Genomic DNA, 70,646 nt, shown 5'->3' on the forward strand with positions numbered 1-70,646 from the left:
GTCTTCTAAATCAATGAAGCCTTTTCCTGCCCGATAATAAAGCTCTCTTTATGGTTTTCAATGAGCAGATATTAGCTAATGCTTAATTACTGTGGAGGGGCAGGTACTAAGCACAGGAGAGTCAACAGCATTAATAGAACTCTGAGAGTAAAAATAAATCAGGAGGTACAATAAGGGGGACATTAAGGAGTGAAATGCTCACCTCTGGCATTGCCTTGAGGGGACACCAGGGTGTCACTGTGACATCAGCCCTTCAGTGTTTCATGGACTCCTTTCTCCTGTGAAGATGATGTTGACCCAGCCCATTGTGCCTGAAATGTTGCCCTTACCACAGGGCTGGGATTCTCTTCATTGATTCCTGACACAATTCCCCAGTGATTTGCAGGAATCAATCTGCAACGGGTGCTGGAAGTTTCATATAAATGCACCAGAGGTGGCAACCAGGGCAGGTGTGTGATGGGACAGGTCCTGGTCATCCTCAGCTTGTTGTTCCAACAGCAGAAGGAGACAAAACCCACACTGTCCCCTCCATCCATGCCTCTGCAGGGGCTCACCAGCATCCAAACTCTCTCTCCTCCATGGAAACCAGTTACCCTCTCCTCTGCTTCACTGCAGGCTAAAAAATTATATCTGTGGTGCTCATCATTCCACAAATCACTGCTGCTCCTTTCAGAGCGTCCCCAAAAGCTCAGTGCTGTCATCTTTCTCCCTGCTTTCTCACAAGGAGACTTTAAAGAAACACATTTTCCAAATTTTCCCTGCTAACGGATGCAATTTGAGACTGAGGATGACTTTTCTTGTCACAGGACTCTTGGAAATGGTGTTGGCTGTGGTTCAGGCACAAGTAAATGGCAGGAAAAAGATGAACAGGAGTGAGATGGAAAAATTTCCCCACACCTGGGTAAAAAATCCCATATTTTGGGCACAGGAGCAGAAGCACAGGCTGGTCACTGCAGGCTCAACAGCTGCCTTCTATTGGCAGAGTCAGTCCCCCAAGCCACTGCCAGCCTGCACATCCTCTTGGATATCATTCTTTGCAGCAATGCAAAACCAAAGATGAATTACAACAGAAGAGTTGAGGGTTGGTTTTTTTTTTATGAAAATATGCTGAACTCACAAAAATCCAACACTAGCAATAAATTCTCAGCATAACCTTAAGAACAGGATGTTTAAATGTGACCAATACTCCACAAAGAGGATGTTCTAACTCTTGTCTGACGACTGCCTTGCTTCGACTTCTGAGCAGCTTTATTTTCATTCCCCAGAGGAGTTGCATATAAAATAGATCATTTTAGTGTTACTCCATAATACCTTCTTATAACTGATACATTGTGTAAATAAAACGAAACATTAATAAAAATGGTTGGTGTCTATCTCCGGCTCTAATTTAAATGCTTACAGGCAGGGAGAAAAAACCAAACCTCCTGGAAGTGATGCTAACAAATTTCACAAACAAGACACTGAGAAAATGTGAGCACTCCAGGAGAAGGTGGCCACATGGCCAATAAATCCTGCTCCTTAAGCCAACTAGTTATTGTCTATAACGTTCATAAAACTCTTTGCACAGAAGACCCTCCGTGATGAAATAAGCCATCAATCTCCACTGCATTACTATTCATTTTCCGTGTGTGCTGAGAGCAAATGTCATTCAAGGCATTACAGTTCTCTCAAACTATATTAAAATACATAGTCTGATGTTACATCTTCTCCAGCCTCTCTGTTCATAAATTGTCGCTGCTGATTGGAACATAAAACATATTTTATAATGCCATAAAGCCCCAGAAGATACAAGATCACTCATGTTTGTCTTTATGGCTCAGTGTGTAGGACTTCAGGATGCTAAAGCATTGTGTATTTCATAACAGCAATGGCCAGAGTCCTGTGGAGAGGAAGTCTTAGACAATCCCATAAAACATTATTACCATATTCCTTGATGACTGAAGCACCTCTGTGCAAAGAGCTTGAGCCCTTAACTTATGGACTGTAAATGGATGAGTTTTGCCAATAAATCAGCTTTGTTTAGGAGCAGAGTTATCCTGCCCAACGCTTAGCTTTGAATGTTATCTCCAGGTGTCAGAGTAATGATGACTTTTTTCATTCCTCCATTTTTCTTTTCTTCCTGATATGGCTAAGAAAACTTCCTTTCTAGGGGTAAGTCCCCTGAGAAGCTGGTGAGGTATTTCAGCATATTAGGAAATGAGATCATGTTCTCAGTGATGCTCTGTGGCTCCATCAGACCTGCTATTTCTGGGTACTCTTTGGGGAGCAATGGCTATCACCTTCCAGTGCACTGAGATGCTTCTGTGTGGAAAGAAGGTTCCTGCCACCATTTCTGCAATCCCTACTCTCATGTACCTCCTCCAAGGTTCAATTCAGAGCTTTTACAGCCTGTTTACTGCACTAGGGCAGTGCCAGGATGCCCCATCACTGAGCCCTGTGCTGCCAGGGTCACAAATCAGCACCCAGAACAAACAGGGTGGGGGCAAATGCTGAGTTTGGCTTGAGGTTTATTGCAGCACCTGATGGATTCAGACATAGCACTGCAGGGGGAGGGATGCTGAATGTCAGGTGCCTGTCCATCCCCAAAACATCTGAAGGGTGGCATTTTGGGTGGAAAGAAGATAAATACTAAAAAAAAAAAAAAATAGGGATGAAGGCTGCTGGCTAGCAAACAGATTCATGTGTCAGGAGAGTTGACAAAGCCTTACAGTCTCCAGATACCCAATCTCCATATGAGAGCAGGGACACAACCTCATTCTGCTCTCAGGAAAAGGCCCAGGAGGTGATAGAGGCCCAAAAACTCCATGATATCTGAACCTTGGGACTGGCAGGCATAGCCACAACCTGCTCTGGCTCCAGCATCCCAGACAGGTTTGGTGAGGATGCCAGCAGGCCTGATGATGCAGCAGTTCAGCAGGACACCCTCATCCCATGTGCTGCAGAGCTAAAGCCTTGGTATTCCAGTGGTTTCCTCTCTGCAGAAAGCCGTGCAGTATTTCCACCCCTTTAAAGGTCTATAAGAGGTCTCATCAAAGCCAGGTATAGTTTATATTGCAGATGGCTGCTGACATGATATAATCCACACTAACAGGCAGGCTGTTAAAGGTCAGAGTCTCACTTCACTTCTGTTATTAGCTTTGATGTTGGGAAGATGCTGAATTCCCTCCGTGTCTTTTTCTTTTAGAGGGAGAAAAGACACTGTTTACTGTCAGGCTCTTCATCAACATAATTGGTGGCTTCTCTGGAGTCGCCCCTTTGCTCTAAGAAGCGCTGTAAATCAGCTGGAGGAAGCCTGGTCTTTGAAAAACCCTCGAGCGGATGAGGAACACGAGCAGCAGTGTGCAGGACCGGCTCCATGTCTGTGCCAGATGTGTGCAGCAGGCAGGGCAGGCTGGAGCCCTCCTCATCCTGCAGCCCTAAGCCAGCAAAACTGGTCACAGCATCAAGACACGAGCACAGCAAAGCCCTGGAGATTTTGGGGAGCCCCCCAGGAGCTGCTGCAAGCCCTGGATCCGGATGGAATCCTCAGCTCCGTGTGCTGCTCCCATGCGCAGCGGGGATGCTGCTCCCAGCATGTGCATGCCAGGTTCTTGTGTGGCTGCTGCACACAGCCCCTGCCTGCTCCAGAGCCTCGGAGGTCCCTGAGGGAACAGAGATCATTCCTGGCCATCCAGGCTGTGCAGCCAGGCCAGAAAATATTCCTGGGAGCAGTCTGAGCAAAGCAAGGTGCAATAAAGGGATTGAAGTGCCAGGGCTGCTGTCCTTGGAGCCCATGCAGGGCTGCATCCTCCCCTGCATCCATTCCCTGAGTGGCAATCCTCAGCCTTGTCTGCCATCCCCTTTCTAAACAGAACCCCAAAGGCATCTTTTGCTGCTGAATCCCTTATTCAGAATTAATACTGACATTACTCCAGCTTCCAGCTCGCTGGGGGCTCCGACTTCTGGAAAAACTTCCCATCGAATCTCGAACAGGAGACATTACACCCATCACCAAGTCCTTGGAAAGTCCCTGCTGACCTTGACCACTGCCTTGTGCGGACCCCAAAGCCCTTCCCGACGCGGGCAGGGCAGAGGGAGGCAGGGGCTGCCGGGCTCTTTGATCTCAGCAATAGTGAGGCTTTGCCTGAAGATGGCACTACAGAATGGCCGGGGCGAGCGTGCGGCACCGGAGCGATTCATCCAGCGCTGACCAGCCACAACCCCAGCTCCTATTCCCCATAAAATGCGGGTCCATCTGCCGGGCTGGGGTCTGCTGGGGAGAAGGACAGCAGAGGTCACTGTGTGCCCGACAGACACAACCCCCAAATCCTCGGGAGAAACTGAGCTCTCCCTGTTCCCTGCAAAACTCGGGTTTCCCAAAACAAAACTCTTGCTTTTCACATTCATGACTTTCATCCGTCTTGCTCCTGACTCGGTGCTCCAGTTTCACCAAGTGCAATAAAAGAATTGAAGCGCCAGGGCTGCTGTCCTTGGAGCCCATGCAGAGCTGCATCCTCCAGTTTCACCAAGTCAGGAGCAAAACGGATAAATCTCATGAACAGGAAAAGTTTTAGTTTTCCCCCATGAATGGCACTGCAGAAGCTCACAGGGGCAGTTTCAGTGCTGAATGATCTCAAACTCTCCCATTTTGGGACAGCACAGTGGGATGGTTATCCCCCTCTTCTCCTTCCCTATCCCATGTGTGTAGCTCCATTAAAAGAAGGCGCAACAGGAAGGAGTCACCAAACCACCTGGCCTCACACAGAGAATCCTCTCCTTCCCCCTCTACTGGACCAGGAACTGTGGCTCCCAAATCATCTAAATCCCCATGCATTAATGCCAAACCCCCCCAGCCCTGAGGTTGCCCAAGCAGAGATGTTTCAAAAGCGCTTTCCTGAGGGTTTCCAGCAGACTCCATGGGCAGCCAGGGGGAAATTCCTGGGCCAAGGGCCAGGATGCAATAGGGAGGGAATGGGGAAAAGTCGGAGATTAATTGATCTTTGTCCAGAGAGGCCCGGCGGAGGCAGCGTGCCCGGGCACGGGGCAGCTCCTGGCCAGCGCCACCGCGCTGGTGACAGCGACAGCGGCGGGAGCGGCTCCGCCTTATCGCTCGCCAGCGGTACCAGGGTACACCCGCGCCTTTGTTTCCAGGAGAGGGCAGGAAAATGGACAGAAAAAGGGCTCGGCCAGGCACAGGGTGGGGGTTATGGCCAGGGAACAAGGCCTGCTTAAACCCAAACCGGGAAGCCGGGCTGCTGGAGGTGGCCGGGAGAAGGATGCTTGCTCCAGGAGGGCATCCCCAGTCGTCCTGCATCAAGACTTTGGCTGCAGGCAGGACTGGCAGGCAGGATCATGGCCTGCCAGGCTCAGCTCGACATCAGCTCACTGGAGAGGGTGAAGAATTGATCTGAGCTGTCAGATAAGTCACATTCCTCAATGTGAACCTGAGAAGCCATAGTACAAAAAACCCATCTCACTGTCTGTTACCGGCACTTTTCTGACCACCAGGAAGGGCTCAGGAAAATGTGAGTCCCAGTCCAGGGCTGGCTGTGGCTGCTGTCCATCAGCAGCTGTCACCTCCATGCTGCAGGATGACACGGATCATGTGTGAGGAGTTGGGTGCCTTGCTGTTCCTCCCCTCTGCAGCCCGTGCAGGAACTTCCCTGAAGTTTAAACAGATATTTCTGATGCATTATGTGAAAAAAGACATTTTTACGACAAGAGTAATGGACCATGATGGGATTTAATGTTGTTGCAAGCCTGTACACATGGTCTTCCCAAAGCAAAGAGCACGTGAGGCATTACCAGAGGACTTCCCAAAGAGGATAAGATATGAAAGGAGAGGATAAACCACGGTGCCAAGTACCCATACGGCAGCACAGCATTTGTGTTGGAGGCAGAGACAAACCACAAAGTTCAAAGCTCCAAGCAGAGCTGCTCCAGAGTTCAGGGTCCCTCCCACTTGATGGCATGATTTTGTCAGCTATAGCTGCAAACCATGCCATGGGCACTGGCATATGCTCAGCAGGGCTGGGGATCGCCTGCCAGTCTGACCCACGACTGAGTTATAAAGTCCATATTTGAGCCACTCCAGCATTTTAACTCATCACAGTTTCTAAGCCATTTCTGCACGAGACATGGACACAGTTAAAGGTGCCACAATGAAGAGTGGGGCTGCGAGCCCGTGTGGGTCTGAATTCCTTCCTTTCCCTAAATCATGTCATCTGCCTGAGCATCCTTCACCAGCTTCCTAACATTTCCCATCCATCTCGGCCGTTGGAAACCCTTTGGATCTCCCTTTTGTTTACAATGAGTAATGGGCAGGAGTTAACAGAGGTTCCAGAGGAAAAGGTCAGTGTAGTTCAAGCAGCATTAGGAAGAAACCCTCAGCCCCGCTTTGATCTGCAGAGGATTTAAGCGGTCAATAAGGCAGCGAGGGGAGCAGCAGCATGGCCCAGATGCCCTCTCGGTGGAGCTGCTCCCAAGGCTCCAGTCTCAGTCCCAGCCCCTCCAGGATGCAATTCCTACCAGTCCCTGGGGCTTTATGGCCCGGGGAGGCCGTGAGTCATGGGCCCCGTGTCTGGCGGTGCCATGCACGGCTCCTCGGCCGCCGACGCAGCCTCCCCGCGTGTTTGCGATTGCTGAGGCAGACTGTTTGCTCCTGCCACGTCCAAGGCAAGCCAGTAAAAGTTTACAAAGGGCTAGAGCTCAATGGTGAGCTGGTGAAAACAGCGGTGCGGGCTCCGCGGGTCAAAGTCTGAAGTGTGCCCCGGCAGTTTACACACGTATTTATTTTACGGCTGAATGGGAGTCATTTCACCGAGATCAACCTTCCAAGAAAATGGGGTGAAAGCCCTTGAGCCGGAAAGAGTGGGTGGGACTTTTGCTTTTTAACCTTCAAATGCATTGGGCTGATGGATCCTGCCCAAGTACAGCCAATTAATGTCACAGGAAGAGGCAGGATGACACGTTGGAGCAGGGCTGGATGCACAGCACCTCCATTGCCTGGGGTGACACTGGGTCAGATATCCAATGGCTCAGCTGGGACAACATTTTAAGAAGCATTTCCACCTCCTCAAGTTGGAAAGACCACATCCCAAAAAGGGAATTTTCTTTAAAACCATACCAGCATAACCCCTGATGTTTGTATCATCTGAAATGACAAATGTTCTCTATGGATGCTCATTCCATATTCATGATGGTGTTTTCCTGGCTTATCCTCGTCCACTTTCGTAGTAAAATCAGCTAAATTTGAAAAAGGTGCTGTCATCATAATAGAGCTGGTTTTGTGCAACTTTGGCAGAAAAATGGCATGAGCTCACCCAGCAGGAGCAGCCACGTTTGCTGTGGACCCAAGACCTGCGCCATCCATGGAGTCTCCAATGCCTTCCCTTCCCTTTCTCTCCTTGGCTTGGCTTCTACCAGCAGGATGCATTTGGGAGAGCTTTTACTCTATAAGCCCCATAAATGAAGTTGCTCAGTATCACACATCTCCTGCTGGTTCCCCAGCAGGTTTCCAGATTAAACGGGGGGGTGGAAACACCAAAAAGAAATCAAAAGAAACCAGATGCTCAGGGGATTGATTATTCCTGCATGATCCTTTGGATAAATAAAGTGTTTGGAAAGTTCTGAACACATATTTTGATGCTGGGAACTAATTAATAAAAAGCAGAGGGCAGGAATAGATATGGCTTCAGGCTTCCCAGATGCCAGGAAATGATGTTAGGTTAGGTTTTCTTGGAGTCAGAGCAGTGCAGAGGGTATGATGGGTACACACCACCCTGTGGGCTGTGAGGTTCCCATGGGTGTCTCCAGCTGTATCATTTTTGGGATGGGTCAGAGGCAGGAACAGCCAGCAGCTCTTGCATTTCCATCAGGTCCCATACGAAGGGCAGCTGCAGCCTGGGCAGAGCCTCTTTACATCCTCCCCTAATCCACTCACACCCTCTCAATCTGGTTCAAATAACTCAGTGGGTTTCTCCTGAGCCCCAAGCAGGGATGCACATGTTCCTGGGTGAGGGGAAAGCCTTGGAAATGGGGTCATGAAAGGATATGGCTGGGAGAAACCACTCATCAGGCAAGATCCAGGGCTGAGCACCCGCCTGGAGCTCACATGGGGTGGCTCAGCAGCAGAGGAGCAGCCACGCTACCAGCAGCTGCCCGACACAGCTGCTCCTCCCTGCACAGACAGCCAGGGATGGAGGGGAGCAGGCAGACCCCAGGTCACTGCATGTCCCCTGCCCAGCTGCCCCCCATCATCCCACCCCCAAGGGCTGGGGCTCCCTGGGCTGGACCCAGCTGTGGTGGCCATGGATGCAATCCTGGGAGAGGCAGGACAATCCCCTGCCCTCCCACAGCACAGCCAGGAGGGTGCACAGGGGTCCAAAGGCAGCAGATCAGAGATCCAAGGACACGGGGTTGCTGGAGGAGATAAGCTCTGGAAAAGGTCGTCAGCCAGAGAGGCTGGTGTTTATCTGGACATGCAAAAAAAACTGTAGGGAAAATGCTGCAAGTGACTAGGTAAATATTTCAAGTGGTGTTTCCATTAACTCCACACTCCCTTTACAGATTTTCCTTGGTTTTATTCCTGGACTCAAAGTTGCCTTTGGCGACTTTTTGGTTCTTATCTCAATTCTACATGTTGAACTCCTTGAGTCAACTGAGTCTAATAATTTAGAGTGTTGTTTCAGTGATTTATCAGAGCAACACAAGCCAAAACGAGGGATTATTTGTGAAAGTTTGTTTGAGGCACTTACAGGAAAAAACCATTTCTGAAAACCTGAATGAGATTATTTTTAATGAAAAAAAAGTGTATGTAATTTTCAGGAGCTGAAATGAAGTGTGTAATTTTTCTGAAGGAGTTTGACAGTCAAAAGCTCTGAAATGAGTAACCTCTTGCCCCCTCCCCAACAGTATTCCTGCAAATCTTTCTAGGTTATTAATAAGTGTTAGCATTTCCATTATATTTACCATTGTGCAAAATGCATTTCTGCCATCAATACCTTCATGTATATGAGCCTTTTTGTTGTGCTTTCATTGTTGATATATTCAAGCTATTTTTTATTACTTGTTTATTTAAAATCATTTTGCTATGTCGCCTTTATATTTCTTGGCTGCATTCAAAATACATATTTAAATTGTCTGTGCCTCTAAGAGAAATGATATTAGTGATAAAACACTCTGTATTCACTCACATCTCTCCCAGTGAGTTCTTATGTACATTTTATAATCTCTTTATGCTTCCTTGCCCTCTTTTGCAAAGGCTTTAATTTCTCTTGTATTATGCAGGTTATAAATACCACAAAGGAGATATTGATATTATTTGTTTATAAGACACCTCACACATTTACAGGTCAGGTCCAGAGGTTCTCCCATGGCACAGCTCAGAGAAATGCCAGGTATTTTTAGGGCGAAATTCCCATCTGACTTTATAACAGAGATATTTCTGCTCTGCAATATTTGCTTTTAATGATAACAATTCCAGCTCTGATGATAAAACCTAAAATCTTGCAACAAGTGTTTCTCTTTTTTTTTTTTTTCCTTTTCCACTACTCCTGGGGTTGTGTGATTGTGCAATTATCTCAGCTTTTATTTGTTATCATCTTTTTATACCTTGTGGCTGCCAAGAAGAGCTTGAAAAGGCAAGCTCTGCTGTTTCAGGCATTTGAAGGTGTTGAGAAGGGGGAGGTCCAAGGCAGGGTTTATGGGGCTGAGGCAGAGTGAGGGGCCCTTCTCCACGATCCCAGGGGAGCTGTTGGGGTTCTCCTACAACACTGGGGGGTCCTGCCTCCAGCTTGGGCAGGAATTTGCTGCAGGGTCCAGCCCTGTGCCCCCAGGCTGGCTCTCCCCCAGCCTTTCCCTCTGAGTGCAGCCAATGTCCACTGAGACCCACAATTAGTGGCTTCTGCCAGGATGTTGTGAACCAGTGGGGTTTTTTGGCTTAAATACCCCTCAAGGAGGGCTGAGCGCCTGGGGAAGGCTGCAGGATGCCAGGAACATACACAGTGGGTGGGGAAGTGTCACTGTCATATTTTCTGGAAAAATCCTTTCGCCAGGATTTTTTCAGGATTTTTTCTCCTGAGAAGCTGAGAAGCCTCAGAGAAAAATGAAAATAAGAATTAATTGATTCTCATCTCTCTGTTTTTCTGCTTTAGAATGTGGTCTGCAGTTTGTTTATCCAACATGTGAATTGTTTTTACTTAATGACCAACCACAGTCTGGCTGTGTCAGACTCTGAGGAGTCAGCCATGAGTTTTTCTTATCATTCTTGTTAAGCCTTCTGTAAGTACCCTTTCTCTATTCTTTAGTATAGTTTTAGTATTAATCTAATCTAATCTAATCTAATCTAATCTAATATAATATAATTGTATTATATCATATTATATTATATTATTCTATATAATAAATATTATATACCATAATATGATATAATATTGTTAATGTAATATTTTATCATATTATAATATATTATATAATGTATAATATGTAATATTTAATTATTATATATAATATATTATTTTATATAATAATATATTATATATAGTAATATTAATGTATATACTATTATTAATATATAACAATAATATATAAGAATATAATATATAATATTGTAATAATATAATATTAAATATTATTATTATTATAGTATAATATATTATATAATATATAACAATATATTATATTATATTATATATATTATAATATTATTATACAATAATATGATATGATTATTATATTATATTATATTATATTATATTATATTATATTATATTATATTATATTATATTATATTAATAATTACATTATTCTATTCTATAATGTAATATAATATAATATAATATAATATAATATAATATAATATAATATAATATAATATAATATAATATAATATAATATAATATAATATAATATAATATAATATAATATAATATAATATAATATAATATAATATATAATACAATACAATACCTTAATAATTTAGCTTTCTAAGAACATGGAGTCAGATTCCCAATTCCTCCTTCCTCCTGTAGACCCAGCAAATACCTCAGGGAAGGTGCAGGCATCAGGAGCAAGCACCTCCAGCTTCCCAAATCCTCCACAGGGGCCGCACAGAGAGCCCCGAGGGGCATCCCCGGGCTGGCACAGCCCCGCCGTGTCCCTGTCCCGCTGTCCCCGCAGTGCCAGCTCCGGGCAGGGTGACCTGTCAAGAGCAGGGTCAGCCGCGGGTCAGCCTCAGAGAGAGAAAACAGCGCTCGCTGCCCTTATCAGCCCTGGGGAGGGACACCCGTGGGGTGGCAGCAGGGCATGGCCCGGGGGTCACCCCTGCGTGACCACCCAGCAGCTCTGGCAGGGCAACGAGAGCCCCGGGCAGTTCAGTCCCGGCTGGTGCCCAGCTCCCACATCCTTACAGCCCTGACACAAAGCCAATGTACACTGAGAAACAGCAAGGACCTGCCCCACCCTAAAAAGGTGCTTTTCCTGACAGAATTATGTCAGTTTTCATGCCTAACCCAGCAGAGAGTGAAGCTTTGCTGATGCACAGGATAACCCTGTGGAAGGCTCAGATTCCTGGCCACTTTTATTCTCCTGCACCTTGCAACCTGCGACTATTTATATATTCAAGGCTTAAAAGAACAAAGCATTTAATCCTGTGCTTAACATCAGGGCCACCAGTAGTTTCCCCTGACACTGAAGAAATTATTCCCATGTGGAGCACCAAGTCACAGCCTGCTGTGTTGGGACAGACAGAGCCTTTCTGCTCAGAGACATTTTGGGACAAGTGGGCACAATTTCAGGACAAACAACCCCATCTCTGAGAAGCAGCCTGGGGTTTATAGAAAACCCAGTATCATTCAGAGTTGGGGTAAAGCTGCTGTCTAAAATGGATACAACACTCGGTGTTTTGGAGGATTTCTCATTTTTCCTGGGTTCTGGTGAACTGTCTCCACTTGCCTCTGGAAGAAGCTGTTTCAGTTCTGCACCTTCCCTTGTGCCCGTGCCCCTTGTCAGAGCTGCTGTTCTGGTGCTCCATCTCTCTCTATTTTTCCTTTAGCCCAGCTGATCCAATCTGGGAATAAAAACAGAGGGAAACAGATGGTCCATTGTACACTCTGCTCCTGCCTGCACCAGCTCCCCACAACCGGCTGCTGGGGCCAGGTCTTGCCTCTTACTTTCCATGTTTCAGGTTAAATGCATGTGCTCTGAGGAATGTGGGCAGGACAGCTTGTGTTCCTGAGGGGGGGAGCACCTCAGCCACCCTCTGCTTTGGCTTGGTTTCCCTGCTAGAGCTGAAGAAATTGTGCAGGATGTGATCCCTGGGGCAGGGATGGGTGTCCTTGAGCCAGGAGCCCCTGGGGTGCCTGCAGGTGACCTTTTTGTCAGCCCTATTAATCACTGAGGACCATCTTAGGTGCTGCAGCAGCTGGAAAATTCTGAAGTGTGATTTTTGATATCAGTGGATTATGTCTATCACCAAAAAAAAAGGGAAATTATTACACCTGCAAAGAACTGCGTGTTCCCACCTTCCCTTCACAACCTTTATTGCACTATATAATAATTCATTGACACAACACCAGCTTCAGTATCAAACTCTGCCTCCAATCCAATTAGCCCAACTCCAGGGAAGTTTCTGTTTCACTTCTGCACAGCAAGCATCGGCCACATCCAGCACAGCAAACCCCAGACACAGGCAGCTGGTGGCTGCTAACCCTGCTCCCATTCTCCAGGCTCTCTGCCTACCTTAGGAGACAAGAAAAAGCAGGAGGCTGACCCCCAGCATGATGAATTCCTGCTGAGCTTTTTCCCATTAACTTCACTAAGGGCTTAATCCTGGTTTTCAGAAGCTGGGTGGCTGGTGGGGACTTTTGGTGGAGGCAGGGGAGAGAAGACAGGGTGTTAACATGTATTTCTGATTAATTACAGTGTTCTCAAGAGTAAGTGAATAATAGTACTGGTCAGAGCCAGGCATCACACAGGTCTCAGCCCTGCAGAGTAAATGGTGTCTGAATTGTGAGTAATGTTGACCTGGCAGAGGCCAGATAAGATATGGATTTTTCATGTCCAGGACTGGACAGAATTCCACATATTGATAACTAAATGCACCAAAATATAGGCAGCACTTAGCACACAGCTCTTCCTCACTCTCAGAAATCACATTCAGCTGGGTTAGACAGCACAAGGGCCCAGCAGGGCAGGTAATTCATAAGAGAACAATTAGGAGATTAAATGGCCTCAATAACTTCCAGCCTTGCTGCCTATCTGGTACAAAGAGCATCTTTTCCTGTTAATCTGGTGAGAGCCAGGGGCCAAATCCTGCAACATCGAGGAGAGATTTCTGCAGGCATCCTGACAGTTCCTAATTGGAATTACATTCCAGTGCCACCAGAGAAAATCACAACTAAACAAGTGCTGGTGTAAACCAAAATTATGGCAGAGTTGTAGAGAGGATAGGGTTGTCCCTGCACCCTGGGTGTGTTTGGTAGCTGAACACTTTCCATGCATGCTGAGCCAGCAACTTTTATAAATATCTTCTAAATTTACCCACAGCTCTCAAAGCCATCTCACTCTCCTATGTTAGAGCTGCCCAGAACAACTGAAAATTCACATGACTGTTTTTCAAAGCACAATAATCTGCCTAAAGTCAGCTGCTTTTGTTTTTAGTCATCTTGAAAACATGAAGATACCCCATTGCTCTGAGAACAGGCAGGAGGAATGCAACAAAATGAATCATTTGACTTTCGTGGTTTTATTTTGGTATATATTTCATATCTATATCTCATATCTATATATGATATATACGATTCTATTATTGACCTGTTCAGATGTTTCTCAATGGAAAATGTTCAAAATTTCCAGTTTATGAGCTGTTCTTGGAGGAGAGGTGACTTTTTGACACTGATTTGGAATGAAAAATGGCTTGAATAATCCAAGTTTCCTACAGAATATAAACTCCACCTTCCAGCCAGGTCTGGGAATGATAATTTTCCTCTTACTCCAGATTTTCTCACTTATTCAAAAAAGATAAATTTCATTATATACACTTGAGTCTCTTACATTTTTGCCAGGCTAAGTGATGGAGAAATTGCTTCATCCCTTCTGATGGCACTGGTGGAGATGCTGAGAAATGAGCTGTGTTTAATGACATCCTTCCATCAGGAATCTGCTAAAATTAAAATTTGGGCTGAATGAAAAGAAGCATTTCCCCAGGAACTGCACTCAGCACCCACAGCCTGGTGGGAACAGGTCCCACACTGCCTCCAGCAATTCTCCCTGAGGATGTCACCCCTGCTTACAGAAACACCCTCAGGGGTGGGGACAGCTGAGCCAACCTTAAATATTTTAGCACAGCACATCCACTGCCTTCTTACAAGGTGTCAGAATGAGACATTCTTTTAAAAAATGGTGGTAAAAACACAAAACCAAACAGAAACTTGGGGTCACCCCACCTTTTCAGCACTGCTCTCTGCTCTGGAGCATCTGCCCCAAACCTGAGCCTTGTAGGAGCTTTCCTGCTACATCAGCAGCTTTCTCTGGCTGGTATTGGATGAATAGGGCAGGTCACAGCTCTCAGAGATTCATTTCATACTTTGCAAAGTCAGGAAGATTGTGTCTATTCAGTATTAAATATTTTCTCCCGCAAACAAGAGTTAGGAACGTGTTTAAAAACCGTGGGCTTTAAAACCCATGGGCTTTAGAAAGAGTGGGCTTCCCAGCCCAGCACAGCAGCAGCACACAGGGCAACACCAAATTCTTCTTTTATGAATCTATTTTATGAAATAGGTGCTTCCTTAATGCTTATGGATGTTTGTAAACTGGGAGCTCTGACTGAAGCCAGGTTTGACCCCCTGGCATTCCAGTCCTGGTGTGGCCCATTGGAGGTGCCCCTGCTCTGCCCTGGCACCAGGAGACAGGGCACACAGATGGAATGATCATATTGGCCTCCAAAGGAAAATATTTAATCCAGAGATGTCAATGGAATATAGAAATGATGGTTAAAATCCCAGAAGCCTGCCTTGTTTTTGTCTTTTTCCTTTCATCTAGCACTTTGGGTCATGCCATCACTTATATGCTTCAGCCCAAACAGGCAATTGCTGAGTTAAGAACCTGGAGTTCAAAGTGAACCATAAACCTTAGTCTATAAGATAAATCATACAAATTACTTTACAGAAATAAATAGAACATTTGGGAGAGAGGTTATCTTCTTGCCTTCAGTTTACATCTCTAATGACTGTAAGTTCACAAATGCATTCTGTCAAGAATATAAACATTGCTTTTATTATACCAAAGACAGATATTTATGACCAACTTTTACAGTATGGCCAGCCAGCTTAGAGGAAAGCCCTGGAATCTAGGCAAGAATGTAGAAACTTTGTCATGATCGTTATTAAATTTGTGGGCACCTTTTTAAAGCACCAGTGAACTCTACTCAGAAAAAAACTTCACTGTGTGGGTTAAACTGCAGAAATAAGGCTTTAAAACAGTGGTCAGGGCTGAGATTTGCTAATTTTTCCTTGTGCAAGTGGTGCTGACATGCATAAATAGGTGTTCCACACAAACACACCCAGGTGGGATTTCTCTAAAACTTTGAACTCATCTTTCCCACAGTTCCCAGTGATTTTATTACTGCAGCCTTGCACAGTGCTGTGTTTCAGGGCACAGACCTTGCTCTCCTGCTCTTGTTGCCAGAGGAATTTCATTTGGATTAGACTAGTCACTCAATCCTTTTTTTTCTATGGCACAGTATAATAAGGAAAAAAAATATTAGATGATAAAAATATTTTTGCTGAAGCTGGGTGTTGGAGAGGTCAGGGAAACACAGAGTCAACACTAAAGGGTGTTTTACACCAAGATCCCAGCATGGAAACTGGTCCCAGTTTGTTTCTTAGAGTGCTACCTCATGTTGCTCTGTCCAGACCACATTAGGGTCCCAAACAAACCAAAATATTTTTTACTGCTCTTTGAAAAGCTCCTCTTGCAAAGCAGGGGAGCAGCTTGTGTAGGATGCAGTTTGGGTACCTGACCTGAAGCTGCTGTCATGCAGCAGGCGGGGACAGAAAACATTTTCCTTGCACAAATCCAGGGATACTGGAGTGCATTGCTGCTGTGGAACTCTGGCCTCTGCTCCTTGCTCTGTCTTTAGGATAAGGCTGGCTGGGGAGAGCTTGGGCTGTCTGGGGCAGGAGGTGCTGCCTGTGCCTTGGGAAGTTGTGACATCAAGTGTTTTCACTGCTTGATGGACTCAGGGTGCTGCTGGGGGAGGAGAGGCCGGATCCAGGTCCAAAAGGATAAGACAAATACCTCCCTAAGCCCCAGAGGCAGCTCCACAGAGCAGAGAGAGCATTTGGGCTCTGCTCCATCTCATCTCACTTACCCCTCCAAAACAAGTCCCTCTGAGCCCAAGCTAAGCTTAATTAGCAAAGCAAACGTGGGCACGGCTCCATTCCCAGTGCCTGGGCTGCTTTACCTAAGCCCAGGGGAATTTCCCACCTCAGCCAAATCAGCACCTCTCCAGAGCCCCCTTCCCTCCCAGAAAAAGTGCCAGGTTTGGAGCAGAAGGGGAAGGGATCACACCAAAACCATTCTGCACCACGTATTGCTGGGCTGCACGTGTTCTGTGAGTGCAGCAGTCATGGATAAGGTATGAGAAATTGGACATGAGGCTGCATTTCCTGCTCGTGCATCTGCTGGAAAAGCTGCTTGGAGCCTGCTGCTCCATCCAGGGATTGTTTCTTTCCTACATCATGGCAGTCACAGGGTCTCTGGTTGGTTGGGCTAAGTTATGTCTGGGAAGGGAGGGAAGGGAAGGGAAAGAAAAGGGGAAAAAAAATGGAAAACGTTGAAGACAAAAGCGTTCAAGCCCAGCCACGTTTGTGAGCATGTGTGTGACACATTCATGGGCTGCTCTGTCAGAAGCAGGGATGTAAAATCTGTGCCCCCACTCGTTCTCAGTAAATCAAAGGGTGGAAGGGAAGAAAGGAGGAACTCCTCAGCTCTGGCTGCACCTGCAGATCTTGCCCAAATGCTGCTGGCATGCCTCCCCCCAGCCCACAGGGCAGTCTGGGGAGCAGAGCAGCCCCCAGTGAGGGTTTCCTGTCCCTTGTGCCCCCAAAGCCTCCCTGCAGGAGCCTGGCTCAGCCCTGAGTGCCGGGAGGATGGGCTGCAGGTGCTCCTCAGTGCTGATGGGAGCAAATTATCAGAGACAAGAGAGCTCTGGGCTTCTCCCCTGGGGCCAGCAGCTGGCTGGGAAGCACAGAGGAGAGCAGGGAGAGGAGGGGTAAGATCCAGACCGCCAGGGGGTATAAGGCAGAGGGGTGCATGAAAGAGAGACCCTGTGATGGGAGAAGGGAACAATTCGTGCAATACGAGGACTACTCAGTGCAAATTTCAAATCACCCCGTGCAAAACCACAACTAAAGAAACTCCTTAGTGCAATACAACAAGGGGGGACCGTGAGGGCTCGGGCACGGGTGGGTTTGGAGGGGGCATTTCTATGAGGCACAGCAGGAGGGAGCAGGGCTGCATCTCCACAGAGGGTCAGCAAACAGGGGCAGTGCCAGTGCACCCAGTGCCACCGGAGCCACCACACCCAAATCTCCTCCCAGCTCCACTGGGGCACGGCAGGCTCTGCCAGCTGCTCCCTGTCTCCCCTTGCACCTTCCTGCTTTGCATACAGGGGCTGTGACAGAGATGAGAACCTCACCTCTGCTGTACAAAACCATTTGAGAACCTCTCCTGGTGAAGGGACATCTCCACTCCCTCACAGCAATGCACCAGAGGGTGTTTTGATAAACTGATTGTATCCACTACTCAAGTGGATGGAGGTTTCTGGAAAAAGTCCAGGGATTTTCTCCTCCGTCTGACATCTCCCACACAGGCTCCTCCCTTTTGTTCCAAGCAGAAGTGTTACTTTCCTTCTCTTTTCTTACCTTTTTTTTTTTCTTTTTCCAGAGGGAATCAAGATACAGGATAGGAAGGAACACAAATGAACAAACAAACAAAAAGCCAAGAGAAATTACTTTTGCATTGAATCATGCAGGAAAAGGCCCACTCCTTTCAAATGGAACTGAACAGCCAAGAAAATTCTGAGAAAAATGGGATTCAATGGGAGAAGTGCAGGGAACAAAATAGATTTTGCTCTATTATAGACAATAGAGCAGGGATCAGGGGCACAGACAGAGCCCAGCCCTCACCTCCATCCTTGAGATCACCCTCTGTGCAGAACCAACCATTGCCCATAGATTGACACAGGGATTAATTAATAATTTGACTTAAATGGTGTCTCAGGGCTCTTCATCACTTGACTGCTGGGTTGGAAGCACCAATAAAAATGTGGATCTGTGTTTTAGCACAGAGCTGAGAGCAGGAGCAGGTGTCTGTGCCCCTGCTGTGTGTCCCTGCTTGAGCAGAGCCTTGGAACAGCCAGACAGGTCCAGCCATTCTCCCCACACTCCTCCCTCCTGCACTGGAGCCACCATCTCAGGGACTCTCCTCTCCAAAATTAATCACAACTTGCATTAAAACCACTGCATCTTAATATGAGCTCTGTCCTAATCACAGATAAACAAGGAATCTGGATGTACACAGTGAAAACTTCTCTTTGTTGCAGCCCTTTCTAACACACAAGTATTCCATGGTTATTCCAGGCAATAAACAGGCCAGGACAACAGTGATTATCCATGAAAATGAACAATGGTAAATGTTTTAATCCAGTGGTTTACACAAGAAGTTGTATAAAAAAACATCTCCCAGGCATCTTACCTGAATGATAAATGAAAACAGAGCCTCAAATAACAATAACAATGTAAAACAATTTGGGAAGCCTTTTCTAAGCAGCACCCTGGTTAGAGTCCAAAGAAAATACATGCAAAAATATATTCAAAATCCCATGCTTTACATTGACTTTGGCCAGCTCCCAGTTCTTGGGTATAAAGCTTTGTCCCAAAGTTTTGCAAGTAAAACAAGTTCTTTGAATGAGGACCTGATCCAGCCAGCTGCTGAGCATTCTCCTTTCTCACTGAGGTCATCCACATCCATGGTTTGCAGGACAGACCTAATGAATAGGTCAAAAATATTCCATCATGAAATCCATCACATGAAACTCCCAAAAAATGAAACTTTTGGGATCCACCCCTTAGTTGTGTAATGCTTTTTTGTTTTGTTTTGTTTTTGTTTTGCTTTTTCTTTTTTTTTAATTAAAAATAGCAGAGTTTTGAATACTGAAGTCACTGCTGGAAGCTGTTCCAGCATGTCAGTGACCATGAGGCCCATGGAGCTGGATGCTGCTCCCAAGGTTGAGGCCAAACCCTCCCTGCTCCACTCGTGGGAGCAGCCTGATGCATGGAAGCAGCTTCTGGAAATGCTCCTGCACACAAGCTGCCCCTTCAGCACAGCACAGGATCGGGCTCTGAGCCCTTAATCCCCGCAGTGAGAAGGGGAACACTGCACACAAGATGTAGCAACAAAATAGATTTAGTTCAAGGTTAGTCTCAAGAACCCTTATCTGATCACTGACAGTAATTTATCACACAGAACCCATCATTAGTGTCAAGCTGTTTTATTACCCACTAACTTCACACTGTTTTACCGAGAGTCAAGTGTGATGTCACTCATGTTAAAGTAATTTACAGCTAATAGATATGAGCTAGGAGTCAATGCTGAGTTCCTTTCATACTCTGTGCTAGCTCCTCTCATTTTGCTCAGTAGGCAAATGAGGGAGCAAGGAGAGGCAGCAATAAAGGGGAAACCAGCCCAAGCAGCTTTGAATTCAGCATCTTTTACTTTGAGTACAAGAACTCACTCAAATACAGGAACTCTGATATCCAAGAGCTGAAATGGAAAGTAAGAGTTGAGAGACAATAACAAGTTACCTGGTGTGTGGGGTAAGAAGTGTGGAGTGCTTTGACCTTGTGGAAGCTCCATCACATCAGCAGAGGGACAATCTCTCCAGAAGTCACATCATGTACGCCCAAACCCTACAAAATCTGTCTCACCAGGAAAAAATAAGCTTGGGCTGATTTGACACTGCCTTTTCAGTTATCTCAGCTTTGATGGTGAGAGTTCTCCTAATTTGGAACACAAAGAGAAGTTACAGAAACCTCAGTAAGGTAGTTTTGTTGCAAAAAAAAAAAAAAATTGAGACAACTGCACATGAACTTTGTTTTCCTTCCCTGCCTTCTCCATCTCTCCAGGCAATTCTGTTCATTCTTAAGGTCAGCCCCAGTGCAGGCTGTGTTTATAAGAGAATACATTCCCCATTTCCAGGCACTTGCCATCTCCTCTAATGAATCCTCCTGCTGACATCTCCAGGATCCATACTCTTAGCCTGCTAGACATTCAGAGATAATCCTGACTAATGTGTATATATTCAAAGAGTTTTATTGTGGAGAATTGTACATTTGGGTTAAGGGAAAGGGCATCCTATATCAGCTCACCTCTCCAATTTTATACCCATTAAAACCATTTTAAATCACTGTATCTGCTCTTATTTCCCCTGGAAATTCCTAAAGTTTTGGCTGTTTGCATGGTGACTTCAAATGGTCCTGGAGGTGTGACCCTTCAAGGGGCTGCAGAGAAGGCCTCCAGGGATTAAATTTTAACAGCTCTTGGGATCCCAGGTAAATATATTGCTCTGACAACACACCTGGACTGTAAATCATTGGAGCATCTCTTTTGTCAGCTCTGTCAATAACTGTCCTGGTCTGTAAGTTCTGTTTGGTCAAACAACTCTTGGAAACCCAGGGTTTCAATGGTGACCTCCATTTCAACCCACAGCACCAATTGTATGCAGATTGGCCAATGAAAGGAAGAGCCCCAGTTTTTGGCTGCAGGAAGGGACCAGCTGACCAGATGTGAGGCTGAAGGTTTGGAAGAGCTGGACAATGGTTAAACTCTACCTAGAGATTGGCCTGGGTACAGTCAGATGGGATATACATGCTCATTATTTTATTCCCTTCCATGGGGAACAGAATGAAAGCTTGCCAGGACTTCTGCTTCTGCATATCTCTGCTCTCTTAAAATCATTCCAGAGGTTTCTTGTAACACATGGCTTTGCTCAGGCTGTTCCTGTGAAATCTCAAGAGCCATCAGGAGATTGTGAGTGGCCTTTTGCTGTGTTCTCCCTGCTCACAGCACTGGTGGGCTTCCATGAGCTGGGAGAAAGCAGCTGGGGAGGACCAGCTGTGATCTGGGATTAAACCCTCATGGTGCAAAGCCCAGGTTCTGGCTTGACTTTCTACTTGCAAAAGCAATAAAAAGCTTTCATCTCTTGCTCTCCAGCTCCAGAGCTTTCAGCCATGGAAGCCACTGCATCTCTTGGGCAGCCCAGAGAGACAAAGAGGTGCTTTGCTTCCCACTCTGGCCAAACCAGCTGCTCTCCACCTCTCCCTCTCCACACCACCTCTCCAACTAATTGGAGCTGTGTTTTCATGCCAAAGCAGGTGAAAAGTGCAGCTGGTGAGGGCTGAGAGGTTGTTGAGAAGGTGAAAAATGAATCTGGGTGAGGTCAGGGATGCAACCAAAGAGGCAGAGAGGAGTGGGAAGGGAAGCTCCACGAGGCAGAAGAGATTTGCTGACCCAAACCAAGGCAGGTCAGATGAGGCAGAGAAGCTGTGAGGGGACAGCACAGCCTGCAGTGAGTGAGGGCAGGAAGAATATTGGGCATGGGATATTCAAATGCAGCACAGCAAAGCAATGCAGGGAGCACTGAATTTAGTTCTAATAGGTAGAGAAGGCTGCACCATTCATTTGTCACATCCTTTCAGTACCTTGCTTGTGAGAAGTCCCAGTGCCATTTCTCCCTCATGAAAATTGGTTTTAGACCCATAAAACACATGAGGAGAGAGATGTAAAATGAGAAGTAGCCCATAATGCAGATAGTATCCTAAATTCATCTCTAGGGCACCTGTATCAACTCCAGTGGAAGACTTCCACCAGAGGCTCATTCAGAGCTGTATTTAGAAATACACATCTGTGTAATGCTGGGCTTTTGAGTCAGGAACTTCACACCAAGCCTGAAATGGGAAAACAAAAGTGCTTCTAGTTACAGATACGAAATAAAGTAGAAAGCAAGCATTAATAGCATAGGTTATTTAGGGCAGAAATTTTATAAGATGTGAAATTCTGTCCCTGTTAGTGCAGATTTAAATAAAACTCCAGTAAGTAAAATGAGGGAGAGTCACGTTTTGGGACCATGCCGTATTCTGGGCATGCAGAATCAAATCCATGCAGTCTCCTGATTAAAACAACAGACTTCTGCAAACCTTCAGACCTTGGAAGAAGAAACCACCTTCTATGTAGCCAGATTTTCAAGTGGTTGGATTTACTAAGTGCATAACTTCTCACTATTTATATTTTAAATCAAAAATCTCTTGCTTCCTTCTACTCTGTACACACATGAAAGGATTTAAAAAGTAGAGATCTGGATTCAGAGCAGCTATAAAAAACACAACTGATTTATCCCACAGTGATGCAGGGACTTCTGTCCTGAACTACAAGTAGAAGTGGCCAGGTAGACTCACCTGCAGCTGGCACCCTCCAGACCCTTCACAATCCTTCCCTCCAAGCAAAAATGCTCAAAGAACCAGGAATGATTCCAGACACAAACCATTTCCATACACAAACCATGAGGAAGGTAACACAGGTGCCCCTTGCTGCAGGGGTTGTGTTTGTGTAGGGGGTAAACACAACCAAAATCTGTACCTGTGTTCTTTGGGAACTTTGGGAAGGCAAACCTCCAAAAGAGACCCATGTTCGGGAGCCACAGACCATCTAAAATCGATAAAGCAAACCTTGAGGTGAGTGAGTGCTGTCTCATTTTCAAGGTATGGGGTTTAATGCTGTATTGAAAATTCAAAGTCTTTACACCCTGAAGGCTGGTTGGGAGTGTATCCAGCAGGAGATCAGGGCCACAGCACCAGTCAGATAACTGCTCAGTCTCCCACTTTTCTCCAAGGTGGATGAAATCAGCAATGCTTCCTCAAAGTCATTGCACTTCTAAGGAATAAGGAATCTGAGGGTCTCCCTATTTGCCAGATGGATTTTTCTTATTTAATCCTTGACATGTTCCCATTTCCAGTTTCCTCCCAGCATCCCCCATAGTGAGGGGCTCTGTTTATGAGAACACTGCTGTTGATATTAGAGCTCATTACTCCAGAGCCCAAAGCTTTAAGGAAAAACACCCAGTATCACTAGACTTGAGATGAAGAAAATGAGCTCATACCCCAGAGATGTCCAGCTGGGAGATTCCACTTTATGGAAACACTGTACAAATATCTCCAAACGACTTGGGCACCAACATCATCACCTCCCAACATTTAGCAGTAACAGAATGGTCCCAATTTCCTTCCCTGGCATGGGAAGAGGAAGATCCTTTGCACGTTTCTCCCAACCAAGCAACAACCAGGTTACATCATGACTTTGGTGGCCGAAGCTCTTCGCTTTCCTCCCTCCCCCCACCCCAGGAACAATGGCTAACTGTTCTTTTTCCATCTATAAATTTGTCTGAGTTAACAGTTCCCAAGATCTGGCAGCAAGCTGGAGCTGGGAGTGAGCTGAGAGATAGGAGAGTGACAGTCTGAAATGAAACACAGAGCTGCTGGGCCTGCAGCCGTCAGACAGGAGCCTGGCTCCCTCCCTTAAAGATTAGCGAGACTCCTTCTCTGGAGCCCTCCGCATTCCCCAAAATCCTAGCAACAAAGTGCTGTCTCTCAGCCGCCAATGAATCATGTGAATTTAACCTTTCACCTGGCCACAAAGAGGTTAATATACCAAAATAGCCCCTTTTTTTTTTTCTTTTTTTTTCTTCCCCCATTTATTGCCCATAATGGCAGCAGGAGCACGGTGAAAACCCTGCATGGCTGGGCAGGCTCTGGAAGTGGTTTGATATCAGACTTCTGCCAGGACTGGGCTGGCATGCCCAGCATCAGCCCACCAGGCAGCAGTTTGTACAGGGAAATAGTTTCCATTACAGAGTACAGAAGGTTTTTGCCTCTCCTTGCCTGGCTGGTGCCTCTCCGTGCCCTCAACCCCACCAAGGTTTACCCAGGGCGTCCCCAGCGTGGGTCCTGAGTCACCCGCTGCTCCTGCCCATGCCACTCCTGGAGAACCTCCCAGCTGGGGCCAGACCCTCACCCCTTGCAAGATGCTGAGCCCTCCTAGGTCTGTGTGTCCTCCTGGGGCTGGAAGTCCTTGTACTTTGGGCTTAGGGTAAAGTTAGAGCCCTCAGAGTCACCTGCATACAGCAAACATGGAGACCAGTTTGGCCATCTGCATAAAAATGATGTGGTCTGTCCCTGACAGGGTATTCCTGTGCTCACTGGGCCTGCCATGTCACCCTGAGGATTTCCTGACTGCTCTGCAACTTGGAGCTTCTGTTAAATCCGCCTGGAAGGAAAATTAATTTTAAACAATTCGGGTCCAAATCCCACAAGCAAAGGTCACTTTTAGGAGGCACATGCCAAATTACCCATCTGAGGGGGCACACGTTGCAGTTGGCATTTTGTACCCTTTAGGTATTGAAGGAAAAGGGCTGATTTGTGCAGCCATTTTTGGCTCATGAGAGGCTGGAGGCATGGCTGAGACTGAAGCATCCCAGTATAAGGGATCTGTAGAGGACAGCAAACAACAATCTCTGCAGGACACCTTTTATTTTCCATGCTGGTGAAATCCTTGTGGGTTAAGGAGGAAAACAGTATCTCAGAGCAAGAGGGGGAAAAAATCAAATACTTTCCCCCATCTCTATCACAGCCCCCTTTTCTGAGAGCCACAGCCACATGCATATAACAGGAGATAAATATTTTTGGCAGACCTTGCTGTTTATTTAACCCTTTTGAGACACAGCTCTCTGGCATCTCCTCACTGTTCCAGGCACAAACCTCGTCTGGGGCAGCTCAGTCCTTGCCCGCAGCCTCTCATTGGACAGGATCTCCCCCAGCCCTGGCTGTGTCCATCACAGCCCTGCCTTTGGAATCAGCCTGGCCTCGAGTGCAGGAGGTACCTGAGCTTGGTCCCTGGGCAGGGACCAGCCCATCCCTTGGAGAGTGGGCAGGAAGGGGCTGGGGGTGGGATGGAAGGATACAGACCTGGGAATGTGGACTTGGGAATGTATCAGCAATGGAGACCAGGGGATGCAGGAGATGCAGGCCCTGTTGGTCCCCTCCTGTCCACCTCCCTCATTCACGGGCAGGGGAATGATCCCTGTGCCCTCGAGCAGTTTGTCCTTCACTGGGAGCTGGGAGCAGAGCCGGGGAGCAGCCCCATGCCATCCATCGGGGCTGAAGGGCCGAAATATGTGATGGGTTTCCCTTTTCACGGGGTAGCTCGGGAGGGGGGGATCGGAGGGGCCCGGTGCCGGCCGGGCGGGCGATGCAGGGCAGAGCCCGGTGCGGGCACCGCCTCGGCTCGGTTCGGAGCTCGGAGCTCTCCCCGCCCGGCATCCCCGAGGGCAGGGGCTGTGAAACACCTCTGAGCCCCGGGGAAGGATGCTGCTGCAGCCCGGAGGAAGCAGAGGAAGGAAAGGGGACATCATTAATTGTCGCCTCCCAGTGCACTGAGGGGAAAGGTAACTGAAGTTTCCCCGCTCGGGGTGAGCCTTGCTGCCCTGCCCGGTGCAGCAGGAGCGGGAACGTTTCTGCCCTTCTCTCTCCACTTGTCTTTTCTTTATTTTCCCCCCTTGGCTTTTCCGTGGGGGAAGGGGGAGCTAAAAGCCCCCTCCGGGAGGGCGCAGGACGCTCCCACGCGTCCGGCCCGCGCAGGACTCACAAATCAGCCGGAGCAGGATTAGGGCCGAGGGGCCGGGGCGCCGGGCAGTCTGTCCCGGCCCGGGGGAGCCTCACCTGGAGGGGTCAGGGCTCCCTCGGGGCCGTGTCGAGCCGCACCGGCCCCTCTGGAACTCAGCCGGAGTCAAGCTGTGCCTGGACGGGGCGGTGAGGGGGCATAGGGAGCCTTTAGGAATAGGTCGGTCTTTTTCCCAGCCCCTCAAAATAAGTGGTCGAATGCCCCGGGACGAGCGGAGCCGGGTCGGACTCAGCCCGTCAGACGGACCGTGAGCCCGGTAAGGGCTCAGAGCTCCGGAGGCACCTCCAGGGTACCTCTTCCCAGAGGCCTTCCCGCTGTCCCACCGCGCACCGGCGATGGCAGAGCGGGGTCGGGGATGCCGGGCATCACCCTCACCCGTGCTGTGTTATGATTTTTGTATCTAATCCTCTCTATGAACTTGACAGCCGCCACGCCGGGGTGCCCTCGGTGGGACAGCGAGCACCGGGAGAGCCCCGGGGCCCCCGTGTCCCCAACCCCGGTGTGACTTCCCCGAGTGCGAGGGCTGCGGACAGGGCATCGCCGCTGCCACCGCTGCCACGCTGGCACCTTCCCTCCCACTTCACACCCAGCATCGCCCAGCGGGGCCTTCCTCACAGAGAAGGACCCCCGAGCCCCCTGCGTGCCCCCTTTACCCAAAATCCTACAAACACCCCAACCCACGGCGCCTCCCACACGCAGTCCTCACGCGTGGGTGACACCAACACGGCCCGGTGCCCCGGGGGACCGGGATGTGCTGCTGGAACCCTCGGTGTCGCAGCACCTGCCCGGAGCCGCTCCGCGCCCGCGGGCGCTGCTGCGGGAGGAGCCGCTCCTTAGACCCGCCGCCCCTCGCCGCGGCCCTGGCAGCCCCGACACTACCGGAGGAGAAAATGCCTTGAAAAAGTAGTTAAAAAAAAAAAAAATATATATATATATATATTAAACAGAAAACCCCAACAGCTGGATGGATGTGGCCACAGACACGCCACAGGTCCGCGGGCAGCTTTTCGCGCACGGTGGTTTCCCCGCCGGGTGCATCCCTCCGGATTTAGCAGCGCCTCGTTTATTTCAACGTTTTCACATTGATTTGAACGCAAGAAGTGATCGGAGAGGGCAGTTCGTACGTGTTTTTAAAAAATTACATATAATAAATCACAGCTAAGTAACGTCTTGAAATTGTGAAAACTGGAAACCCACGCGAAACGAAACGAAGAAAGCTCCAGCGGTGGCTCAGCCACAGCAACGAAGGGTTTGGGGCTGGTTTTCTGTAGGTATGGTTTTATCCGTGCCGCCGCGGGGCTGGGGCTTCCCGGGTTTTTTATTTTCTTTTTCTATAGCTTTTTCAAATTTAAAAATTTTTATTTTTCTGACTTTTTAAAAATATTCTTTTTTCTCTCCTTATTTTTCTCCTCTTTAAAATTCTGTTTTGTTTTTTCTTTGTTTGTTTGGGGGGAGTTAGTTGTTTTGGTTTTGTTTTCTCCTTTCGCTCTGCGGGCACAGGGATACCCTGCGAGCCGTAAGCGGCCGCTTTCGCGAGCAAATAAATACATCTCCAGCCAAGTTGCGTTGCATTATTCCGAGGGAAATAGCTGGCATTCCTGCACCAGTTTATTTTGGAGCTGAAATTTCCCACCCTTCCCGCAGCGCTGCTCCCTGCGGAGGCGAGGCTGGACGGGCTCCCCCGGGCGCCGGGACCGCACGGGCGGGCAGCGCCGGCCGCGTTACCGGAGCGCTCCCGGGGCCCAGCGGGGCCCGATCCGGTCGGTCGAGGCCTGCGGGAGACAAAATTCTGTCTGCCCGGGGATGGAGAGAGCGGCGAGCGAGATTCGCCGAGGGTTTTTCCCCGTTTCTCCGGGGAGGAGATAGAGGCAAGGCGGCTTTGTGCAAAAGCGCAATAATTCCGGGGAACAAATCCCGGTAACGATGGAATTATTTCCTCGCCGGCCGGTACCGGAGGAGAGTTAAATCGGCTGAATTACCCGGGGTAAGAGGGCTGCTGGGACTAAGAGCTCCTTCCCCTCTGAAGTCCCTTCCCGGCTCGCGCCGACGGGGAACAACTGGGAGAGGTTTTGGGTTTTTTGTCCCCAAACCAGAGCGACCCGGCCGGGGTGCTGCAGGGAGGAGAAGCCTTCTCTCGGCTGCTTCCCCCCGGGGAACAGCGGAGCCCCGGGAAGCGGGGCAGCCCCGACGGGACGGTGAGGGGCCGGAGCTGCGCTCCGAACGTGGCAAAGGCACGGCCGGAACGGGCGGGCTGCGAGCATCGCCGCATCCTCGGCGGGCCCGTGGGCCGCTGGAGAAAGCCAGGGCGGGCCAGGGGCAGGCTGAGCCGCCCCTTCCCCGTAAGGATGGGGTTTATGTCGAAACAGAACCGCAGGGCTCGCTCGGAGCAGAAAACACCCCGCTCTCATCCTCGGCTAGCAGATCCCCGCCGGGAAGTTTTCGGTGCGTTCCCCAGCATCTCCCGGCGGCCCGGGGCCGGGGGGGCATCACCTCCAGACGGGGTGTGGGAGCGAACCCCACAAACGCAGCGGGGCTCGCAGAGCAGGGAGCCACCCCCCAGCCCTCCCCGGGGGCGGGCGGACATCTCCAGCCCCGCCGGCGGGCCCGTGGCGGTGCGGGCGCTCTGGGGGCCGCATCTGCCCCCGCTCCGCCCGGCCCCGCGCCAGGGGGAGGCTACGGGCGCGTCCCCCCCGCGGCAGCGGAGCCGCCGGGACTTATCCCGTCCCCCCCTGGCGGGAGGCGCCCAATCCCGGCCGGGACCGGGGCTGCCCCGCCGGCCGTCACGTGGGCCCGCCCGCACCGGGGCCGCCGTAAAGAGCCGGAGCCGGAGCCGCCGCCGCCACTTCCCCGCCGGGCGCAGCCAGGGACGCACCCACGGGACACGGGGAGGCGACAGGGGGGACAGCGGGGGAGGGCAGCCCCTGTCTTCCAGGGGGTCCCGCTGGTTTGGTGTTTTTTTCCTCCTGCCTCCCCCGTGAACTTCATTGGTTTTGGGTTGTTGTTTTTTTGTTTTTTTTTTTTTTTAAATTATTACTTTTATTTTGCTGGGATTCCCCTGGATGGTCTGAGCACAGCTCCATGCCCCCACGGCCATGCCCGGCTCCGCTCCCGGCACGCTGCCATGTGAGTACCTGTGCGGGCGGGATGCTCTTGCGGGGTTCGGCGGCTGCAGCCCTCCGTCCGCACGGAGAGGCCTTCCCGAGGGTTATTGAGCTTTTTAACAGGAAAGCGGCAGCGCTGGTGGCTGGGGGACAACGGGGATGCTCCCGATCCTGGATCTCTGCCCAGATCCGTCGGGACCCCGCTCCCGCAGGGAACCCCAGGGGCCGCAGCCGGCCGCGTCCTCACCAACAAGGCCCCGAGCTGCGCTCCAGGCCCTGTTTTGGGGAAAAAAAAAAAAAGGACGGGAAGGGAAATACTATTGGGAAAAATAATTTAATTGTTGGAGTGTTTTTCCGGCCCGTTGGAGGTGCCCAGGCGGGCGGCGGGGAGGGTGAAGGTGCCGGAGGGGTCGCTGCCCCTTCCAAGGAGATTATTCCTCGCCGGGCCTCAGAGGAAAGTTTAAAGGAAAACAAAACAAAGGGGGGGAAAAAATTACAAATTTCAGCCCCTGTTTGAGGCGGGGAAGAGGCGTTTTCAGCGGGGGAAAGGCCGTCGGGTCCCGGTGTGTGCGGGGTCTCAGCGCGCTGCTCTCGGTTCTCCCTCCAGGTTCCTCTGAGTGAGCCCCGCGGGCCCTGAGCAGCCGCCGCGGCCGAGGACGGAACATGTATCAGGGTCTGGCCCTCACCCCCAACCATGGCCAGTCGGCTTATTCCCACGACTCCAGCAACTTCCTCCACTCGTCGGCCGGCTCGCCCGTCTACGTGCCCACCACGCGGGTGCCCTCCGTGCTGCAGACGCTGCCCTACCTGCAAGGCTGCGAGCCGCACCAGAGCCACCTGGGCAACGCCCCGGGCTGGGGGCAGAGCGGCGGCGAGGCCGCGGCTTTCAACGCGGGCAGCCCCCACCCGCCCTCGGGCTTCTCGTACTCGCACAGCCCGCCGGGCAGCAGCCCCTCGGGCCGCGACGGCGCCTACCAGGGGCCCCTGCTGCTGGGCGGCGGGGGCCGGGAGCAGTACGGCAACGCCTTGGTGCGCTCCGTTAACGGGTCCTACTCCAGCCCCTACCCCGCCTACGTGACCCCCGAGATACCGCCTTCCTGGACGGCCGGACACTTCGAGAGCAGCGTGCTGCACAGCCTGCAGACCAGGCAGGCGGCCTTGCCCGGCCGCAGGTCTACTTTCGGTAGGTCGCGGCCGCCCTTCAGCGACGTCTCGGGGAGCTGGGTGGGAGCCATCCCCATCCCAATCCCATACCCCATCCCAATCCCATACCCCATCCCAACCCCATACCCCATCCCAATCCCATACCCCATCCCAATCCCATACCCCATCCCAATCCCATACCCCATCCCATATCTCACACCCCATCCCAATTCTCCATGCCATCCCTTCTCCGTGTCAGTGGCCCGGCCCCGGGATGAGCTGTCCCGCTGGCATCCCCGACGGGAGAGGAGAGGATGATTTTATCCAGGGATGGGGAGATGGTCCGGGAATGGGATATGTGCGGCTGACCCCGGACAGAGGTGGGATAAGGGAGGGGGCAAAGACCGCGTTTCAAAGCAGAGCAATTCTCCCGGAGTACAGAGAAGTAGAGGCCGTTCAAGCCCTTCCCTCCCCACCCCACCAGCACCCCCGCGGTATCTCCTTCCCACAATATCGACATTGTGCCTGTGCTTCAATACTTACCCTTGTGTTTAAATTAGCGGGGCAGATTTATAGCTCCCTCCCTTTTAAGTAATTTATTGTGGTAAATTAGTTTATATTTGAACAGACTCTCGGTCTCCTCATTTGCCTTGGCCCAAACAGGTCCGCAGCTGCATTGCTCTGTGGCCTTTGGGGAGACACCGAAAGGCGCTCAGGCGTTGAACAATAAACTTCAATTCCTTTGCACCCACGCCGAGAGTCCCCTTACACCAAGCTCCGAGCAAATAAAGTTTCGGGCTTGATTTAACAGGACTCTTGGTGCGCGGGGTTTATAACCCCGGGGGCACTCCACCAGCCTCCTCCGGCTGTGGTTTGCAAAGTCCTTTAAAAGCCACTTCAAGATCTCAGCCGCGTTATCATCTTTACTGCGGTGAACCGAATTATCTTATCTTCACCCCAAGAACAAAGTTAGAGCAGGGAGCAGCCCCCTCTCCGCCGAGCTCCCTCCCCGGCTCGGCTTTTCCTGCCTCGCCGGAGGTGCTGGGCAGCGCTTGCTTTCCAGGGTTTCCCTTTGTGAAAATCCTTTGCGTTGTGCGGGAAAAGATCGTCCTGCTGAGGGAGGTGATGCCTCAGAAATCTTTTCTGCACTTTGAATTCGGTGCTTTAGGATCCAGGATAGCGGCTGCCGTCCTCTCTGCCGTTTATTTTTACTCTTGGGTAGTGTAAACTCTCTCAAGTAGCCTAAAGTTTTCTTTTTTTCTTTTTTTTTCCATCCATTTTCCTTTTTTTTTTAATTCAGTGAATTACTGCAATATTTTTTAACTTTTCTCTTTACGTGTTATTTCTATTTTCCATTTCCCTCCTTTTAAAGTTTTGCTCCTTTTCCTTTTTCTTTCCGTTGCATCGTTATTAATCTGATCGAAAATTTTAAAATATATATATATTTTTTTTTTCTCCTAAAGAAAAGAACAAGAAGAATAAGTTATTTTTTAAAAGAAGGGGAAAAAGCGGTCGGAACAAAAAGACCGACTCTCCATTGAGAGGTGTCCCGATTTCGCTCCGGGCTTCCCGTTTGCGGCTGAGCCGTGCTCGGGGCAGGAATGGACCGCGGACGGTGCTCTGCCGCTCCTTCCCTGGACTTTTTTTTCCGAAAAAGTGATGAAGAGCCGGTGATGCTCTCCTGGGGAGCCCGGGATGCCCGCGGGTGCCAGCCCGGCATCTCTCGGAGGCAGCTCAGAGCCTTCCCCGGCCGGGCCGTCCCCCCCCGGCCAGAGGTTGGGTGTGTTTCCTGATGGAAACCAGGAAAATCGCCCCATTTTTCCCCGTCTCCCATTTATTTTTGCACCCCGGGATAACACCGCACTGTCCCGCTGACGACCCTCCCCATCCCAGGGAGATCCCAGCCCTGTTCAGCCCCTTTGGCGTCTTTCAGGGAAGGGATGGGGGAATAGGCGGTCTTTGAATCAAATATTAAAAGTTTAAGATGTGGAGGAAATAAAGGGGTTTGGGTCACGCTTTTAGGGTGGCGGTAAAGCCCCTCCAGAGGACAGGGATTTCCTCTGCTATTGGGGCACAGAGGATCGGAGACCTTTTCCCGCTGGGTCCCGGGGGATGCCCCGTGCTCTGGGCATGGCTCTGCCCCTCTCACCGCCGCTGTTCGTTCCAGAGTACCTGGAGGAGTTCCCCGGGGACGGCCGCGAATGCGTCAACTGCGGAGCCATGTCCACCCCGCTCTGGAGGAAGGACGGCACCGGGCACTACCTGTGCAACGCCTGCGGGCTCTACCACAAAATGAACGGCATCAATCGGCCGCTCAAGCCGCAGAAGAGGCTGGTAAGAGAGGGAGACCCCGCCGGGATCCCCTGCTCCACCCGGGGCTGGCCGGAGGGCAGGGGCTGGGGGGCTGTCGCCGTGGCTGTTGGGGTCTCTGTACTGGTGTTAGGCTCTGTTTCACCCCCTGTCCTGGCATAGATTAAATGCCAGGACACCCGTGTTGCAGCACAGAACCGGCTGGGGTTGGAGGAATGGGGTGAAGCCAGAGGGATTTCTGCCCTGGCACAAATGGTGGGCAGTGGAGACAGGGCTGAAGGGACTGGAGGGGAGCACCAGAGCCGAGCAGGAACAATCACTCTGTGGTCGGGACTCTGCAGGCTTCCCCTAGCTCTAGTTCTGCAGTGGATGTTTTGCTTTGTACTCTATTGTTGTTGTTGTTGTCGTTGTTATTATTATTATTATTATTATTATTATTATTATTATTATTATTATTATTATTATTATTATTATTATTATTATTATTATGAGCTGGCCCAGTGGGTTTGTGGCTGCTCACAATGGGAGCAGGATGGGGCCCTGCTCCCTGCTGCCTTCACCCTCCTGCCTAAGGGGAAAATTTGGGGTTTGGCAGTTCCCAGTTTCCCTGCTGGTTAAAGCATTCATTCCCTCTGTCACTGTAATATTGGGCTTCCTCCAATTGGGATCCCATGGCGAGAGAGGAAGGGCACATCCTTTTTTATTTTTTTGTGGAGTCGCTTCGGGATGTTTAAATTTGGTGGTAACAGTTTTGGTTTTAGAGCTTGTCATCAGACGCCGTCATTACAAACAGGATGTTTGCTGGAACTGTTCTGGCGAACAGCTGGGAGCTCCTTGGGCTTTCACTAGGGGTGTATTCCTGCAGTTATTTTTTGGTATTGCAAAAGAAATTATTAGCAATAACCCAAAAGTGGCAAGTTCCTGTGTATGAAAATCAGTCAGGAATAAAGAAAAAGTTGAGATTGAGCAAGATGTTTCATTCTGATTCTGACCCTCGGAAATGTAGCTCTAGATTTGCAAAACGAAATGAGTAGTAGCTCCATGGAAAATACCCCTGTTTTGTTCATCACATTAAAATCAAGGCATTTTTGTGTAACATTCAGCATTATCCAACAAGATTTGCCTGTCCCTCCAAAATCTTTCTGTCTCCTTAAATGTGGTGACATTAAATCTGAGCCCCCGGTCGCCGCTGTGCCGCAATCTCAGAGTTACGCTGCTGATTTCTTCTGGGCAAACATGACCCGTGCATACAGAGAGGTGCAAACCAGTTCAAATCCAACTCTGCATTTCAAACTGGCTTCCAAATGTGTCACTGGATGAATTTCTAGGGGATTTTTGAGCAGCTTTTCCGTGAGGGAATTGGAGACATCTCGCTGCTATTCTGTATTTTATTTCAGCACATGGGAAGAGACACAGCCGTGCATTGCCTGCCTGAGCCTCATCTCTAGCACCCATCAGGCATTTTTTAACCAACATTTCAAGAAAGTTTTCAGATGGAAAACGCTTGTTTGCAGAATTAAGACCATTTCTCAGGGATGAGCAAATATAGTTGGGAATTACCAAAACACTTCCAAACTTTTTTTATTATTTTGGCAATAAATGCAAAATTATAAAGCTTAAATGAAAGAGCTGATTTTTGTCCGGGGAAGCATTTTGCTAGGGTTGAAATACTTGAGGGGATTTTGGTTTATGGATTAGAGAAGGGGCTGCAATTTTGACTTTCCATTCTGACATTTTGAAACCTTGGGTTTTCCCAAGAATGTGAAATGTCTTGTTGCAACAAGTTCTGCCCTTTTGGAATAAGAGAGATCTACTGGTGATGGGCAAGAGGGTGCCAGCTCTGGGAGCAGAGCAGTGAATGCAGTGACTGTAGGAACAGTGAAATCCATTTTCTCAGTGCAGTGAAATACAGACACAGGAGAAAAAAAAAGGTTGCTTTCATCCTTTACGTTACGACCTTTGTTCTGTACGTAGACACTGCTCTGGGAGTTATTCTGACTTCTGCTTTCATGAAGCAAAGTCCCCCAGAAGAGGACACAACACAGCCCAGATAACACTGGGGGAATGATGTCCTGCAGCTCAGCCTGTTCCTGCATGGGAGGGGGAGAGCAGCAGTTGTGTAGTTTCCAATTCATTTTTTGTTTCCTTTTTTTTTTTTTTTTTTTTTTTGAGATAAGGGCAACATCCTCTACACAGCAGGGACAGCCACTCTGCTGCAGCCTGTGTCTGGATTTAAAAGGCTGAGGCTCTCAGCAGAAAGGGTTTGTGTTAGAGGAGGATGGAGGCAGCACTTTATTTTAGGCAGCATCTTTTCTAGCCAAGGTTTTTTAGTGTGTTTCACAAGATGATATCTTAGACCAAGTCTGAAAATCCAGATCACCTTTGAAACCAGGAGCAGCTGGTGAAGCTGAAGGCAGCTGCAATTCCCCTGTTAGGAGGGGTTCTGCTCTGCACAGTGGAGCATGGGGAGATGCTCAGCAGCATCTGTCCTGTGCTCAGCAGCCTCACACCACCCAGAGCTGCAGGGCTAACCTGGAGCTTAATTCTTCCAGCTTGGCTCAGAGAATACTTTTTCCACCTCAACCCAGGAGGAATTTTTTCAGCCTGTCCTTTTTTACAGTTTGGAATGCACAGTGGGCTTGGTGACACCTCGGGGAAGGTGGGGATGGGACCTGTCACAGCCCTGGGGCAGTCTAACAGGATCCTAGGGCCATCTCATGGTGTGTGCCTTGGTTTTCTTCTGCCCCTCAGTTCTTACTGCTCCCTCATCCTCCAAGGTGCAGGCTTGCCCAGAGCTGTGAATCTCAGAGGATGCTGCTGCCTTTGCCTCTGAGCCTCTGAGTTCCTCACTTTGAGGAGCTGAGCCCAGATATCTCAGCACACTTTGTTCTAACTTTCCTGCAAACCACAGATCCCCTCAAATCTGTTGGAAATGGGGTCATAGAAGCATTGATTAACTCAGAGGGTTCAGTGCCTTTTTTCCCCCTGTGAAACCCAGTGGTTTCTTTTCCACATTTGAAAAGGAGGTGAAGCAAAGTTCCTGGCAGCTTGGTCTCACTCAAAAGGACCTTCCCTGCTGGCTTTGATTTTTTGGGCTCTCCAAGCAGCTCTCACACACAGTTAATTCAATAGGCACCAACTCACCATTCCTTGAGCTTATCAGCAGCACTTGGCTGTCAAGCCAGGTCTGTGAAGAGTTTTTGTTTGAGTGTATGGTGCATTTGTATAAATAAACACTGAGCACAATGTTGAAATCAACAACTTCCTAACAAGGTCAGAATGGTACAAAGGCAGTGGGGTGGAGGCAGGCTGAAATGCATTTTCTTTCAAGAGAATTGCTGGGAAACCAGCAATAATGTATTGTACCCTGTCCTTCAGTGAGCAATGGTAGCCTTGACTGTCTCTAGCTAAGCTGGCAGGTTGTGGTGAGGGGCAGGTTCTCATGGGATTTCTGAGGTTTAAATTGTAATATTGGTGATGTAGGATGGTTTCTCCTCTCCCTGGCTGTGTGAGGAGGAGCCAGCCTGCAGGATGCATAGAAGGCATTGTCACTGTCCCTGCAGGAAGGCCACAAGCAGGTTGTGAGCAGTGCTGGCAGGGTGGGCAGAGCTCTGGTGAGGCTGGCATTGCCCTTGGGCCGCCAGAGCCACAGGTCCCATTGTCACCTCCTCTGCAAGCCGCTGACAAAGCATCCTGTGAAGCAGGGAGAGTGTGTCACTCCCGCACAGAGACCTGTGCTGGCCCACAAAATTTGAGACTTTCCAAAGGGCTTTGCACCGGTCTTCCCCCATCTGCAGGCGAGGACAGATTACAGCAGGCAGTTATCCCAGGGCTGAGTGGCTCCAAATTCCCCTCCGTGCCCACAGCAGGAGTTGGACTTCAGAATCCTTGCATCCTTCAGGTGCTCAGCACCACCCCTGCTCCCGTGGGAGCCGAGGTCCCTGCTGCTTGCAGGGAAGAGCAGCACAGCCCTGGCAGCTGAAAGGCTCTACAGTGCACTGTGTAGCTGCCCCAGGATCTTGCTGTGACACCATGTCAGGGACAAAGATTGTTGTCTCATCCACTGTGCCAGGCTTGTCAGCTCACCCTTTGGTACATTATTACTTTTGCCTGGTTATTTCTTGCAAGCTGAATAATTCCCAAAGTGGTGCCATTATTTGCAAATAGTTGCTGGGACCTCTTTGCTGAGCAACGAGTGAATCAAACCTAGGGCATGTCACTTGTGCCTCTTGGAATTCAAAGCTGATCTCTATTTGACTGCTAACCTTGTAAAAACATTTCATTTTTTAATCCTCCTCTTCCCACCTCATTCGTTATATTGCTCAGTCAGAATATCAAGCAATAATGGAAAAATAAACAAACAGGGAGTTCTTTATTGCCTCCATCACCTTTTGTCCGCCTTTGAGCAGATTCAAAACTATTTTTCGGGTGGCTGAAGAGTGTATTTAGACACCAGAATGTGGAGAGCCTGAGATATTACTTATGACAGAGGTATCTTACACTTAGTGAGGTTTTTTATTAAAATAGTTTCAATGCCTGGTGCTAAAAGACTCTCCAATGAAATGTCTATTGAGCAGACTAGTCTATATAAAGAGAGATGTGAATTTTCCATTGGCTTTGGAGGGAAGTTGTCAGAAATTAGTTTGCTGCTTCTGCCAGACTATTTTCCTTCTCCATTTGGAATTATTAATGTTTAAGAGCCAGAAATCACTGCACTCACAAAATATGTCATTAATTAACATCTGCAGGGTGTTTCTGCAGCCTGTAAGAGAGCAGATTATCTGTGAGACTTGAAGAATAACCTCCCTGGTCTCATCATGGACCAGTTCAGTTTGGTTCTGCTCAGTTCAGCCAACTGATTCCAGTTGTCATAACCCAGAGATTAACTGGGATGTTTTTAACCTTAGTGGTAGCTCTGAGTGCAGGAAAACAGAAGAGTTCACTTAAAGCATGAGTTTTCTTCATGCATTTAAAGCCCAGCTGGCATTTTCCATCTCTTTCTCCATCTGAGTGGATGTCCTGGAGGCAAGTTCTCCATGCTCTGAGCCCTGATCACTTCCAGCAGATTTGTTGGAAGTTTGTGAAATGAGTTGCAAGGATATTTTCTAGGTTTATCAATCACAAAAAAACCCAAAAAAAACCAACCTCCAAACAAAAACAAATTTTAAAAACCCAAACCAAACAAACACTTGCAAATTAGAGTGATCTCATTTGAATGTAATTTCTTTGATCTGAATTTGGCTCTTGCGCGTTTCGCATTTTCTGGGAATATGGTGTGCTCGGAGATTTCATTTTGATACGAAGGGAAACTTCCCAGTTCATCACTCCTTGTGTGCACTCACGTGTTGGTTTGCTTGTTTTGAAGTCTTCCTCGAGACGTGCTGGCCTTTGTTGCACTAACTGCCACACCACCAACACCACGCTGTGGAGGAGGAACGCCGAGGGCGAGCCCGTCTGCAACGCCTGCGGCTTGTACATGAAGCTCCACGGGGTGAGGAGCACATCCACCCTGGGAGGGACCCTCTGGGGTCTGGGATCACTGCCCAGCAGGGCTAGGATCAGCTCTGGAAGGACCAGCCTCTAGACTGGACCTAGCAGAGCTGTGCCACAGCCCCATCTCCTTGGACAGTTTAAGCGCGGTCCATGGGCGTTCTCCAGGGTGAGGCATGCTGGAATGCTCTCAGCTTGCCCAGAGATGTGGATGCTCCATCCCTGGAAGTGTCCAAGGCCAGGCTGGATGGGCCTTGGAGCAGCCTGGGGTAGTGGAAGGTATCCCTGCCTGTGGCAGAGGAGCTGGAAGTACATGATCTTTAAGATCCCTTCCAACCCAAACCGTCCTAGGATTCCATGAATTGAAAGCTTACCAGGCTCCTGTAGCTGGAGGCTGAAACTCCCAAACCCTGGCTGAGATAAGGAGCTTATTTCTTTTCCATGTCCTAATTAAGAATGTGTGAAGGAGGCTGAGGAGCCCACATGGAGGCTGGCTGATAACATTTACCCACAGAGGATGGGAGCTGTTGGTGACATGTCCACCAGTCCAAGAGGAGACTCCATCCCTCCATAAAGCCTGAAGCCTCTTTACCCCATGCCCATTCCCTCTGAGCCCTGTAGGCTCTCAGTCTGTCAGTGTAATTTAATAGGGCCCCATTGCAGAGGTCACTAATAAATCAGGAAAAGAAAAATAGGAAATAAAGGAAAAAACAAAATTTGTGGGAAAGCCTTAGCTGTTAGCCTTATATATCTTCCAGCCAAGGCCTGATGCAGAGAAAAATAGCTCTTAGTGAAGGACAAGGACTTTAGGTGCTTTGCATGAGCTACAGCACAGAAATAGGAGAGCAACATGTGTGGGAAGGAGCTGAATAAAATACAATATTAATGATTCTAAACTTTATGAATGTCAAGGTACCACGACCTCTGGCCATGAAAAAGGAAAGTATCCAGACGAGGAAAAGGAAGCCAAAAAACATTACCAAAGGCAAAGCCTCAACAGGTACAGTGCTGTTATGATCCATCCTGGGGTCTTGGAGCTCAGTTCACTTCACAATTATGATAATTAGAAAATAATGAGAATTTTTCCTTGGTGATTGCTTTAGATGTTGGGCCTGTATTTCTGCACAGACCTTGTGTGATAGGAAGATGCTCAGTGGGAAATCTCAGTGCTGTTGTATTCTTGTGAGGTTCCTCTGGGCTGTGGGCACCTGGCTCCAGTGAGCAGTGCTCATGTGTGAGCAGATTCGGGTAAATTGAGTAAAGGGAACAAAACACTGCCAGATTGTGAAAGGGTTGCTCATCTTCCATCAGCATCAGCCTAATACGAAGTGTTTTCTGACACAAATGTGTTAGAAAGAAAACAGTAGAGTCGTGCTGTGAGATGTCATGGTCGCTGTTAAAATATAATTTTTTTAAAAGCAGATTTGCACCTCCATTGCTTCACTGCCCTCTTCCAATTGTCTTCCAGGATCCACGACTTCGGCCACGAACTCCCCTTCTTCCATCACCACCTCAGACAGCACGGTCACTTTAAAGTCAGAGCCCAGCACAACCCCACAGTACCCTGGACAAACCATTGTGTCGGTGTCCCAGGTAAGGGACAGGCCCAGAGCCATCTCCTGCTGGGTGGGACATCCACACACCTCCACGGCCACTCTCCTGGGGGCCTGGATGAGGTGAAGCAATTCATTCATTGCACAGTGGCCACCAGCCTGCAGAGGAAAGCAGGGAGCATGAGCTCCCAAGATGCTGGGGATGAGAAAGGTCTCCAGCCTGTTGGCTTCCCATGGGATCTTTCGTCCTGCAGTGGAGAACTGAGGTGCCCAAGCTCTGCTGTGGCTTCTGTGCAGAGCTGAGGTTAATTCCCACCTCCTGCCATGAAAGCACAACACTGCTGAGTTGATGAGATCAGCCCAGGGTGGAATCCCCTGTAGCTCCCAAGAAAAGGCTCCCTGGGTATGTGTTACCTGCACCTTTCAGCCCTCAAGTGCTCAGTGGCCACAGAGCTGTGACCTGTCAGAGGCCCCACTTCTGTCCCAAGCTTTTCTTACAGGCTGGTTGCTATTTCACCTTGATATAGGAAGGAAAAGGCTCTAAATCCACCAACACATCAAAACTTTGTGCCCAGCACTATCTTTATGACGAGTCTAATCTCTCCCTGAGCTGGACATGTGTATATGGAGAGGAAGCTCAGCCCCAGCACCCAAGGACCTGGTGCAGCACTGGTTACACCACGTAGGGTGGGGTTTTTGTTTGAAACCAGGAAATATGGTTTGTGCTGTGCTCTGAAAAAATATGTACACACCTAAAAATAGACATATTTAATCAATGAATAACTGCAGATGGGCCCTGGGATGCCTCCTCTTTGCTTGGTCATTTTACTTGCAGGGACCATCCCACCCAGCTCTGGACTGCTCTGAAGGGAATTCTAGCATCAGGGATAACCCACCTGTTGCCACATTTCTCTTCACAGAGAAAAGCAAGGCACAATCCTTCCCAGGAATATTTCTGGGTTTCACATTCTCTGAACCTCAGAGAAAGGAAAAACGATTCTTATCATTTGCTGTGCCCGTGTTTGTGCCAAAGTAGAATGCAATATGGAGATTATTTACCCACAGTGATGGGGTTTTGTTTCCTTGGCCTATCAGGGCCAAGCGTGTGTGTGTGTTGGGACTGGTGGGTTACAGTCACAAGATTCTGTGCAGTTGTGTGCAGTTGAGTGCTTGGCAGATTCAGTTTAGATGTAATATGACATAGTATAATATAATATAGAAGAATATAATAGAATATAGAATAACATGATACAATATGATACTATGTAATAGAATAATAGAATAGAATACAGAATAATATAATGCAATATAACATATTATATTATGTTATATTATTCTATTATAATAATATAACATAATTATATAATAATATAATAATATTATATTATTATATTATATTACATAATATAATGTAATATAACATAACATCATAGAATAGAATATAGAATAATAGAATATAATATAGAATAATAGAATATAATATTGAATAATAGAATACAATATAGAATAATAGAATATAATATTTAACCTTCTGATAAAATAGAGGCAGATACATCATTCTCTCCCCTCATTGAGGCTGCCTATGTATACCACACCCACCCTGTTCCCACCCCATCCCAGCCCTCCCTGGGCCCCATGACCACAGCCCAGGGGCTGATGCCGTCCCTCCTAACCCCTCTCTTCCCCCGGGGCAGGCACAGAGCCAGTCGGACGAGGCGCTGCCCGGCGAGTTCAAGTTCGAGCCCGAGGACTACAGCTTCTCTGGGGGCAGCATGGCCCCGCAGCCCGGGCTGAGCGTGCCCCTCCGGCAGGACTCCTGGTGTGCCCTGGCGCTGGCCTAGGAACCACCTGCACCCACAGAGAGCCTCGGGACCAACCTTTGTGGCTGTGAGATGGGCAGGAGAACGAGCTGCCCCAGCGCCCCGCACTGAGGAGCACCCAGCACAGCCACAGGACAGGTTTCTCTTGGAGGATGCCCTTGGGAAATGCCAGCCGGATGGGGCTGGGATGGCCCCACTGCGGCACCAGGTCCCCAAAAACTCATCCTTCCCCAAGGCCGGAGCCTCCGTTTCCCAGGGGAAAGCCTTCCTCCTCTGAGATGAAACCAGCAAATAAATGCATCCCAGAATCTGTTTATTCGCAGTGATTTCTCCCTCCTATGACTCCACTGTGTGCAATTTATTCCACTTTCCAATAAAAGACTGTAATAACATGGCACCAAATAACTTAATTTTATTAAAATGTAAGCTACGTGGCCTGCCTTATGTTTTATTGGCCACAACAGGAAGAAAAGAGAGAGAAAAAAACAAAGAATGGTTGTTTTAAACATTTACTGTTTTATATTAAAAACAATCATCTCTATAGAGTGTTAGCTTCTGAAGCATTTCGCGTATCAACACTGAGCTGATGAGTCATACATGAAATAAACACGCTGCTCTTCCCTTTCCAGCTCCAAACAAAGAGGTTTTTATTATTATTTTAGGCAAAGGACATGACAAAAATGGTCAAAACCTCCCAATAATAAAAGAATACTAAAATGCTGGGTTTTTCTTTTGTATTTCCTGATTGGTTTTGATGTTGCCAAGTGCGAGCATTAGAAAATCAGAAGTTAGTCATCCAAAACTTAAAGAAAAGGCTTGAGGGACTGAAAAATAAGGGGTTTGTTGGAGGTGTAATTGTTTGAATCCAGTTTTGGGGATGTTTTGAGTGGAAGATTTCCAGCTTTCAGCCATGCAGACCAAATTGCTTTTTAATTATTTTAATTAAGATGAGGTAAAAAACAATTTATTGGAGCTGAGCTGTAGCAAAAAATCTTCAGTGATGCAAAACCCACACCACACTTCAAAAGCTGGCAACAGCATGTTTCTGCACCATCTCAGAAGTGGGAAATGGGGGTCCTGTAAGTCCCAAGGAACCTGGAGATGAGGAATAGACCCTACTGAAGGGGAGAGACGGGTGGGAAATGAGGGGGGAGCAAGGTCATGAAGTTACTTATGGCCTACTTTATTTGTTATTTCTAAATAAAATCCCCAGCCTCGCTGTACAGCTATTTATGGCCAGGAAACTGTCAAGTAATAGTTCCTTTATATAGAAAGTGACCTGTCCAGGGCTTCCTGGAGCAACTCTTCCTCTTGTCAGAAGAGATGGATCGCTTGATTTTTATTATAAACAACAGGCTAAGGAGGATCAGGGAGAGTGAGTCTGACATCAGGTCACATCTCAGCTGGGATGGAGGATGATGCTTTCCACCATGCAACCCTTGCTGGAGGAAAGGCTCCAGGCCCTGGGGAGCACTGGTGCCCTGCAGGGGCTGGTCTGCGCCGGTATGGTGAGGGTTCAAGCCACCCTTTTATCAAAGCCCATGGACGAAAATTGTCTTTGGAGGAGTGTTTCTTGTGCCTCCAGAGCCCCATTAGCAGCCTGCATGATGCCAAGCTCCAGTGCCAGGGCAAAGGCTGTCATGGAATGGTCTCCCTCCAGTGCCAGGCCCGGAGCCGGCACACCATGTTTGCAGGGCCAGGATCTGACCATGGATCCACATCTCCACCGTTTGTTTTTCCACTCTCTGGCCAGCCAACATCCGCAGCAGAGCCAGGCACAGCCAGGCAGCAGATAAGCCAGCAGCACGGGCTACACCATCCCAAACCCAGCCCTGAGTGTGCCTCTGGGAGCCAGGGAAGTGGGTGGTGTGGCCCAAGGGAAGAGGCAGCAGAGCTCTGGGTAATAAGCAAAGCTCCCAGGCACCTCCCCAAACCCCAAACTTTGCAGGCAGGAATAAAAAAAGGCAGCCCAAGTCATGGCAGGATGATTTCTATGGGTGATGGCAGGGGGTCCTCGCTTTTTCATCTGCGTGACCCCGAGGAGGAGAGTTATTTTAAAGGCAAACAAGGAGACCTAAACAATGCCAAGATGTTGACACCAGTGGCTCCAGAGGTTTTATTTATTGCCTGTTGGTAACCGTCAGGATGCGCCGGGGGCTGGTGACAGACGAAACGAGGCAGAGGGACAAGAAGTGAAACAACTGGGACATGTGTAATTTTTCCTTCCTGCTCACTCCCTGCCCTCGCTGGTGACATCACCCACAATGTCAGTTTTTCACTTCTTGGCGGTGTTTTCCAATTTTTCCCTCCCATTCCCAGGGCAGGAGCCCCTCCTGCAGGCTGGCGTCCCTTGATCTCCTCATGGCAGAGGCGGTGTCTGCCCAGCCCTGTGGGACAGAGGAAATTCCTTCCCTCCAGGTCTTTGCACCCACAGAGAAACCAGCACCCTGGTGGGTGGATGGATCCCCACATCCAGGGGATCCATGCAATATTTAGCCATTCTTCTCCCTGTTGCCACTTTGAAATCCTTCCCTGGGGGATCCACGTCCCTTTGTACCCTCCATCGCATGGCAAAGAGGAGCATTTGCCCCAGCAGATGTGAACAAAAACCATGGGAAAGTTTGGATCTTCCCAGCTCAGGGTACATCCTCAATCCTGCTCCCACAGCCTCCTGGTGGCACAGCCCAGCTCAGCCCACACAGTTTGTCACAGGAATGTTTGGGGTGGCAGGGTTGGAGGACATCAGACACAAAACTGAGGTCTGGGAGAACCAGACCCTGCAGCTGACCAGGGGCTCTCCCCAGGGCAGGCACTGTCCCACCCCTCCCAGCTCCAGCCTTGGGCTCTGTGCCAACAGCAGCTCTGTCACCTTCAGAGAACAACCTTTACTTCTCTTTCCCAAGCCTTTCTCAGCCCCCTTGGAGCTCCCTCCCCTTCCAAGGCATGGGGTGTATTTGCTCTCCTGCAGGTCTGGTGGCTTGTGGACAACTATTCTGTTTACTGCTGTTGTACAGCTGCCTCAGAGCTATCAATTGCCTTTGTTCAAAGGTTGCCTGCCCAGATGATTTTACAACGTGGCTACAATGATTTGCTCCATTTTGCACTTTAAACTGATGCCACAGTGATTTCTACCATGTCAGCGAGCGAGTAATGAAGCACTTGAGCCTATAAACACATGTTGTTCTTGTTTATGGTCATATTAATAGCACAATAAAATCATTGCTCACCCAAGCAGTTGCTTTAAAAAAAAAATAGTTTGTTTCTTTGAGGTTTCTGCATGGAAAATGGAAAGTTGTGGTTTCATGTCTGCCGGACCCCCAAAGCCCCAGACTCTCTAATGGGGTGTCATTTATGCTGCAGCACAGAACCATCATTTTTCCCGTGCTGCACACAGAGATGTTCAGCACAACTTGTGTGGCAGCTCATCTGCTGCCTGAGCTCTGCCTGAGCTGCAGATACCACCCAGCTGGTGAGGGGTTTAGTGCTCCTTGCCCAAGCGTTCCCTGGGGACACACAGCCCCCAGGAGAAGCTGGGCACCAGGTCTCTGGTTTGGCTCTTTGTGCCTGCTAGGGACACCCCCACCATGGGTATGAGGGATGGGGGCATCAAACTGCCTCTCCTTGGTCCTGTGGCTGAAAAGTGAGAAGCATTATTGGATCCAAGAGATTTCTCCTGGGAAGAAGGTGGGAGCCAGGTACAGCAGTGCTTTAGGGGGTGAAGGGGTGTAAGGCTCTGCTGCTGGTTTTTGTCTCTCTGGAAGTGATTGGTGATACACAGGTAAATTTACTGTTCCTTCCCACTCCCAGTCCACTGCTTCACTGCTCCTCTCCAATGTTTTGGGTTTTTTTTTTTGCCAAGTTGGTGTCGTGTGCCAGCCAGAAAAAAAACTCACGTTGCTTTCCAGGTCAATGTGCTGCAGTAATTAAATATCCAGGCTATTTACTCGTGCAGCAGCTAAAGCAGAGCTGAATATTCAATCTCACCATTGTATGTATAGAAGAAGAAAACAAACAACACCAGTCCTTTCATCACCTCAGGTGGTCCTTCCTGGAGAAAGCTTTGTGGCCAGGGGTTGGTAGGAGGTGGTGTCCCCAAGAATTTCTTCTGTTCTGTATCAAATTTACATAGAATACACTTAATGAGGAGCAATAACACCTTCTGCAAAGTGATTTTATTTCAAAGAAGTCCCTCCTCAAAGGGAAGCTTGTTGGGCAGCACATTCCAGAAAGGTTCTTGTTAAGGGCAGTTTTGCTCATCCAGCTGTCTTCTCTGAAAAACAGCAATTTCATGTTCCAGTAAAACTTCTACCCAAGAGCACCATCACAGGAACGAGTCAGGGATACAGCAGGTGCTAAGAAGAAGGATGGGGAGAAATTTTGGGCAGTTTTTATGGTCAAACTTGGCAAAAAAGCATCTTCACCTACAGTTTTCTGATGCCCTAGGACTGCTGGTGTTTGCCAGCCTTCGCCCTGTTGTTGCAGGCTCTCCTTAGCATCGTTAGGAAATGCATTAATATTGGAATTTCAAAAAGGATTTTATGGCAAGCATTTCCACAGCAGTGTTAAATGTGGCCAACAACAGACCTTGGTTATTGTGCTGGTTGAAGATGTTGGAGGCTGAGCTGCTTCCAGGGCCAATTTCTCAGCTGGTGCAAGGTAATACTGCTCAGCAACCCTTCCATAAAAGCAATTAACCTCAAAAAGGGGATGCCATTTGCATTTCCTGATGATCTAGAAGAAAACAGGAGGAAGCAGGAAAATTTTATCATTCAAGTAGAAGGTTCTGTCTTGGTTTGGGTGCAAAACCAGTTGTTTCATGCCTGGGAAAGCCTTGGAAGCCCTTGTATTGGGAATGAGTGCAAATAAGCACACATGGGGGGACAGCTGGATAGAAAATAGCAAAGTTAGATGCTTCTTATAATTTTTTTTCCTCCAAACCAAGCAAATGGCTCCAAGCAAACGCTGGTAGAAACTTTCAGCCCTTGCTCCAGTTTCACCTGTGCTCACATTTCCCCTCCCAAGGGAAAGGCATGGGACTGACCCTTCTGTGGGACCACCTGAGAGACTTTTGGGAGGAAAAGAGAAGAGGGCACAGACAGGACGTGGAGCAGGGCCCTTGTGTCACTGTTACTGCAGGTGCTGGTGTCATTCCTGCCCTCTGTTCACTCCTTGCTCGCAGGAAAGAGCAGCTCCAGTTCATGAAATGAATGGAAATGATGGGAATTCAGCCCCAGGAGCCCACTGTGACACCCGACTGGGGGGTGTTGAAGCTCCTTTTAGTGCTGTGGCCTCAGCCAGAGGGTTGGGGACACACTGGTGGAGACCCCACCCCTCCTGCATGAGCAGGACTGAGGTGAGTGCCAGGGTGGAATGGGTGTTAATCATTTACCCCCGGAGGCTGAACAGACACTGTGTGTGTGTCTGGAGGGATCTGCAACGGGAATGCTCAACAGGGAAGCTGCTGCTGCTCAAAGGGCGCCAGAGTGGCCTTTTGGGGAGGCAGTTGATTCAGATCCACCTTTGTTTGCTTTGTGGGAGCACCTTTCCTGTGCTGTGGGTGCTCTGCCACTGCATGGGGGCTGCAGGGTGATTGCCGCTCCTGAGCCTGGCCTTGACATCTTTCCTCCCTGATTAATGATGTCACAGCACCAAACAGGAGCGAGGGAAGGTGATAGGTACTGGTGAGTCAGGAGTGAGAGTGGTGTTTGAGCCTCACTCCATGGCAATGGCTTTGGAAGCACTTAAGCTGGCTTTTCTGCTGTGCTAAGGCATTTTTAACAAACTAGGTCATCATGGATATAATATGTATGTATTTCTTATTAAATAATGCAGATATAACAACAAGCCAAGCTTTGGGATTGAGTTGGCACCCGGGTGCAGCTGAATATGTTGCCATCACCTTCCTTCAGGAGGCAAAATTGATAAATACAGACTGTCATTCCTCCATCTCTACATTGACCCCAGCCAACAGCAACCCAGAACTTCCTGTCTTGAGCTTGTGTTTCTTCAGTTCATGCCCAAAACCAGGGTTTGCCCCTGAGGAAACCCTTCCTTCTGAGGTGCCAGAAGGATCTTGGAGCTCCATGGGAGTCTGTAGAAAGCCCATGATAAAAAAACAAACAGTGCAGGGGCATGACATCATTCCTGAGTGTGTTTCTCTCTTGGTTCATTGCAGAGCTTGCTCCTAAATCCAACCTTGCATCCACAGGAAAGGGTTTGTGAGCAGGAGCCTGGTGCCAGCTCTGTCCTGTGCTCTGCACTCAGGGTGGATGCAGTGTCTGTGGCTCACAGCAGAGTCCCAACACATGAAAGATCCCTCACCTTCTCTGGAAGGAGGCTGAGGACCCAGCAAAGCTGTTCCAGAAGCATCTCTCCCAGAAGGACAGTTGGTCCCATCAGTATTCCTGCAGCAGGCTTTGATAAGTGCCCAGGAGTGATTGACAGTGCCTTGAGCTTTACTTTTAAATCATGCAGCTTTGCCTCACATTAACACACGGCTAGAGAGGATTTAGCAATTTAAAATATTAATAATGGGTAGCTCATTTCTGAGCAGACAGTTTTAATCACAGTGCTCCTCCTTGGATGGGCTGTGCTCTGAAGTCCCTGACTCTGACCTTGCCCTCCCCTCCTGGCAGGAATGCAGAGCTGTGGCCTCGTGTTCCCCCCTTTCCCTGCTCTGTGGGGTGCCCTGGGCACCCCCATTTCAGGGGCAGTGACACCTTTGTGGTGCTAATGGCACCGAACCTGGGGAGAGAAGAGCCACAGCTGCCCCGTCACCTCGAGGTGGCCAAGCTGGGAGAGCAGCAGCACCCTGGGGTTCTCCTGCGTGCTGGACCTGCCCTTGTTTCCTACCCCTGGAAATTTCAGACGTATCTAGACCAAAGTGCACACAGGACTTGTATAAAGCACTGATTTACAGCATTTTGGGACAGCCAGGGGAGACTGGAGGCACCACGAGCTGCCTTGAGGTGTTGACACCTTTTCCTCAGGAGCTCCAGCTTTCAGAAGATCTCTGCTCACATTAAAAGTTTTCTTTAACTTTTTGAAGCCTATGGTTGCTCTGAAACGTAGATACCTCTTCACTTTCCTTGGCTTGCTTTGCCTTTGTGGCTTGGTTGGTGCCCCACCAATCATTTTGGCCACAGTGGTGTCAGTGAGGCTTGGGACACAACCACAAAATCAGACACATCTGGAGAAAGCTGAGCAAGGTCACTGCAGATGGAGCTGGTTTTGGTTTTTAAAGGCAGCCTGGATAAATGGCAACCAAACCCACTTCCACTTGCAAGAGGCAAAAGCCAAAAATAAAACCACAACAGCATCCACAATTTCTAAAATAGCTGGCTTCCACTCCTGTAATTAAATTTAGTTTAGATTTTTCAAAGAGCAACTGGCTAAAGATCAGTCCCTAACTCATGGCAAATTGGTTTGGATAAAACAGAAATCTACTTACCTCTTAATCAGAAAACAAATCCAAACAAAACCAGAATCTGATCTGAGGTTTATAAGCTTTTTTTTAAACTCAGTATTTAAGTGCCTCTGAATTTCTCACTGAAACCCAAAACTAGGAGGGAAAAAAAAAAAAGTCAGGGAGAAATAAATTCCTGTGATTTCTCAATCTTGCCCAGAAGCAGGAAATCTGGGGACTTCCTCAGAAGGTTCCCTGGGAGACTGACATGCTTTTCATTATCACTGATGCCTTTTATTGAAGTGCACAATTGCTCTGCAGAAAACACAAGGCAAAGGTTTAGGTTATTTCTCCTCCTGAGCCAGGCTGCCCAAATGTGGCAGCTCATGGAGCACGTTCTGCTCCTGCTAATTGCCAGGTCAGGCCTAGGCCTCGGTGTGGAGTGTATCCTTGGAGTGGAGCCTTATCTCAGGAGCTTCCTGAGTCTGCTGAATTGAATGAAAGTCTCACCAGGAAAAGTGGTTTGTTTTGCTTTGAGTTTGTTTTGTAAGAAAGCTGAGAATTTCCCTTCCCAGCCAAGGCTGAACTGACCATAGGGAAGCTCACAAATTTCAACTTTGGATCATCAGGCGCTCCAGACTCCAAAAGTGCTGAATTCCTCTTTAAAAATTACATCTGTGCATTTTCATTTCTTCACTGAAATTATTAATTCTGTTCTCATTTGGAAAGAGGCTGTGAATATCCTGCCTTGTTGATTTCCTTCCTTTCCCCAGAGATTTTTGTTCAAACAGAGGTAAAATATTTAAGTTCTATCAGACTTTCAAGCTTGGCTCCCCATTTTTAACCCTGTAGTTATGAGGGCACTTTCTGGTGTCATCTTCATGTCAGAAGTCATCTGTCACATCCACATTTCATCAGTGCCTGGAGCTGGGATGTCATGAGGCAAAGTGACCTGGAAAAGGTTCAGCAGGAGGTCAGGGGCAGAAATGGCCGTGCTTTCTTGGCTCTGGATTTCGTTGTGGAACTGGGGTAAAACCAATCCATATAACAAAGTTTGGATCGTGTCTGAGAAGTGAAACCACTGCTAGGGGACAATGGGTTTGTCCTGCTGAGGGACCTGAACCCACAAACCCATCCCAGAGTGGAGCTGAGCTGCTGTTGAGGAGCCCTGGCCACCCCTGCCAGCACCCAGATGTATTTCCCCAAAGGCTGGCAAAATCTCCCTAAAAAAGGTCATTTCAGGCTGAAAAGCAACAAAGCTTCTTCACTTCAGACCAAACAGGGTTTTTTTGGGGGTGTGGGGGTATAACCTAAATTTGGAAAACACTTAACAAAGTTGCTTTAACTTAACAACAGCTTTTATTAGATTGCACTTGTCCAATGAGATTAATGGACGTTTTCCTTTGAAACTCTGGGAGTCTTTCCTAGACACTGGGAATAAGTAGGTTCCTTCAAATGTTCTGCTTCCTACAGGATTTACTGGTGAAAGATTTAATACAATTCAGCACAAACATTTTAACCTTTCCATCTAAAATGCTGAATTCAACCGTTTCCTGAATGTGTATAATTTAAAGGCTGGTGTTTTCCTGTGTCATGCTCTCTGAAGCATTTTATGTCGCCTTGCTCCTATTGACTCTTTTAAGAAAACACTGCAGGAGTATACAGTCACTTTCAGATAACTCAGATTGTTTACTTTATGAATGAAGGAGGAAATTGAATACTCAAATAAAGTTATGCATCTAAGTGCCAGGAGCTAACTGCCCTCTTAAATTTGCTTGTCTCCTTGAAAGAGTCTTTAAACACAATTTATGACGTAAAGAGCCTTTCTGGAGTGCTGGGAGGGATCTCCACTGTCTCTGTTATAAATGGATGCTCTCAGCAGCTGCTGGAGTCTGGGACAAATGCTGGGCTTTGAGGAGCTCTTGTGCATCCCATGGATCTGTGTGGGGTGCAAATGAGCAGGGGCTGCTGTTTGGATGGAATTGTCTGGTACAGACTGTGGAAAATAAAGGAAAATAAGGATTTCTAGCATAGTGTACCCACGGTCACACTAAACTTTAATATTAGGTTAGGTCTCACCATTGGGGGAGGTGGTGTGTGGCTGCCTTTGTGAGCAGTGAGATTTGTTGTCCTGTTTCTCCTGCCCCTGGTTTGAAACACAAATATGCCTGCCCCTGGTTTGAAACACTGCATACACAAATGAAAAAAACTTTAACCTGCTTTTTATTTAGGGATATAACTCAAACCAGTTCCAAGTTATCCTTGTCTCCATGGTGTCTTAGCACCCAAGGTAATTGTTTTTTCCTTAAAATAGCTGCCAAACGTGATTGAATTTGCAGCGAATTAAAAAATAAAGCAATTCTCCAGGGAATTAACCTTGCAGACACCCCCAGCCTGTTTCTCCATCCCTTTCCTTCAAGAGAATTTCTCTCAGGATTTCATTCCACTGCACTAATGAAGTGCTACAGTAATGGGAATATGATTGACATGTTAAATGTCCTTCCTTGAGCCAGGGTGATTAGAGAAAGATAAACATGGACAGGCACATGTGGCCACTTTGGCTCTGACAGCTGCAGGCAGGGTTTTGGGGGAGGCTTGGGAGATGCCAGGGTGCCAGAAGGACTAAAGTGCAGCCCTCCCAGCAGAGATTTAATGCTTGTAAGCCATCATTTGGCACAGGCCTGTTCCGGGTTCACATCCAAGTACAATGCCTTGACATACACCTCCCTTTGTTTACAAAAAGAGGAAAGATTCAGAGTCCCTTTGGGTCCTGTTGGCTAGGGTTTGATGGCAGGATGAGGGAACAAGGTGAATTTCATGGATCCCAGGTGAATGTGGGAGTTTGATGGCCTTAAGCTCCATTCTCTATGGCAAAGCCTTGACATGCTCAGAGCAGAGAGACCATGGAAAGCTGCCTCCTCATGTCCAACATCCTTATCCAGAAGCTGGACCAGGGGCCAAACTCTGCTCCACACAATCACATTTGAGCAAAGGGCTGCCATCACCGTGCACAGAGTGCAGAGATTGCCCCTGAACGGATTATCCAGGCGCCAAAAAGGTGAGGGCCTTGAAACCTGGAGTAATTGAGAAATTCTAGGATAAAGGGCAGGAACGCAAATGAGATTGCCTGCAGAGTGGGGGAAAGGGTGGATTTGGTGGTTGGATCGATGGACAGAGACACTGATTTGCATCCAACCTCCTCTTCAGCCCCTCTGCATCTCCCCAGCATAGAGTTCTCCACATTCCCCACCCTCCTTCATGATGTAAATTTGTGAAGCTTTTGGGGCATGAAGGAGAGATCTGATGATCTGATTATTCCCATGGCTTGTCCTTCTTGCAGAGCACTTTGTACAAGGGCAGTGACTGGGAAGGAGGTGTCCTAGACCTTCCTCTCCCCTCCCAAAGTCACAAATCCCCATCTGAGGGAGGAGCTGGGGGCTTTAGGCAGGTGACCCTGGCAGAGGTCACTCACAAGGTCCCACCTCTCCCCCTGCAGCACCAGCAGGACCTCTATCACACGCTAATATTGGATTATGATCCTGGGACTCCACAATGTCACACTGATAAGGGCCAGGGTTTTTCCCTGTACGAGCCTGTTCCATTTTAACACCTAGGTATGTCAAGTGAAGGGAATATTTTCCCTTCTGCATCAGACTCCAACTTTGCCGAGGTTGGTCACAGGAGAGGGTGTGCAAATGTCAGGGAGGCATTTGCCTGGCAAGGAGAGCAGTTGTGGGGTGTAGGGCTGTGGGAAGGGAATGGGGTAATGTGGATCACGATGTGGTGAGGATAAGTCTGATTTTCATGACTCATGCTGGCAGAGCTGCCTGGCTCCGTGTTTCAGAGGTTGCTGCAATGTTACAAAGAGAGTTAAATCATTAATAGTTGCCAGTTTTCCCAAGCTTATCCAGGCAGTGTTTCTGGAGCATCTGGTAGACACCTTCACTCTTATTTTCTCAGGTTCTACTGAAGCAGGCAGGAGCTTAGTGCAGCTTGTGAGGGTCTCTCAGATCTCCATTTACACCACCCATCAGTGGCTTCAAAATGTGCTCCAAAGGCAGAGAGGGACCAAGCGTTGATGTTGGAAACACTGTACTGCACTGACTGAATGAGAAAGCACTTTTTGCAATCCTAGATAAAAATTTTCACCAGAAAGTGATGATGCAACAGAAATACCCTGGGGACTAAAAAACTTGATGCTGCTTCACTTGAACACAGCCTGCTTGCACAGTCCACCCCCAACCAGGTAATGTTTGAGGAAAGAGAGGTGGGAGTCATTTGAAGGAGGAAAATACAGTAGCAAAAAGCAAATATTCATTTGTAAACCCCACTGTCTAGGGCTGCTCCCACACAGGCAGTGTGATCACCTCCTCCCTCCTTCCCTCCCTCCAAAACCAAGGATCCCAGGGGGAGAAGATAAAATGGTGCTTGAGGAAGTGCACCAGCTTCCCTTGGGCTGAGCTCTAATTAATGAATTAAAATGCAGAAATGCATCACAGCTTGTGTTCCCTGGTGGCTTCCTACTGAACAGCCCCTGCAGAACCTCTGCCAGCTCCACGAGCATCCAAGTCAAATGTGCACCAAAATGTCAGAGGGGACAATAGCAACTAAAAATAGGCAAAGACAGGAATTTGCCTATAATATTTTTAACCTTGTAGGATGGCAAAGTTATATATAGCTAATACAGAAAAATGGGTTTTGTTGCTTAAATGAGGAAAACAAAGAGTGTGTCTGTCTAGTTGGGTTCAGCATCAGCTGAATTTCAAACCTGACAACATTTTCTGGCTCTGTACCCGTGTGCACTTCCCCTGGGGCTGTTGTATGGTGTGTGGGGGAACTGGGGAGAAGCATGGATCACACCATAAAGGCACTGAGTGTTAGTGGGGGATTTTATCCCCTGGTCCTGTTTAGCCAAGTAGGGAGGCAGGGCTGGGACTGCAGAGACAGTTTGGGATTCCAGAGGCAGTTTGGGATTGCAGAGACAGTTTGGGATGGCAGAGACAGTTTGGGATTGCAGAGACAGTTTGGGATTGCAGAGACAGTTTGGGATGGCAGAGACAGTTTGGGATGGCAGAGGCAGTTTGGAACTGTGCTGGTACAGTTGCTGCTGCCCAGTCTCTGGGCAGGGGACCAAGATGTAAGGTGGCTCCTGACATCATCTTTAGCTCTCCAGTCCCTGCTGGAAATGTGCCATCCCTGCTGCTCCTTGGAGGGACAAGGAGACAGGAGCAAGCCAAGGCTGCTGCTCTGTGTGCTGACTGCAGGCTGGGACCCAGCAGTGTCTGTGCCCAGCTCACTGTGAGCATCACCAGGGTGGGAGCCCCTGCCTGAAGAGCTGCTTGGTAAATGCTCAAAAGGGCAGTTTTCCTCACAGCAGAAAGAGATGAATAAACAGGAAATAAGGGGTTGAGCAACTGTTCTTTTTTTTTTTTTTTAATGTATGTCTATGACAAACTATGACTTTTAGCAAAGAATGTCTTGATGATAAAGCGTTCAGGATTCAGCACCGAATCAAAGAAAACTTTGCCATTTAATTTAATGAGAACATGTTCAAGTCTGTAATCTGCAACTAGAACTCTGCTTTTTTTTCCCCTGCAGATCCCTTTAATCCTTTAGCAATTGTGTATTTTCCAAAGAGGTTTTCTGTACGTCCCCAGGGTATAAAATCACAGTGGGAAAGAAGTGCTGCTCATAACCTGTGAGCAACTACAATCTGCCTCCCACTCTGCTGGTAACACCCAGTGGATATTTGCCTCTCATAGATTAGAGGAACAAAGCAAGAAGAGAGCAGCGTTCCATTATGGTGGAGCATATAATATTGTGATTATTACTCATGGCCTCTGTCTAATTAATCATTTGGTCTGTTATTTGAAGGCAAACAGGGCCTTTGGTTCATTATCGCTTATACATACACAGAACTGGAGTCACTTCAGTGCTGTCAGACTTGCTTAATCCCTGCCTGGGTTTTGTACATGTCTGGGTATCTGAATCATGTACATGGCAAATGATCTACTAATATGTTTGCTCCACCAGTTTGTTCATATGGAGCCAAATATATGAAAGCATTCAAACTCCGGAAAGTGCAGATATGGTCCTAATGGACTTGACAAAGGCACCTAATGTTAAAGGTTATGGAAAAAGGGTTGCTGATGAAATGCCTTTTTTTTTTTTTTTTTTGCCTTCTTTTCTTTTCAAGTATTTTGTTTGTGTTTCTTTTATTATTTATATTTTATCTTGCTCGGTGTTTAAACGGGGAGGCAGGAAAAGGGATCAAGAAAACTCTGGATTTTATGAAAACAGACTTAGGAGGTGAAACCATCAGTTTAATCTGAAGTAAAGGGTGGTTGCTGATGACGGGTGCTCTGTTATTGAGCTCCTCCCAACAGAGGAGCCATCCCCAGTTACCAGAGTTACTGGGATGCTGCAGTGGTGGAATAAAACACAATGGCAAAGGTTATCCAGGTGCAGTTATCCTGCCCACCCACCCCATCGGTGCAGTTGCTTCCATCCTGCCTCACTGCAGGGCAGCACTCAGAAAATCTGGGCCATGAATTTTAAAATTTAAAGAATCTCTGTATCATTTCTCCTCACTGCTCATTTGTACAAGAACAGAGCCTGCTTTGAAGCTCTGCACTTGGAAGACTTCACATTAAGACTGTAACATTTTGATTACAAGTGATATAAAATGCAGTTCACTTTATTTCCTAATTAATGACAGTACATAAGGCAACAGTAAACTCAATTGTTTCCAACAGCTTTTTATATTCACTTGGAGGCATTTACAGAAATATGACTCGTGTACCCAGCAAAATCTTCCCTTGACCAGATGTAGAAGGAAAGCAGTTTTATTGGCTCCATGATAATATCACTAAAGAGGAAACAAGCTATAAAAATAATAAAAAAACACAAGCCACACTGAATTTGAGAGTTGCTAAACTGAAAGATACAGAAACAAATACAGAGAAGATAATAAGGCCTTTTACTGATAGTGCTGTCCTGTGTAAATAACGCAGACACTGAATAAGTCCCTCTGCAGTGAGACTCATTAGAAACACGTACATCAGCCCAGAGCAATTACTTTGATGGTTCCCCAGCTGCTTTTCACAATAAATGTCCTCAGACCCACCAAGGCTGGAGTCATTCAGCTTGCTGCACATCCTTGCAGATATACAGCCATGCTGAAAACGGGGAACTGCCAAGAGTTCCCGCTCAGGAATCTTGGGCTCATTGCTCTATAGAGCAGATTTTAGGAGAAGTGCTGGTCCAGGGGAGATGATTGAACAAGGCTGTTCAAACAGACAGAGAGTGAGGCACCCATTTCCATAAAGAATGAGCATGGCAAAGGATTATATTGATCTATGGCTGGCCAGCACATAGATCTTGTCTTTTTTTGCATCTGAGGGGTGAGATGCTCCTGAACTGCAATGAAATCCATGAGGATCTGGTCTTTCTAAACATCAAACCTGTTCACAAGTCACTCTAATCAACACTTTTTTTTTGCTTGAAATTAGAGATAATGGAGTTCTGCACACATTGGAACTCCAAGAACTCAGCGGTGGGTTTTCAGAGATGGGACTTGCCTTGCAGAGGTACGGCACAAACACCCACGCTGCAAACCATCTGTCTCCTGAGGGAGCTGCAAGAAGTCTAGAGAACTGTTTGGCTGAAAGTCAGCAATGAAAGCTAAATTTCCTAAGGTAAATTTTCTTTTTTTTTTTCTTTAATTTTAAATATTTTGCCTGGGGAAGGTCCAATGAAGGAACAAAATAAATGAATATGGGAGACTACAGCCTTTGCAGCATGATAGAAGTGTAATGTAATAACAAACATAAGCTGAAAGCCAGTGAGAGTGAAAATACATACATTGAGGACACTTCTGTCTTTGTATTTGGTAGTTTGAAGGTAAGGAGGTGAGTAAATTATAAGAAACACCAAAGAAAGCAGAAACACTAAAGCTGACTCTGAGGCATAAAATTTCATGGTTGCATGGGAAAAGGTGAGCAGTGAGAGTCAACAATGAGCAAGACATCAAATCAATTTGTGTATCACTGTTCCTAAGTGACAATAAGCACTTTCTCTCCTCTTGCTATCACGAGTTTTATCTTCTCTATACAGGTTTTACAGAGGGATGGGACAAAGCCAGCCCAAAGGCTTTCTCTAGCAGGAGTGCAGTGGCTGAATGTCCAGCTTCTGAAGGAAGTTCTTACTTTGTCACAACCATTCTACTGTGACAAGGAAAGAAGGACACTGCCTTTGGCAAGGCAGGAAAATGGGAACTGGGAAGAATGTAAATATATATATGGAGAAAGAAAAAAAAAGGGAAAGCAAAAAGACATCAAGGATTTCCTGAGATCCCCTTCCCTTGTGAAGGTGCAATCAGAATCAGAACAGGTATTTGCTCCAAAGAGTTAATCTTTATTAACTGCCCCAGAATGCCCTTCAGCTGGTGCACAGCCTGGTTCAAAGGTTTTCCAGAAAAACAACATACCATAAACCAAAGGGCAACACTAATTGGAAGCAGTGTAATTCTGAAGACAGCAATACCTTTTTGTGGGTTAATAACCGGAAATTAAATTTCATGTGTGTTAGCAAAGCCCATCATAAAGCACCAGGTGAATGAGGGGCACGAGCAATAAGGGCAAGGGTTTGGAGCGTGCACAGTCACATCCAGCAGCAACCCCTACTCCTTGGGCACAGCCAATATTCCCAAAGGATTAGTGCTCAGCCTTGAACCCCTGGCTGAAGGAAATGGTTTGCACAATGGGGCTGCTCATTGCTGCTTTGGTGGTGGAGGAAGGAGGGACATGAATTCAGCTGCTCTGCTCCTTGTGCAGTCAGGGCAGCAGCAAAGGGCTGCTGTGATTGTCCCATCCAGAGCTCAGGCTACTGGTGCTCTGAAGGACCTTGCCATCTGCACTGCACACACAAATGAAAGGCTTGTCTGAACAATTGATGGGGTTTCAATGTTCAGATGTCATGCAATGGAGAGCAGGTACAGGCGCATGCTGGGGTTGGGTTTGCTGCTGATGGCATTGCCTGAAATGGAAAGTCAGCTAATATTTGGACTGCAGGGTGTGTGTCTCTTATAAGGAAATGGCTTAATCTGGAAAAGGAGGCAGAAACACAAGGTCAGATCCTCTCTCCTCTGCCCTCATTTCCTCTTCTGGCTGCACTGGCTTCCCCAACACTGCAGAGAAGTCAAGAGATTGATGTCCCCAAGACCAGGCTGTCTCTCTCCAAGGATTCCTGCAGTGCAAGCCACCTCCCCAAGCCAGGCTGTGAGGGGTGGGTGCTGGACAGGAATGCCAGATCACCTTGAGTTCAGTGACATCTTGCAGATAGCACAGCTCTGAGGAGCTGGATCCCTTCCAGAAGCTGTCCTCACATAATAAAGTTGTCTGCCGGTCAAGCCAGGCCGATCACAATTAGTTGGAGATACCCATGGATCATCATCATTCCTGGGGCTCATTTGTGCATAACCAGAGCTGTGGCCTCAGGCAGGTGTTGTGTCTGTGGTGGCAGTTCCTCCACCTGGGCAGTCCCTGCACATCTGTGCTTCTCAACACACTAGAGGAACATTTGCTGCTGTTTGATTTATTTCCAGCTCTTGGTGGTGCAGATGAAGAGTGGGAAACCCTGAAAGACAACATATACCTGGGCAAGAGAGAAAGCTTTCCAAGCACACCACTGCAGAAAAGGATGGTGACAATCCAGTGTCCCTGAGGAGGGACAGCCCTTTGCAGCTCTGAACCACAAAGTCTGCTCACCACAAGCTGCTGCTGCTGCTCAGGGTCTATTTTACATTTCCCTGTCGCTGTGTTTGAGAGACTTTTTGTCTGAAGGCCTCTCTCCCACTGAACCCATCTATCACCAGTGCTGACAGAGGTTCCTGCTGCCCGAAATGGCCAGGAAGACTTGGTGGAGCCAGAACCTCAGGGGTCAAGTCCAGGTTGTCATGTCTGAGCGAGCGCTGCTGCGGATACACGTGGCCCAACGTCATGTTTGGAAGGCAGTGGAGGACCAAGAGGGAGGAGAAGGAAGGATAGGATGTAATCTTTCATCCTGAGAGCATGTGGGATGGGAATATTTCATTTTGCTGCTGCTGATGGTCTGGCTCCAAGGGGGTGGAGGAAGGGAGTCCCCAGCCCAGGCAGGGAGCAGCCGCCCTGGCACCGCTCTCCTGCTCTCTATTTCTGGCTGCAGGAAAAATTCAAAGCCAGGGAATGCTGGGGACATCAAACTAAACTCAGTGATGCTTCTTGTGTCATCAAAGAGGAGAAGGTCTGAAGGGACAAATGGCCCATGGGTAGGGCCCAGATCACACATGTGAGCAGAGGAGGGAGGCTGCAGGCGCAGCACTGAAGTGATGCACACAGAATGAGCTCAGGGTACCCCAAAGCTGCTGCCTCCCAGCCCACCTGATGGGTGCACTGGGCTTCCTTCTTCTCCACCATCTTCCTTTTTGCTCCTGCCAGTGCCTCCAGCACCAGTTCAATACCTGCAGCTGATTTTATCCAGAGCTATTGCCCAAAGGTCTCTGCCACACATCCCTCGATACTCCTGCCAGTGTGACCCACGAAATATCCCATCTCTTGCTGGGGATGAATTCTCACGGGCTACCCCAGCTAATGGGGACAGTGACATGCCACAGTTCACTTCAGCACCCCACTTCATTTCAGACAAACCCCATAAAGTGATCCTTGTTCCACACAATGGTCAGAGATGGGCACCCACCGAGCTTCCCTGGAGCAGGCACATTGGGTACAGTGGTCGTGACCCACTCCCAAATTGCTCTTTACCTGGTCCCATGGCCCTGGCAGAATGCCCTGCTGCCCACAGGGCTGCCTGCTGCCCTGGGAGCAGCCCCAGCCATGCACAGAGCCAGCAGCAAGTTACACTCACATTGTTTCAACACATTTGCTTAATTAGTTTATCAAGAAATGTGTTTGGCCTCGTCTGAGGAAAATGCTGTCTGTCATTCCCAGGCATCCTGCAGGGCCCCGGGGAGCTGACAGATCCTGGCTCCTTCCTATCTCTCCTTAACTCCATTTGCTGGGCCTATTTCCCATTATTTTTTTTCTTTTCATGTAGCACTCCCTCACCATTTTGGGATCAAAGTAATAGATAACAAAATTATGTCTAAAAGAAGACCATGACAGGTAGGGAAACAATGCAAGAACTGGGAAGATTATTTGGGAAAATGTTAAATCAATGAAAGTGCAGGAACTTGAAATTTCTTTTTTATCACTCTAGACAAATTCACCGTAGATTGAACACACTTCATAGAAGTGGCAATGAATGAAAAATTACTAATTGTGCATAAAATATTAATTCTGTGCTTCCCTACAGGGAGCAAAGGATGCTCCATCAGTGTGGTGTGGCCCAAATGAGAGGTGGGCACATGGGCAGGATATGCCCCAGCCCTGGGCTCAGCTTTGGCAGGACAGGCCCAGGGAAGCTCACCTGTAGAGCTGTACCTGCAGCTATTTACCTGTACCTGGGGTTACTGGGGTGGTGCAGGCAGTCCTGGCTGCTTTAGCAGTTTTGTTGTGATAACAGCTGAGCACTTTTAAGTGATTATTCTTATTCTAATCCTTCCCATGGTTCCTGACGACAGTTTTGGATGTATCTCATGTTGTTTCCTGTGGCTTTATAGCCATCTTCTATCAAATTAAATTAATAACATGGGGGTTTTTTCCTGTGTAGAACGTAATCCTAGGGTTCTCACTGGTTCTCCTGTCACAGCTGTGGCAAACTGAGTGTCTGTGTGACAGTGAAGCAGTCGGCTCTGGTGGGTAGTAACCTACTGCAGCTGATCTTCTGGTCTTTGGCAGCCAGTTAATTACTGTTTGGCAAAGTCTCCTGGTGTTTTAACTGAGGTTTAATGGGTTTCATGCCCTTTTTCCAGCTTCCCTCATGCCTCAGACCCAGTGAGCTGCTGTCAGCCCTGTGATCCTTGCACAGCAGCCAGCTCATTACCTGACATTGCCACCACCAGAGCAACACTGCTGCTCTGGGCAGGGCTGGGGAAAGAGGGCTCTGAAGAGGGGGAGCTCATAAGCCAGTTCTGGTCTTGGTGGGTTTGAGGCAGATATGTCTGTTCTGAAACGATGAGACTTGACTTTTGCAACCTGCAGAATAAAGCAGTACTATGTTTTTAACTCCTGGTAGCCATCCTACTATGTTAAACTAAACCAAAATAGCTCTGGTTAGGGGGAAAAGAAACTTATTCAGCTCAATGCTTGCAAGAGGAACACAGGATGTGTTTTCAGACTAGTTCTCTCTTCCAGGTATGCTGGCAGCCCAATGCCAGTGTCAAATCCCTGCCCAGCAGTAGTAGGGTGTAGAAAAACCTCTTTAAACGCTTCTGTCAGAGTTTTAATTGCACTGATGGGTGTGCTCTGTGATAATCCAAGTGCAATGGCAGCTCTGTTGCCTTTGTCCAAGCTGAAACCAGTGCCCTGTGGCTGTGCACGGACAGGTGGAGCTGTGGTCTGTCCCAGGTCAGACAGGGGACACCACAACCCATCCCTGTGGACAGGGCTGTCCTCCCTTTGCTCAGGATGGGACAATTCCCTGCTCCTGGCCAGGCAGGAGCAGCTGCAGCCCCATTATCACCGTGGGATGGAGCCAGGGCAGGCAGTGCTGGGTGATCCTGCCCAGGCCCAGCCCAGGCACGCAGGGCTGCTCTCCAAAACCTCCACCAGGGAGAAGCACAGCTCCTGCTGCCAAGGGGACAGCGGTGCCCCTCAGCCTGGGGACAGCGGGCCGTGTCAGCGTGACAGCCACTTCAGCAGCCAGTCCAGCAACGCGCTGGGGAAACAAAAGGTGCCTCCGTGCCAGAGGGACTGTCTGCACTCCCGCAGGAACACATCAGATGTCTGGCAATTCCTGGGAGCCTTCCTCACTGAAAACACGAGGGAATGGGAGTGATGAGTTGCACAGCAGTGTCCTCTGAAGTTCAAGGCATGCTGGCTAAATATATGTCACATTCCTATAGCTCTTGCCAGGCTGTACAAGCTACATCCAAAGTCTGCTTTCCTTCTCCCTCAAAGGTCCCTCTAGACCCAAAGCTATCTGAGCCACTTACACCCTGGATTTCTTTTACTTCTCAGGCAAATATAACATCATTTCTTTGACCTATTTCTATGTACTTCTCTCTATATCACAATATCACTTAAACACCAGGCCCTAAGATAAGGGAACCTTGTCTCCATTTGAGCAGTACAAAGCTTGTGTTTTCCTTGTCCAAAATTGCAGAATGGGCATATGGGGGTGGAGAAGCACTGAAGAAACACCAGTTCTCAGTCAAAGGCCTTTAGAAAAAAATAAGTTATCATTTGGAGCAAGCTGGCACTTTCACTGTCCGAAAATGGGACAGAAAGTAATAAAATATCACTAAAATTTCCTGTAGATCTGAGACCAATGTGTAGCTCTCTGAGTTACTGAATAATTCTGAATAGAACTCCTCTTTAAGTAGAGGGGCCCAGTTCTCACTAGAAAAAAATCAGTGCATGCTGTCCAATCTAATGTCCATGGCAGACTTCCTAGTTTAGTGAAATTTAGACTTGCTTAAATACTATTTAGGCCCTTGCCTAAATTCAGGACATACAAGTAACTCCATTGATGGCTCTGCTGTGGACAATGTTTGAAGGGTAAATGCTGGTGCCCTTCAGAAGGTGACCAGAACTCTCTGCCTGTATCACCAGTTTCTTACTGAATGGCCATGGTTCCCTGTCCTGGAGGGGTGGCCTGCAGATATCTAAGCTCACTTCTCTTCTGGAGAGGTTGGTAACGAGTACATGAAAAGCAGATAATTAAAAACACTTCAAAGAACCTACTAATCCAGACTGGGATTGAGAAAGGAGCGTCAGTCTGCCACCACTGCTCTGCTGGAAGGGCTGTTTGTTTCCTCCTGTATTCCAGATTTCCCAAGGCTGTCACGTTGTCAAGCACTGCCATGATCTGTGAGCCTTTATTCCCAGATAAAGATGTGAACTCCCGGCTCTTGTCACAGATAACGGCACAAAGCGTTACAGCGACAGCACAAAGGCTTCAAACTCGGCCCCAAACACGCTGCCATTTGTTACTGTCCTCAGCCTGGGCCAGCCAGGCTCTTCACAGCTGGGAGAGCTGAGCTGGGAGAGCTCATCTCCATGTGCTCAGGGTCCTGAGGGGTTTCCATCCTTCTGTGTTGCTGGGCCAGTGTGTCCGTCCCTGCCATCAGCTGCTGCAGGGCTGCTGAAGGCTGGGTACCACGTGGGGATGTGCAGCCTTGGGGTCCTTCATGCCAAAATGCCCAAATTCCTCATCTGTGCCCCCACAGGCATCCTTCCTGGCAGCAGGGGCCTCGTCAGTGCTGGCTCTGTACGTGCTGGTGCACATCTGGCTGTGGGTTTCTCGGTGCACATCTGGCTGTGGGTTTCTCTCCTGTTGTACTGCAGGTCAAGAGCTGAGATTTCATTTTCCTCTTGCAAGTGTCAGACCCATCTCCACTGGGAACCTGTAAGTCTGGTTCATTCACTGCATCATAGGAAAGGTCTCAAAAAAAAAAAAAAAAAAGCACCAGCTTTTATAAGAAAACCTGGTTTGAAATAAGCTGTTAAATGAAGACACATCTGGAATCTTCTACTTAAAATGGCAATGAGTTTAGAGTAAAATTATATTAACTTTTGAGCAGTACACAGTAAGAACTACATCTTCTGAAGGTCATGTCATTTTGAGTAGGGTTGCAGCAACTCTGTGCTGACATAGCTGATTTTGGGGGATTATTTGAATTTCTGATGATGTATTTCATTACCTGCTTAGAGCTAGAAAAGTTCCATCTCTGTCCCTGGTAGAAAACAGCTCAAAAAGAATTCTCTGCTCTACCAGGATGCAAGTAATCTTTTCCATGGAGGTGGAGGCTGGTGGTGTCCAACATCCTCCTTTTGCCCAGCCCATCCCAGTGCCTGTGACCAGGCAGGACCGGCAGGAGGCTGGGCTGGAATTGGGATCCCCAGCCCGGGGCCGGGCTCCCATTGTTCCCGGCCTGCCAGACAAAGGGTTAAGTAAATGTTTGGAGAAGATAAGGTGCCCTGTTGACAAGCAGCAGGCTCCAGCGGTCTCAGCAGGATCTCTCCCAGCAGTGATAAATGGGGAGGTTTTCAAAGCGGGATCAGCAGACGCCACCGAGAGGGCGGTTGCTGATGCCGTGATTGGCAGTGGGCAAGGAATCTGAAGGTGTTTAATGATCCCACACTCTGTCGCAGCTTTTTTAAAGACTCTGTGTCTAGCCAGAGGAAAATCCTCTATCAGCCACAGAGGCTCACGTTCCCGGGTCTTTTTTGTTGTTGTTGCTTTTTTTTTTTTTTTTTTTTTTTTTTTTTTCCCCACTAAAACATGGGAACATCCACTGAAAGGGATCCTGATAAGGACACTCTGCGATTCCTCATCCTCTCATATCGCTTTTGTCTCTTTTAATTTTCCCTTTGAAGTGCCCTGTGTACAGTAGGTGATTGTTTAATTTGGCTAACTTTGGTCAGTAACTGTGTTTGGGGGAAATTGTGTCTATTAAACTAAAAATGTGGATTTTTTCATCTCTGCGTTGATGTGTTATTCCAACTACTGACTCACAATTCCTTTGCTCTAGTAAGTATATAATTAAATTACATCAAGGATAAAGCCCTTGGCAGGATCTGAATCCCTGATGTGACATTATTTGGTATTCAGACCATTAGAGGGTTTCCTTCCTATTAAATAGATCCCAGAAGCTGTTTGAAGGGCTGACCACCAAACTTTTTTTTTCCAGATAGGTGAAATATTTTCTGTCCTCATCTGTGTCTGAAAGCTGCAGAGTTGGTGACAGTAGAGCCTGGGAGGATGAAGCTTTGCCATGGATGAAGTGTATCCATGGACTGCCTCTCAAAGCAGGATTTTGGTCAGCTGTGTTCCCTGTGTAGCCAGAAATGGAGATAAACCACTGCCTGATCCAGCTGATACCTAATTTATGCCAAGAGAGGTGAGACAGCAAGGAACATTGATGGATAACTGGGATCCAGGCACAGGGAACGAGCTCATCCTTTGGGCCAACCTCATCCCAGGAAGACTGGGGTGGGTGGATGAATCTTTTTTTTGGGGGGGAGAAAGCAGCCTGGGCAGTGCTGGAGCCGCTGCCCTGGGCAGGCTGGAGGGAGCCAGGGCTGGGAGGCTGCTCCATGGGTGGAGATGAAAGGAGCTGGGTACCCCCCAGCAAAGGGCCAAATGAGCTGGGACATGAAAAGCAGCAGAAAGTATCTGAAGAATGTAAACACCAAGGTGGAAGAGGAATTATTTAGCATGTTAGGGGCTTGGAACTAGGTGCCAGGGGATGGAAGAAGGAGGGAACTCCCTCCAGCTTGCAGGGAAGCTTTGCTGAAGCTTTTGCACCTTCAGCTGGAGGTGGAAAGGGAAGAAATGGTTTCAGCAGAGTGACTCAAGTCTTCTTGTCTGCAGGCTGCTGGGGCAATTGGAGCCACTGGCTTGCAGTGTGCATTCCCACTGCCCCAGCCTGGGCTGGGAGCCAGGGGGGTCAGGCCAAGAACAAATAGGATTTAGTGATCGTAAGAGGGGAATGCGAAATGCCCGGAGGAATTTTGATTGAAATTTTATAACTTCAAGAAAAATCTGTCGCAGATAAATCAGGAGGTGGTTTAATAAACAATTTGAGAGATTAGTATTGAAACAAATCCCAGTTAAGTCTCAGCAGAGGAGAGGCTGAGGGAAGACCACTGCAGAGAAAGAACGTCAGGGGTATTACAGGCACTAAACAGAAGGCTTTCCAAATATATAAACAATCTGGGGAGGGGGCAGATTGGGAAACCTGTAAAAATAAGCAGAACCACATTAAAAGGCTAAGCAGTGGAGCACAATCAAATATTGAACATGGGATTGTGAGGGAGCTTTCATCTCTCAGCATTAGCCAGACCTTTCGTTCCCGGACAGGAGCCAAGGCCAGGTCCCCAAGGGGGTGAGGGGCTCAAGGGGTACAGCCTGTGCCATGGGTGAGATGTGGCAGCCTGCAGCCAGACTGACCAGCATCCTCCTCCTATGGTCACACAGGAGGTATCAGGGGAAATAACCCTTTAATGAGTGTCCTAAACGCTTTAGACACTAAGCAGATGTCTTCATTACAAGATTTCATAGTATCTGAAGTACTGAGAGGGATTTGCTTCTAAAAAAACTTCATAGCAAACCCTGAGGATCTGCAGGACGTGGTGATCAAGAAGAGATGAAGGATCTGGCAGAGTGTGTGCAGGTGACTTACAGCAACAAGCCCAGAAACAGCTCTGCAGGGATCTCACCACTGGGACAAACCCCAAACCCATTTCCATTACAGAAATCTGTACCTTGGTCAATAATGTCCCTAAGAAAAGGAGATGGTGTGGAAGCAGGGATCTTTGACTTGGGCAATCATTTGAAGCCAGACTCCAAGATGAGCAGGTAATACAACTCCAACCCCACATCCCACTTTCTCCAGAGCCCCTGTGGAAGAGCAGGCACACTGCTCCTTGCCCAGACTTTGTGTCTCTTGCCTGCCTGCAGTGAAGCCACAGAGATTCCCAGGTGGACCCTCTAGGAACTCCAGAGCCATCATCAGGTGCATTTGACTCCCTGGATTCCTGTTCCCAGCACCTCTGCACCCCATCTCTGTCGTCAGTGTGAGCAGTCCCTGGAATGAGGGTCTGTAAGAGCAGGAGCCCCTCAGCCAGAGCAGTGGAGGGAGCTGCACACTGGTGCTGCAGGCAGGTTCCCTTGGGTGATGTCTGGCAGAGGAGCAGGGTGTCCTGGTGGAGCTGGTGGCATCCTCAGGTGTCACTGATACATCTGCCAGGACCCATCCAGGTGAAGCAGTGCTGTTCCATCCAGCTCATCTTGAGACTGCCAGCTTTGCAGCTGTGTCCCCTGGGCTTGAGCAATCAGTCCTGAAAGCCTCAGGGAAGGGAAATGGCCTGTCCTTGGGCAGTGTGACTGCAGCTGAGGGAAACAGGCACGGGCAGAGAGCACTGCAGAGTGAGATGGAGCTGAGGCCAGGAGGAGCTGGTGCCTCCATCCTGCTCCTCTGGCTCCCCAGCAGCAGCAGCAGCACAGTGCCAGAGCCTGTGGATGATCATGCAGGGCCTATTTTTAATCACCTTTCCAGTGGGTTTTTGCAACGCCCCGTTCACACTCTCTCTGTGAAAAAGGATGTCAGAGCAGATTAACAGCTGGTTCCTGCCTGCCCTGACAGCTCTGACAATGCGTCCCTTCTCCTCAAGGTGACAGGAACATGCAGCTGCCTAATGGCTACAGAAGTGTCTATTCTTTCCCAGTGACATTTATTGTGAAATATCTGAGTGGGACTGAGAGACATGCAAGGCTTTCCCTCCCTTATCAGGCGACCCTGGTCAGTGTCCTGCTGTCAAGGACTGAAGTAATTTATGTCAGAGCTGCAAGTGTTTACTTATCTGCCCCAGCGCCCAGCTCGGCCCAGAGCAGCCAGACTGGCTCCAGTGGGGCTCACCAGCCTTTTCCTGCTGCTGGGAAAAGCTGGGTGCAGGCCCTGTCCCAGCCAGGGCAGCAGGAGGGGTGAAAATGGGCCGGCAAAACCCTTCCTGTGGCTCTCTGAGACAGGGGGACAGCGGCAGCACAGATGTGAGAGCCTCTGATGTGTCAGCAAGAAGTGACATCCCAGAGCAGAAGGGACTGAAACAAAGCCTGAGCAGCAGCACGAGGCATCTGCTCACAAAGGTGTGAGTTTAGAGGGGGTTTTGGCAGGTGGAGAGAGCAGCAGCCAGGCAGTGGAAGCTGCAGCAGCTCCCTGCGTGGTTTTCATGGCATCACACCTGGGAGCCCACAGAAGGAGCTGGGGAAGGGTGGGAGAGCTGCTTGACAGCTCCATGCCTTCCTGTTTCCTCACCCCTTGGACCTCTGGGGTTTTACTGAGGGGAGGGTTTGTGAGGGCAGAGGGGCTCCGGGGAGGCAGAGCTGTTCAGGCACCAGGACAGCCCTGCACTGGGGATTGCTGGCTCTGAAGCTGCTTGGCAAGACCATCCCCAATCCCTGTGAGCCTCAAGGGTGGCTTTAAAGGACATGTCCAGTGCTTCTGTCTTGTGTCATGGCACAAACCACAGATTTCAGTGCATCTGCTCCTCAGGCTGTACAACTTTCCCTCAGATTTGGTTCCAAAATTCTGCAGTTTTTGTAAAGCAGCACAATTATCCCTGCAGTCCTCCCCAGCTCTGGCCACCATCCGTCATCCCAAGCAGGGGAACAGCTTTCATCTCTCTGGAGCTGCACATCCTTCGTGGCACAGGAGAGATGAGCACAGGCCTGCTGGCTCTGCTGCTGGGGGTGATGGATGTGCCCAGAGATTGATAAATATTAGGCTGTGCTGGTTTCCTCTCTGCAGCTCACAGGCTCTTGTTGTTGGGCAAGAAACATTTAACCAGTAGGGATGAACAATAGATTAAAGGAGACAGACTACCCCTTGCTAAATGAGCTGTTATTTGAAAATCAGCTTTTTCTTCCTTTTTTTCTTTTTTTTCTTTTTTTTTTTTTTTTTTTTTTTCCCAACCCAGGGCACTCCTCAGAAAAAAGTATTCCACTGACGTGGTATTTCTCTTGACAAATATTTTTCTGAGCTGTCTCCCCTTCCCACCCCTCAGGGCATGATCAAAGGGCTGGTGCTGCTCTGGGGAGGAGCTGTGAGTGTTTGGGGTGGCTGATTCTGTGCTGCACTGTCCCAGATGCTGAGGGACATGGTGTGGGCATTGCAGGAGGGCCAAACCCTGCAGAGGTGCCCTTTGGGGAGTGAGCTTTGTGCCCCTGCTCACGCTCACCCCAGGAGTGGTGCCAGAACCAGTGGGGCTCTGCAAGGTGCTTTTCACCTGTGAGAAGAAAGAGCATCTGCACTTTCAGGAGCCTGATGCCTGCTCAGCTTGTTTTCAAAACACCAGGAGATTTCTGAAGTGCAAGCTGATCCCATGAAGTGTAACCTCTCCCATTTTTTGCTGGAAACCCAAAGCACAGCAGTCAATAACCCACAGCCCCAGCACTCATCCCTCCACGCTCTTGACAGAGGCTCATAGGCAAAAGTACAAAAGCCTCACTTAAAAAAAATAAAAAAAATCAGATATTTATTATGCCTTTGATGTTCCATAAGAACAGTTGTGGCTTCTGCTTAGTCTCCAACATCCGATTGACAATTGTTTATTAGTTTTAAAATAGCTGAAATTCATGTCAAACATTCCGCATGTTAGAAAAATGTTTATGAAGTGTTATCATAGTTTATTTAACTGTGAATGTTTAGGAAACTGGCATAAAATATAATGGACCACACAAGGCTCTGAGCAGCCCAGCAATGAATGGTAGGCACGTTTTATGGACCATGGGGAAGAGGGGTGCCACCTTTTCCTCATGGAGAATCCTCCTGGTCCTTGGCTGTGCTGTGATGGCATCAGGAGCCCAAGAGAACAGGGCTTGGTTTATTTTAAGGATGTTTCTCCCAAAAGGTTTAAAAGGGAAATGCTCACAGTGGCAATTTTTGCACAACTGGGTTGAGCACAGGTTATAAAAGCCAGGAGGGATGGATGGATCTCTTCTTGTGAGGGTTTGCTGATGGACACTGAGTGCCCTGAGAGAGGTTTTGGGTGCAGGACATGGATATTTATTCACCATCAATGTCATACTGCACAAGCACAATATACTCTCCAAGACGTTGCAGATTTGGCTTTATAGTTGAAATTAAGATGCCTTTCTAAGAGGTTTGGATGGAATTTTAGTCCTTCTTGCTCCAGATCTGCCATTCCCAGGCTGGGTTGGCACAGTTCCCTCCAGTGTTCAGCTGGAGCAGGGCAGGCACCATCCTGCAAACCTGAGACCCCAAATGCAATCTGAGCAAGCAATGCCCATCCTTTTCAGACCCTTCTGCTCTGCTTTGCAGCAAAATCTCTTCATCTTTAGGAATTAGAAGACCTGCAGAAAAATATCATAGAATCTTATAATTGTTTGGATTCAAAGGGATTTAATTTCATTTCATTCCACCCCTGCCATGGGAAGGAACACCTTCCACTGTCCCAGGCTGCTCCAAGCCCCATCCAGCCTGGCCTTGGACACTTCCAGGGATCCAGGGGCAGCCAGAGCTTCCCTGTGCACCCTGTGCCAGGGCCTGCCCACCCTCACACTGATAAATGTCTTCCTAATATCTCATCTAAACCTGCCCTCTTTCAGTTTAACTCTCTAAAGCCAAATATGAAAGCAGCCAATGATTGCAAGCCAGCTCAGGAGCATCCCAGTACCCTGATCCTGTTCACACTCATGTCAGTGAAATCCATTTCAGAACCATGCTGGTGAGCAGTGGCCAACAACAGCTGCTTGCCACTGATGCTTGCACATGGGAGCAAATTTTTGGAAATTCCCCATTTTTGTGAGCTTTCCCTTGAAACCTGCAGATTTAGCTACAGGACACAGGAAGGAAATGCCAGGTTATTCTTCCCAGTGGCTGACAGAGAAGTGGAACAATAGGAATGGATATTTTAGTCACTGGGTTAAAAATGCTTTTTTCCCTTGATAAAAATGAACTTGTGGGATTCTTTTTTGTTCCAGAGCCCAGATGAACCCAGGAAGCAAAGATGCTCCAGTGCTGTGAGATTTTCTACAACATTTCTCTGAGCTCAGAATAAAAACAGAATAATCCATACGCAGATTAATTGATTTCATCTCTAACATTTGAATTTTACATCAAAACCTCATTTCTTTCATTGATTTTATTTTTGACCACTGGCACATAAGTGGATCTGGTTGAAGCAGCTTTGCTTGCCTGTTGTTTTACAACCCAACATTATTTTGTGCCTGTATCTCTGGGGCCTGGCCCTGCTCCCATTTAATAAAAAATCCCACTGGTTCCATGGCTGCAGAATGGGTGGAGGGGAGGGTTGGCACACCAGGCTCAGCACAGCAGGGTCACCCCCTTGGTCACTGCAGCACACCAAAGGTACCAGTGTTTTATTTCTGGGCTCTTGCTGTTCCCATCATCATTGTCTGAACATTTTTTCCC

General features: G+C 48.4%; 2 protein-coding genes across 2 annotated transcripts; both read left to right on the top strand.

Annotated features, from left to right (window-relative positions):
- The first annotated feature begins 25,338 nt into the window (after window positions 1–25,338).
- LOC136564102 (serine/arginine repetitive matrix protein 2-like) lies at window positions 25,339–28,748 on the top strand. Its single transcript, XM_066561875.1, has 4 exons — window positions 25,339–25,534; window positions 25,947–26,026; window positions 27,415–27,530; window positions 27,797–28,748. The coding sequence occupies exons 1-4, from the start codon at window positions 25,339–25,341 to the stop codon at window positions 28,746–28,748; spliced, it is 1,344 nt and encodes a 447-aa protein (XP_066417972.1).
- An 86-nt stretch (window positions 28,749–28,834) lies between these two features.
- Window positions 28,835–41,208, top strand: GATA5 (GATA binding protein 5). The gene is made up of 7 exons (XM_066561628.1): window positions 28,835–28,893; window positions 29,479–30,054; window positions 32,182–32,348; window positions 37,690–37,815; window positions 38,727–38,814; window positions 39,283–39,407; window positions 41,062–41,208. The coding sequence occupies exons 2-7, from the start codon at window positions 29,535–29,537 to the stop codon at window positions 41,206–41,208; spliced, it is 1,173 nt and encodes a 390-aa protein (XP_066417725.1). The 5' UTR covers window positions 28,835–28,893; window positions 29,479–29,534.
- Window positions 41,209–70,646: the final 29,438 nt, after the last annotated feature.

This window comes from Molothrus aeneus, chromosome 17 (genome assembly GCF_037042795.1).
Source record: "Molothrus aeneus isolate 106 chromosome 17, BPBGC_Maene_1.0, whole genome shotgun sequence".
NCBI lineage: Eukaryota > Metazoa > Chordata > Aves > Passeriformes > Icteridae > Molothrus > Molothrus aeneus.

Excerpts from the sequence above, each read along its gene's own strand:
- LOC136564102 (XM_066561875.1), top strand. The coding sequence starts at position 25,339 with ATGCAGGGCAGAGCCCGGTGCGGGCACCGCCTCGGCTCGGTTCGGAGC. Across the intron at positions 25,535-25,946 it reads CCAGTGCACTGAGGGGAAAG|CCCCTCAAAATAAGTGGTCG; the intron begins GTAACTGAAGTT and ends TCTTTTTCCCAG. Across the intron at positions 26,027-27,414 it reads TCAGACGGACCGTGAGCCCG|CGCTGCTCCCTGCGGAGGCG; the intron begins GTAAGGGCTCAG and ends CCCTTCCCGCAG.
- GATA5 (XM_066561628.1), top strand. The coding sequence starts at position 29,535 with ATGTATCAGGGTCTGGCCCTCACCCCCAACCATGGCCAGTCGGCTTAT. Across the intron at positions 32,349-37,689 it reads TCAAGCCGCAGAAGAGGCTG|TCTTCCTCGAGACGTGCTGG; the intron begins GTAAGAGAGGGA and ends CTTGTTTTGAAG. Across the intron at positions 39,408-41,061 it reads CCATTGTGTCGGTGTCCCAG|GCACAGAGCCAGTCGGACGA; the intron begins GTAAGGGACAGG and ends CCCCCGGGGCAG.